The following is a 55,278-nucleotide window of genomic DNA, read 5'->3' on the forward strand; positions in this document are numbered from 1 at the left end:
GGCAGGCCACAACCCGGGCCTGGGGGATAGCCTGGGCTGGGCTCCAGCTTCCTTCCCCCATGGTGGGGAAGGAGAGGGAAGGAGAAAGGATGGTGAAGGAGCGGGAAAGTCACTCTGCTAATCAATGACACAAAAGTCCTCAGGGTTTAGGGCCTTTGGAGCGCCCAGCCCTTTCCTCTTGGTTCCAGGGCTCTGCTTGGGTTTCCCTCAGGTCCCGAGGCTTCTTTCTCTGAGGCTCCCTTCTCTGCCTTCTCTTTGGGGCGGGGGTTGGCTGTGGGAAGGGGGAAGGCTTAAGCACTTCTCTCCACCCCCATCCTTCACCACCTGGTCCTCCTCTTCCTCCTCCTCCCGGCTCCCTGGCACTGCTAGGACATCTTCCAGGCACAGCCCAGGGGACAGAGAGCAGCCCTCTGGCCTGAGCAATTTGTCCTTTCCCACCCAGTCTCTACTTCATCTGCTTCCTCCTCCTCCTTCCCTTCCTCCTCCTCTTCCTCTTTCCAGCTGCCTCTGCCTCTACCCAGCTTTTCTCCTGTCTTCATTTTTTGGTGATCTGTTCCCCTCAATTTATTCCTTGTCCCTTTTCTTTCTCCCTCCTCCCCTCATCCTGTCATTCCCTCCTTCCCCTTCCCCATTCCAGATTTCCGGTTCCCTTCCTGGGGCCAGGAGTGAAGACTCCTTGCCTTTTCCATCTGCTGTCCCGAGTCTGTCACTGCTCTGCCTAGCCCCCAGCCCCTCTGCAGAGATGCTGAGTGCCAGAGACAAGCCTCCAGAGGAGAGGACGGCTTCGGGGCTTCAGGGCTTTGCCATCGACAAGAGCTTTCTCACCAACCCCAAGGGCATCCTTCTGGAAGTCGAGCTGGTAACCCTCAGCCCTGCCCGGTCCCTTTCCCCCTCTCTTCACTTCCCTTCTTGAATTTCCCCTTTTCCCTTCTTCCCAGGATTCTGCTTACTTTCCTGGCGGGGAGGGGGGGGGTCCTCATTCCAGATTTACCCATCCCCTCCCATACTCACTCAAACTTCACTTAACTCTTCTGTCTGCCTCCTGCCCACCTTGTGCATCACTCCCCTCAGCCTCCCACAAGTGCCCCTCATCAGGCAGTTTGTTCCACTCTCTTGCCTCTCTCTCAATCTCTCTCTCTCTCTCTCTTTCTCTCTCTCTCTCTCTCTCTCTCTCTCTCTCTCTCTCTCTTTCTCTCTCTCTCTCTCCCCCAAGAAGGATTGAAGTTAGATATAAAGAAAGTATATATATATATATATATATATATATAGAGAGAGAGAGAGAGAGAGAGAGAGAGAGAGAGAGAGAGAATGGGAGAAACTGAAGCAGGATCAGGAGGGTACATTCTTTTTTTAGGAGGATCTTAAAAAAAAATTTCTCATGCCAGCCTAATTCCAGACAAAGTTGTGAAGCATGGGAAGGTTTTGACCCCTCCCCCCCAGCCTTCTTTTCCTTTTCCTTTCCCACTTTTTCTTCAGTCATTCATTGTCCTCATGCTCTATTTCCTCACCCTAATCAAAGTCTACTTACAGTCTCACAGGTCTTTGCATTTTAGTAAAAAATTAAGTTACCTTTTAATGGTCAAAATTTAAGTTACCTTAAATAGTACAAATTTAATGGTCAAAATTATTTTACGAGGGAAAAGTAGAACTTGTTTGCAAGATACTATACAGTTTAATTTTATAGCTGTTAAAACAATATAAAATGTAAGATTAAAATATAAATAAAACTAAACAAGTGTGTTACAGATAGATGTCTTTTAGAAATTAGATTCAATTGGCTGATATCCTTACACCTTAAATTTTATTGATTACTGCAGGTTTAGTGACTTTGAACTCTAACTATAATTTTTCCAACAAAATTCAACCAGGCATCCTCAGTCAAATGAGGGGGAGGCAACATCCATGGGACACTTGAACTTGCTGTTGGGAGGCCATTATCTGAGATTGGGGGGTGGGGAGAAGGGAAGGGATGAAAAGGGATGAAAGTGAATTTGCCTAAGGCCTAACTGCTGGGAAGAGGAAATTGCTCTCTGGTAGCTTCCAATTTTATGTAATTATTCTCAAAAATTTAGTGCAAAATTCAAGGCTTTTTTGTGGAATTTTTTGCATTTGTTTTTGCTGGTACTGAATAATAATGTTACAAATAATTGCAACCTGTTTCAATGTTGCACCTAATGCAAGATTTTAGCATCAACATCCTAGTTATTGCTCTGGATAAAAGAAGTCTATAGAAATCCTAACTTGCATAAATAACCTTAGATCAAAGGTTCTGCTGGTGGAATACAAGTTTTGACCAGCTGGCAGACTGTATGTTGGTCATCTGAGGGCTAGGCCAGCTCATTTCAGAGGATCTTCCTTACCAGAAGTTTGACCATCAGGGATGATATTTTTTTTTTTTTTTTTGCCATAGCAGCTCTTGGAATTATCTACCACATATAGAGGAGTTTTAATCTGATTTGGTGGAGGGATGAAATCAGAGATTCTTGGAGTGTTGAACCAGGTAACATCAGGCATTAAGGAGCAGGCCAGTGACAACGGCTTTGTTTTAGAGCAGGGAAAGGCAGTCAGGCTCCATAGATTTAAAGCTCTAAGGGGCTTTTGAGATTATTTAGTTCTGGCAGAACCAGGTTTTGAACCCATGTTCCTGGGTCTAGTTCAAGCCTCCTTTTTCTACAGCATGTAGCCCTTGCACTCCTCCTTGAAACATCAGTCTGATCTTGCTCCTCTGTGGGTTTGTGTACTCCTGGAGGCATCAGTGGGAGGGGTAGGAAGGGAAGACAAAAATTCTGCTGTCTTGGTTTCTGCCTTACCTTCTGGGAGTCAGTGGGTGGTGACATTAGTTTTTTAAAAAAGTTTTATTGATTCTTTTGTGTTTACATTATAATCATTTACAGATTTACTCTCCACAACCCTCCCCCATCAATCTTTAATATGTTTAGAAGAATTGCACATGTTTAACCTATATCGGATTGCTTGCTGTTTAAGGGAGGGAGGGCGGGGGAAGGGGAGAGAAAAATTTGGGACACAAGGTTTTGCAGGGGTAAAGGTCAAAAACTATCTTTGCATGTATTTCAAAAATAAAAAAATATTAACATTTAACTTTTTTTCTTTTTCATTATTATGAGTTTGACAAACACCAGCAAAGACTAATATTTTCCTAATGCAAAGAACAGAAGAGGATTGTATATATGGCAATGAAAATTCCTGTTAAATGTATCTTTAAAAAAAAATGTATCCTGAAGTCAGGAGGACCTGAGTTCAAATGTAGCACTATCCTGCTTGTATCCCCTTCTGAAAAGCCTTTTATAACATAGAAAAACAATCAGACAAAACCCATTGAGAGCGCAATCGGGTGGGCTGCGTATACAGCATTCCGCAACCATGGCTCCCCTACCTCTCCAAGGGGAGGAGAAAGGGGCATTTCTTTTTTTTTATTTTTATTTTTATTTAATAGCCTTTTATTTACAGGATATATGCATGGGTAACTTTACAGCATTAACAATTGCCAAACCTCTTGTTCCAATTTTTCACCTCTTACCCCCCACCCCCTCCCCCAGATGTCAGGATGACCAGTAGATGTTAAATACATTAAAATATAAATTAGATACACAATAAGTATACATGACCAAACCGTTATTTTGCTGTACAAAAAGAATCAGACTCTGAAATATTGTACAATTAGCTTGTGAAGGAAAACAAAAATGCAGGTGGGCATAAATATAGGGAATGGGAGTTCAATGTAATGGTTTTTAGTCATCTCCCAGAGTTCTTTTGCTGGGCATAGCTGGTTCAGTTCATTACTGCTCCATTGGAAATGATTTGGTTGATCTCTTTGCTGAGGATGGCCAGGTCCATCAGAACTGGTCATCATCTAGTATTGTTGTTGAAGTATATAATGATCTCCTGGTCCTGCTCATTTCACTTAGCATCAGTTCGTGTAAGTCTCTCCAGGCCTTTCTGAAATCATCCTGTTGGTCATTTCTTACAGAACAGTAATATTCCATAATATTCATATACCACAATTTATTCAGCCATTCTCCAGCTGATGGGCATCCATTCAGTTTCCAGTTTCTAGCCACTACAAACAGGGCTGCCACAAACATTCGTGCACATACAGGTCCGAAAGGGGCATTTCTTGTCTTTTCTCAGGGCCAACACTGGTGGTTATAATTACACAGAATTTGGCTTTTTAAAAACTGTCCTTTTTATCTGTGTTATTGCTCCGGTAATTCTTGCCAGGTTGGGCCCCCCTGCTGGGGATGGCTGGGAGGCGGCAGGTGTGGCCCCTCCCGGCCCCGGGGAGCCGCTGCTGCAGCTCTCAGGCCGCCTCTGCCCGCAGGCTCTGACTTTCATCATGGCCATGTGCTTTGCTGCCTCCGTCTCGGCCTACATGGCAGCGCCGCTGCTGGAGTTCCTCATCACGCTGGCCTTCCTCTTCCTCTACGCCACCCAATGCTACCTGCGCTTCCAGCGCCTCAACTGGCCCTGCTTGGTGAGAAGTTCTCGCCCCCCGGGGCTCTGCCCTCCCTTCTTCCCTTAGTGCTCCCGGCCCGGGCGCCCCCCTCTCTCCCTCTGCCTCCCTCTCTTTAACTCCTCAGTTCGGGGCCTTGGGGAAATCTTTTTTAGAAAGACAGAAAAAGTTCTTAGGTGACTCAAAAACAACAGAGCTGTTGCGTCTGTTGTGGCTGATAGGGTGTGAGCCATTTGATCATAGACTTTTATAAGGAGGGAATATAAATATATTTACAAATAGGGAAACTGAGGCCCGCAGGAGAAAGTGACTTCCAAGGAGACAATAAGGGAGTGGGCAGATTTTGAGGCTGAGTCCTTGAAACCCCTTTTCTGCTCCCTTTCCCAACGTTTCATCCTCTTGTTTGGTTTCTGACCTGCCATCCCATCTCTGAGCCCGGCGCCCAGTCTGATTCTCAGGCTTCTCCGGAAGGGACCCGGGTCCCAACTCCGCAGGGTCCGAAGCTTCCTGTGGGCAATTTGCCCTCGTGCCTTCTTGTTCTAGCCTGCCAACGGGTGAGGGGGGGGTTACACCTCCGGGTAAGGGGGTCTTTCCAGTCTCAAGCCCTGTGGCAAAGCAGGCCCAGAAGGCCGTGAGCTGAATTCTCTTCCCTCAGCCGCCCCACTCTCCCATCGGTCCCGGGTGGGGCCCCCAGCTTCCTCAGCATCGGTCCTCCCTTGACCCTCCATCTTCCCCCGGCCAGGACTTCCTCCGCTGCATCAGCGCCGTGGTCATCCTCCTGGTTGTGTCCTTCGCAGCCGTAGCCTCTCGGGAGGGACCCGCCATCGCCGCCTTCGTGAGTGCTCGCAGACCCCTGCGCAGCTGCCCCCTTGCCGCGGCCCTCCCCGGAGCGCCTGGCGGGCGGGCAGCCGGAGCCCTGGTTATCTGGGGAAGGGGCCGGGCAGTGTGGGGTAGGACGTCCCTGAGTCTCCTCCCTCCCTTTCCGCCTCCATCCTCTAACTCACAAAGTGCCGTTTGTCTCCCCCCACACCCTGCCCTCCACAGGTTTTCGGAGTTCTCCTTGTTTTCGTCTTTGTCTACGATGCCTTCAAGATCTACCAGGCAGAGATGGCACCCAGCCCCCCCCAGGGTGAGTGGGTGCAGCCCAGAGCCCGCAGTGCTCTCCCTCACCCCTGAGGAGCCGTACTGAGAAGGGGGCTTAGCCTGGTCCCCATGCTCTCTCTGCTACCTTTTCTCTCTTTTTTTATTTTTTTTATTTAATAGCCTTTTGTTTACAGGATATATGCATGGGTAACTTTACAGCATTAACAATTGCCAAACCTCTTGTTCCAATTTTTCACCTCTTACCCCCCACCCCCTCCCCTAGATGGCAGGATGACCAGTAGATGTTAAATATATAAAAATATAAATTAGATACACAATAAGTATACATGACCAAAACGTCTGCTACCTTTTCTCCAGGGGAATCCCAGTAGGACCGAACCCCAAAGTTCTGGTTTCTCCCACGAATCCTGCTGTTCCTAAAAGCTTCAGAAACCTGCTGGATGTCCAGGAGCTCCCCTCCCCGAGGAGAGATCAGCAGGGGACAGAGCTCCTGCTCCTTGGGGTCCCCCCAGGCCACCAAGCCCACAGAATCTCCAGTGGGTCTTCAGCCAGCTCTCCGGTGGCAAGACCAGGGATGCTACTGGATCAAAGCGACGGCAGACTGACGCTGGCGATTGGATGGGAAGCGAAGGAAAAGAGAGACAAGCTGGGGAAAGGGTTGGGCCTGGCTAAGCCCTCAGGTCCCAGACTTCATAAATTAAAGGTGTCAAATCTTGGGTCCGAGTTTGTCTTATTCCCTTAGGTAAGTTCCGAATGTAGAGGTGTTTTTCCCTGGAAGACTCTGTGTGTATGTGTGTGTGTGTGATGGTAAAAGAGGGAAGAGATCATTAACAAAGAACAGAGAAAATAGTATATTTGTCTAAAGAGTTGTAGATCTGGTGAGAGAGAAAAAATATTTATACTTAAGATAGACACTACAGAGAGTAACAGATATGGGAAGAAAAAACAATGGCATGCAAGTGTCTAGAGAGAGAGACAGAGCAAACTTCGTTCATTTTGGATAGTAAATAACTGGTTTAAAAATGGATTTAGATTTTAGGACCAATAAAATGTAAGTATAAAGGGCTCTTGTCCAGGGATGATAAAAAATGTATATAGGTGTATGTTAAAATGCATCTCATGAGAAGCATACTCTTTTTTTTCTTGTGTGTCCCAGTAAATATATGAATTCTCTAGAAAAGGTCTCTCTTGAGTCCTTATTGTAGCATTCTCTTTTTTTCTGACATTCATGACCATGAGGAATAAAGAGTTGATACCCCATTGCTGAGAAAGCTCACAACTATGCCTTTTGGGTTTCACCTTTAAATGAGAAATCCCTCCTAAAGAAGGTGTGTGTGTGTGTGTGTGTGTGTGTGTGTGTGTATGTGTATACAAAGGGAGAAAGGAAAGGGGGGTTACATAGAGACATGGACTTATTTCCCTGGAGAGAATCTGATATAACTGCGCAATATCTCTATAGACTCAACACATGCAAGAGAGAAATGGCATTAGATTGAGTCACAGAAAAAAGGGAAATGAGGTTTTCTAGTGACTGGAGACATCAGAAGCCCTGGAGAAGGGGTGGATAAGCTAGAAAGGAAAAAAAAAAAAAAAACCACTTTCAGTGGATAAAGACATGAAAAGAGAGAAAGAGCTGACAAAAGATTGGATCAGCCCAGATCTCTCTCTTTACTGATACTGAGTCATGAGAACAGTGTTGGTCTCAAGAAAAGTAAGATCCAGCCAAGTAGGAGATTTCTGGACTTCTTAGTAGCTCTGAGCTCCTCTTGTTGAGAGTCTCATCTCTATTCTCTCTCCCAGGATAGGACAATCAGGACAGTACACTTTCCTGAAAGAGGTGGAGGTTCATAGAAAGGAAGAGTTGTTTGGTTCTCCAAGCATTTGTAACATGAGTACTTAGGGTGGGGGATAGGGCATCAAAGAGTTTAAAGTACTGTTTAGGTTCTCAGGAAGGTTTTTTTTTTGGTCATGGATCCTTCCATCAAAATAATGTTTTTAGATATATAAGATAAAATGTACTATATCATAAAGGAAGTCAGTTATGTTGAAATATAGTTATCGAATATATAAAAAGTAAGAAAACAAATTCATGGATCCCATGTTAAGAACCCTTAGCTTTAGAGAAACAAAAACCAAATTCCAGTGTTCACAGAAGAATCCTGATTGGGGAAAAAATTGAGTCAAATTAAGATGTACGTGGGAATATACTTGGGTAGGAATGTGAGATATAGCAGTAGATGCTGAGAATTCCCCCAAACTCACCCCTCTTTCAAACTTTCCTATTTCTTTGGAAGACACCACCAATTTTCCAGTCTCCTAAGTTCATAAGGACAGTGTTATCCTTGTCTCCTCATTTGTCCTTACCCATATCTATGTGATTAATTGGCAATCCTGTCCTACCTCCCCAACATCTCTTGGATCTGAACCTTTTCTCTCTACTGATACATCCCCTACATTCAGACCCTCATCAGCTCTCACTGAGATTATTGCAATGCCCTCTGTATGAAAAGTGTTTGGAAAAATTATTATATTGTTTAAATCCCAACCCTATGTGATTAAAGGTTGTCTACGCTCATAATGTCACCTGACCTCAATAACTTTAAAAATGTTAGAGATAGCTACTAAGGTATTGTGCATTCTCCCTGGTCCTGGAATCACCCCAAACAGGACTTATAATGGATTTATCCAAGCTCATGTTTTAGCTTCACCTAAAATTCACTGAGAATTTATAGTCATTCATGTCTATCTTGATCTCTTTTGCTTTCAAGTTAGCTTCTTGCAAGTTTGTTTAAACACATACATGTGGTTCACATACTGGTGCCTTTGTTTACATTTTATATAATGTAAACCTTCTAGAGCCTGGATGAGAGGGAGCCATATCTCCTTTCTGGCTCTGTCTCCTTTACCAAATGACCTAATGATTTGTGTGTGTGAGAGAAGCAATTTGGGTTAAGTGACTTCCCCAGGATCACACAGCTAGGGTGTCTGAGGCCACAGTTGCACTCAGATCCTCCCAGCTTCGGAGTTGGTGCTCTATCCACCGTGCCATCTAGCTGCCCATACATTTCAGACTTTGGGGTCTGTTCTCACAACCAGCACTTTCTAACTGGTCTCCTTGCTCCTAATCTCTCTCCTCTCCAGTCTATCCTCCACCCAGCCATCAAAGTGATTTTCTTTAAGTTCAGATCTGATCATATCATTCCTGTCCTTAATAAACTTCATTGATTTCAGTTGCCTCTCAAATAAGATATGGAGCCCTCCGTTTAGTTTTTCAGCCTGTTACCACTTGGACCCAACCTTTTCCTGTAATGTTCTCTTAAATATAATATTTTCTGAGAGCAGGTTTCTTGGGGGGCTTCTGGGAGCAGCCTTAGTTTCAATTCAGTGTAATGATCACCCAAATGCAGCCAGGAGCTAAAAGTTCAGCTCTTTTATGGTCTCCTTTAAAATAGCCCGGTTAGTTTTCTTAGAGGCCTGTGTCCCTCCTTGGTTCCGAGAGCTCCTGCCGCTAGTCCTTTGTCTCTCCCAGCTTCAGCCTCCAACTCTCTCTGAATCCAAAGCCTCCCGCCAGCACAAAGGTGGAAGTTGGAATGAATTGACTCCGCCTCTGAGAGAGTGGACTTGTGGGCTTCTGACTTGTAAATCTCCTGAAATCTCCAGTGGGCTTCTGTCTCTTCTGACTTTGTGAATGTCCTGGACTCCTCCTTATATATGCTCTCTAAAGGTGTGAACGCTAATGTATGAACTCTCTTAAAGGTGTGAACTCTAAAAGTGTGAACTAAGTACATAAGCATTGTCTCCATCAATTCCAGTGACTTAGCACCTTGTTTCAAGTTCTGGCCCAGAACCTTTTCCCATCTTTGCTGTATCATAGCCTCTCTTCTCTACTTTATGATCAAACTAAATTGGGCTTGTCTCTTCCTCACATAGAGTAGTCCATTTCCCGTCTCAGAGCCTCAGTACTCTGATATTTTCCAAGCATGGATAACATTCCTTCCTCTGCTCAAACTCATAGAATTCCTTCTTTTCTTTTAAGATACAGTCCACATACCACCTTCTACCAGAAGCCTTTCTTGAGTGTGGTCTGAACCAGATTAAAATGTAATTGGAAAATATTTGACAAAACCAACAAAATGCAGTAAGACAGAGCTAATAATACATTTTAAAACTAAGACAATATGTAACCTGCAGAGATCCTTATGCACAGTTTAATAGTCCACATTTCTATGTGAGTTTGACACCACTGTGCCAGAGGATGGATCTTCCCCACCTTCACTATGGGGCACCCTTAGGTCTCATATAATGGAAGAAAAGACAAGAAGCAGGCAGAAAGGACAAAGGCATTGCATCTGACATATTTATTGTGCATTGATCATTCTGGACCCTAGGAGTGAAGGAGAATGGAGGGTCTTGCTTGAGTTGGAGGGAGGAGGCTTACTCCTCGTCATGCATTTTCTGTAGAAAAAGAAAATCGGAGAGGTGAGAGGGAAATCCTGGTAGAAGGGAGAAAATAGCTAGGATGTCTCTGTGGGAGAAGTCTGGGAGAGTCTAAGATCTCATGGGATGATACTAAGATAAGTCACAGGATTTTAGGGACTTAAAGGTCCCTCTTGACCTTTTATGTCCCAGGTTCACAGAGCCATACTTTTTGGGGAAATCACTCTACTACCAACTCTAATTATCTTGGACTTGTAGCTTTATAAACCTGCGCAAGTTGCCTGTTATGAATATTAGTCACCTGGACAGGACTATGCTAATAAGAGTCTGTGACTTCAGAATTACATGGGTTTTGAGGGGAGGAGTGGAAGGCTATACCAGGGCTACTGGAAAAGATCTGGGGGTAGATGGGAAGCTAGTAGGGACAGATATACATGAGGCTACAGCCAGAATCAGGGAGACCTGAAGTAATTTGGTCTAGAAAACACAGAGAGGGTCAATTCCTCTAGCCAGCTAAAAAGGGGGGACCTGGAAAAGACTCTGGTTGTGGTTTAAAATTCTGAACCATTGGGTCATAGATGTAGAATTGAAAGGGACCTTAGAGGTCATCTAGTGGACCCCACCTCACTACACAGATGAGGAAACCGAGTCAGAGAGGTCAGGTCATTCGACCAAAGTCACAGAGCTGGCAAGTAGTAGTTCTAGGCCTCGAATTCAGGTCCTCTAACTAAATCTAGTGCTTTATCGTGGCTACCATTTTGTAAAGTTCGATATATGCTTTTGTCATTAACTACACCATTGCTAAAGAACAACAATAGGTACTGAAGAAAGGGAAAGGAGGAGGAAAAAGGTGCCAGAGGTAGACAGATGGACATTTTGGAATATATAACTATGACTTGACAACTCCCTAATGAAGCCAGTCCTTTGGCTGGCAAGATTGTATAACAGGAATGTAGAAGAGATAGTCTGGGATGGATGAGAATTAAGCCTGTATCTTCTGGAAGCAACTCTGTTCTCATGGTCCCGTTTTCCTTCGGAGGAGAAGTTGAGGGGATCTCAAGGAGTATATCCTGGGGAGTCACAAGTCGGGGTCTCATACCCTAAACTTAGGGCTCCTAAGGGCCAAGCCTTAAGGCTCTTGGGCTTCTGACTCACGGTTGGTGTTGGCATATATGGGGACGCTGCGTGGGGTAGGGGCCTCAATCCAGGGAGTGTGAGGGGGTCTGACGGGGCTGTGCACAGGTGAGCTCACCTTGGCACCGATGTCCCGGCTCTTGGCTCGAAGCTTGTTGACCTGGGACTCGGCGATGTCAGCCCGTTCCTCAGCCTCATCCAGCTCGTGCTGGACCTTGCGGAACTTGGACAGGTTGGTGTTGGCCTGTTCCTCCTGTGGCAGGTGAGAGAAGGGAATGGGAGGGGGCAGAGATCTGCGAGGAACTTAAGTCTCCTCCACACGGAGGGTTTACTCCCCTTCCTATTCTGAAGACTCGGGCCCCAGCACAGGCTGAGGACCTCTGACCCTGGCTCACCTTGGTTCCATCACTTCCATGCCCCGAGTATTCAGTGACCCCCCCATGGAACATGAAATAGAGCTCCTTAACCTGGCATTTGGTGCCCCCATCCACCCTCCTATGTCCTGTGCACACATTTTCCCTTCTGCTCTACTACATCCACGGCTGCTTTCGCTGGCCCGTCCCCTGGGGCTCCGCTGAGACGTCTCCCCCTCAGTGGGGAAGCCTTTCCTGACCGGTTCTGGACCCCCTTCCGGCCTACCCTGCCCCGTGCTTACACACTGTTCCCATCCACCGTCATGTGTTACCCTAAGGTTGCTTTGCTGCTCCGCTTGCGAAGTCACTGTACATTATGTCATGTTTGGACACAGATAGAGAGGAGACAGCTTTGACCTGATCTCTGATGACCTGGGCTTAAACATGGGCTCTCCCGCTCACTAGTTGTGTGACTTTTGGGAAGTCACTTAAACCAAAGCTTAAACTTCAAGTCTCCACCAAAAAATGGTGTCTCATAACTGAATGTGGGGGCTGTAAAATAGTGATTTATTATCAATAAATGTTTGATTTGTCTACCTATTTCATCTATCTATACACCCAGGGTCATGCAAAATTTCTTGGATGAAAGGGAGCATGAGTGGAATAAGTTTAAGGAGCTCTGAGTTTGAGCCTTAGTTTCCTCATCTATAAAATGGGAAAAATGATACTTGTACTACTTTCTTAACAAGATGGCTGCAAAGAGTTTTATAAACCTCCGAGAATTTGATTCCTCCTTTTGTTCAACACAGTGGATATCTGGTAAATCTTGGAGTCAATTAGGTTGACCCTCTTGTGTCCAAGTGCCCTCATGAGCAGCCCTTGCTTACCGCCTCCTCAGCCTGCCTCTTGTAGGCCTTGACCTTCAGCTGCAGTTTGTCCACCAGGTCCTGGAGGCGGAGCAAGTTCTTCCTGTCCTCCTCCGTCTGCAGAGGGGAAAAGAAGCTGGGTAAGAGTAGAAAGCATGTGTGGGAAAAGGGATGAGGGAATAAAGGGAGGAGGCTTTGTCAGGGAGGGATTAAACATTTATGTAGTGCCACTGTGTGCCAGCCATGGGCTGGCTAGGCATTGTAACAGACAGAGTGCTGGGCCTGGAGTCAGAAAAACTCCTCTTCCTGGATTCAAATCTGGCCTCAGACACTTTCTAGCTGTGTCGCCCGGGACAAGACACTTAAGGCTGTTTGCCTCAATTTCTTCCTCTGAGCTAAGAAGGAAATGGCCAACCACTTCGGTATTGCCAAGAAACCCCAAGTGGATCACGAGAGTTGGACATGACTGAAAAAGCCCGGTGTGTGCCAGGCACTAGCTTAGTGCTTTACAGCTGTAATCACATAAAAACTCCTTCCCCCAGTCTTCGCTTTCCCATCCCTACTTCCATCCTCCCTCAACGGCCTCCAGGCCATGAATAAGCAGCAGCCAAAAGGACCCAAGTTCTGTGCTTTAGTTCTACAGTGGAAGGAGCTGGGATGTCTCTGGGAAGGCAACTAGATCTGGCAGTAGAACCAAGGTAAAAGCGTAGTTATCAGCCATATTCCAACTTGGTGCTGGAAAGCATCAACTGATAGATTCTTGGGGCATGGAGGAGGCTGGGAAGAGGTTCTAGGTAGTTCCAGATTCAGAATAACATGATGATACTGATGTGAGTGGAATTGAATCATTATTTTTACAAGAATATTTCTGGAGAGAAGCTTTGAATAGAAAACATGGGGGAAGATTAATGAAAATGACAGAGCAGGGATTCTTAAGCTCTTTTGTATCTTTGACCTCTTCTGCAGTTTGGTAAAGCCTATGGATCACTTCTTGGAATGTTTTAAAGTGGAAATACTGAGCTCAAAATATTAAAAATTCACATGCCCCTTTCCCTTTGCAAACCTGGCCATGGACCCCAAGTTAAAAACCCTTGTTCTATAGTTTAATGGAGGTAACATTATTTCCAGTCATCTCCTTTCTCTAGATAGAGGATCTCTCTTCTGTAGACCTTAAGAACCATAATGAACATTACTACAATGTATTTTGCTTTTGGCTGGATCAGAAGAATCTCACATTATTTCCCTTCCTCTGATTTTTGTTTTGTCCTCCTCACCCCCCCCCCCCCATCTCCCTAGTTCATTGATCCTTGATAGCATGGTCTGAGAAACTTCACTGGGCTAAGATTTGGGAAGCCTAGGTTTATCAGTATTATCCCAGATCTGCTTATTGCCACTGGGCAAGTACCAATTTTTTTTTTTTCTATGCCTTCTCATTTGTCAAGTGGGATAATAGGTCTTGCTTTTGTCCTTCAAGGCGTGTGGTAAGACTATCTGAGAAAAAACGTGAGAACGTTTGGATTTCACAGAAAAAGGCCTAGCAAAAGTCTAGATTTTATTTCTCCAAGAACTTTTTTCCTCTGACCCGGTAGCTTTTTGGGTTGTTTCAGAAATTTCTATAATCGAGATCTTTTATTGAATTTTATTCAACCTGGCAATACTCCTCCCTTCCCACAAAGTGGGTTGTGTTACTCAGCTAGATGTGGCACTTGGGCACTCTGTAACAATGGGAATTGTGCAAAAGCCTGGGGCAATACTAATTTGTAGGGCTCTTAGGAAAATAGGTCTCAGAAGGAGAAATACATTTACTTTCCCTTTACTGGTAGAACTTTTGTGGAAATTCTAAAATGTCTTCAGTCATATACTCCACAGCTGACCACTTGCACCATCATGTCCAACTTGGGGCTCAGCCATGTTGGCCCATTCATCCCTTCTCCCTTCCCAGATGGGAAAGGGGTTCCACCATTGGAACCACCCCAGGCTTGGAGTACCCAGCTGTGGCCTTGCCTTTGTCAGTTCTGTGTCCCCAGATGCTGTCTTCTAGGACATTTCATGGCCTCCAGCTTTCTAGCTACTTTTCCCCTTTCAATTACAATGAAAACAGGGACTCTATAGCTTGCTTTGGGTTGCATTCCTAGCTCTAAGCACTGTGCTTGGGACATGGGAGGTACCTCATAAGGACTCTGTCTATGAATAGTCACATACAGGGTTTCTCTCTGAAGTGGCAGATGCTAGGGACCGGGATCAGCTTGGGTTTCAGTCTGTGGGACACAGTGACCTGTCGACGGTTCTAGCTGGACAAAGACTCGGCCTCCTACAGGAGCCGCTCTGATGCTGCTCTGCACCCACCACCGCCAGGGCCCAAGCTCCCTCTGGGTCCTCACCTGGTAGGTGAGCTCCTTGATGCGCCGCTCACATTTCCTCATGCCCTTCACCGATTCAACGTTTCTCTTCTGCTCAGACTCGAGCTCGTTCTCCAGCTCCCGCACACGGGCCTCCAGCTTCTGCAGCTGCTTCTTGCCCCCCTTGAGGGCAATCTGCTCAGCCTCATCCAGCCGGTGCTGCAGGTCCTTGATGGTCTGCTCCATGTTCTTCTTCATCCTCTCCAGGTGGGCACTGGTGTCCTGTTCCTTCTTCAGCTCTTCGGCCATCATGGCTGCCTGGGGACCGGGAGAACAAATGGTTGACTAAGGCCCTCCCTCCAAGATCACCAATATTTCATGTTCTGTCCTCTGCTTTCCAAAACCATTTGATCGCACCCTAGAGTTGGACTAGAGGCCAGCACCCACTGGATAAGAGCTGGCATTGGGGTAAGACTTGCTTTTCCATGATCCCCTGGGAAAAACTGGGACAGTTAGCGAAAGTTTTAGAAAGTCAGATTTCAATTTAATTTAAGAGGAAATTCCCTCCCAAATTAAGAGCTTTGTCTAAAAACTAAAAAAAGTTGATTTTGGAGATATAGATAGTTTGGTATATAAATATAGATATAAATAGATATTTGGAGATATAAACAGTGGTTTCTTCAGGATTCATGGTTTTGAAGTAGAGGATAGATGACAATTTCTTGGGGACATGGGACAAGAGATTTCTATTCAATAAAAGTAGGACTAGGTGATCTCTGAGGTCTCTCCAAGCTGTGAGATCCTTTCTCCATGTTTTCTGATTGACCTGGATTCAGCTACTCAGGTCCTCTAGTCATTCAAACTAGGGTTATGGTAACTTAGGCTCAATCCCTCCATTTTTACTTCTTTATCTGCGAATCAGCAGGAAATAGAGGAGGAAGAGGACAAAGGTGGTCACTCACATCAGTGATGGCTTTCTTGGCCTTTTCCTCAGCATTCCTGCACTCCTGCAATGACTCCTCCACTTCCGACTGAAGTTGAGACAGATCTGCCTCCATCTTCTTTTTCTGGTTGATTAGGCTGGTGTTCTAGAATGGGGACAGCAAAAACGAGAATTTAAAGCCTCCTGACCAAGTCATGGTTTCAGGTCATTTTTTTGTGTTTGGTGCCTTTCCCCCCTCTTTCTTGTAGAAAATCTTTGTGGACATTTGGATGTGTTCTAGATCAGAGTTGTTGAACACAGGAATGCTGCCTTCAACACTACTGAGTGTATTCAAACAGGATTAAAATGTAATTGGGAAATATTTAACAAGATAAAATATAATAAAACTCAGATAATGTTACCATGTGGTTTTCTAAGTCCATGTGGCCCATCCTTTTGTATGGTTTGGTGACCCCATTTTTATTTGAGTTTGGTGCCACTGTTCTAGATAGCTCTTTCAGTTGACTTATTGCCGGGGAAAGATCTTACATAGAAGAGAACCTAGAGTTTTACATTCTAGTCTTGATATAAACATGCAGATATTATCAGAGGGATAGACTTAGGAGTGAACAGAAAAGCTTAAAAGGGGGATGGTCTAATCTTCAGTTCCATGGAAACAACTCTATAGGAATGTCATGAGCTACAATTATAAAAAGAGAGAAAGAGTGAGTAAAAAGATGAAGAATTGGTCGTTACTATTATTTAGAAAGGAACTAAGACATCGATTAAATGGTATTATTTTCCAGATTACTAGTTTGGTGAACTCCTCATAAATAGCAGTTTAAGCATTACAAACTACTTTCTTAACAAGAAACCTTCAAGGTAGAGCTTTTGAGCACTATTATCTCTCTTTTATAGATGAGGAAATTAAAATTCAGAGACATTAGTTGATTTTTCCATTGTCATAATATTCTGGTAAGTGACAGAGTTAAATAGGAAGCCAGATGTCCTGAATCCACATCCAGCACTCTTTCCATTATAACCTATTGTCTTTCTAGGACCCCAGTTTAAGATGGCTATCTTAAGTAGGGTACTACTTTACTGTCAAATCTTAGGTGCATTTAATTGAACTGAATTCAGTCTTATGTACTTACTCAGAATTATGGCCCCATTGACCAGTGGCCCTACTGCTCCTTGCTGATTTCCTTTCCCAGGGTCTCCTATACTTAGCCCAGCCAAACCAAGTAATCAGAGTGCAGTTCATATTCTGGAGCCCAGATGGGCTATGAAAACTTGGGCTTTCTAAACCTTGCTTCTCTTAACCTTGTTTATCTTAACACTTTTATCCCCCAGTTGTGATGTTTAGGGTCACATTAGGTCTGGAGAGAGACTTGGAGGACAAGCATTTGGCAGGTCTCAGGGAAACCAGATCATTCTTGTGGGGAGAGAACTAGTATGGAGTAGCTGATGGAATCTTGGAATTGGAGTCAAGAAAACCTGAATTCCAGTCTCACCTCAAATACTTAGTAACTTATAGCTCTGGTCAAGTCCCTTAACTTCAGCAGCATCTCAGTGTTCTCATCTATAAAATGAGGATATTGGATTCAGTAGCTTCTAAAATCCCTTCTAAATCTATGATCCTCTGGGACTGGTAGAGCAGAGTGTTGCTGCTGTTTGTTTTGAATTGTTGCATTGTAACAAAGCATCTTTCCTATGTTTTAACCCTTTTCATATAGTAAATAATAAATGCTGGATGACAGGTTGGTTGTGGTCATTGGGAAGTACTTTCCCTTTAAGGTAGGTTCTATCTGAATAAGAAAGTAAGAGCACTTCTGGCTAATTGAAAGTAGTGAGGGCATTTGGGGAGATTGAAAGAGTATTAAATTCCTTCCTGGAAGACAGAAACGGTAAATATGTGCTTCTGCATGATAATGTTGTGTGAGATAGCCTTAGCTCTAGCTCAAATCTCTTGTCAAAGTTAAACCACCAGAAAGTGAGGTAGAATTCAAAATCAGCTGATTTAAAGAAGTTCCATTTTCACTATATGTGATTTTCATCTTACATGTTGACTTTAGATCTTAGCTCCAAATTGCTATTCTACTGTCTATGTGAAAACAAGAACATTAGGTCTGAAGTCAGGTGGCTTGAGTTCTCAATTCTGATTGACTTGGGTCAGTCTATTTCATTTCTCAGAGCCTGAATTTCCTCATCCACAAAATGGGGACGACTCTCACATTACTTACTTCACAAGGTGGTTAGGAAGGAAGTGCTTCACAAACCATAAAGAACTTCATAAATATGAATTATTATTTTTAGATAATGGTATTATAAAAATTGGGCCAAAAGAACCATATCATATCACTAAATCAGATGCCTTCCCTAAGAGAGCAGCACCATGATGTTGTACCTGAACCCTGATTTGACAGGAGGTAGAAAAATACTTTAAATTTCCATATTCCCATGACAAGTAATCTTCTGGGTAATAGGTGTCCATCAAAAAAAATATCAAAAACAAAGACAAAAAACCCCATCAAGTTGTGGGTGTTCTTGGTGCAGAGATCCAGCAGGTTGTCACTGCATAGGGAGTCTCTCACCTGGGAATGGAGCAGCTGCACCCGCTCACTGGTCTCGATGAGCTCCTGCTCAGCCAGCTTCCGGGCCCTCTCCGACTGCTCCACAACCTCCCGAAGCTCCTCCAGCTCTGCCTGCAGTAGGTTGTTTCTTCGATCCACAATGGCAATGTTCTCCTTCAGGTCATCGTTGGCCCGGATGGAGTCATCCAGCTGGATCTGGGTGTCCTATAGGGAAGAGGGCATTTAGATCTAGTCATTGTCTATGATGTCATTGGTTTTCCTAGAAAAATGAAGGAAGAACAACAGCAGAGGAGACTATCCCAAACCTTCTCTGTGTTACTGACCACGTCCCACTACTCCCTTCTTCTAAAGAGGAGATTGTGACTTAAGGATGAAAAACAATATTTCCTGAGGAGACAGGAATCACGGATGACTTGAAAGAGTTTTTTGAGGCAGAGATCCTGGCTTATTACCCACTACTTCTGTGACCATGGAGATGACACTTGATCTCTCTAAGGCCTTAGTTTAATATCTGTGAATTGAGATCTTGGCTTAAATAACTTCTAAGACATCCATGATTTGTGGACATTTGTTTTGCTTGATTATGTATATTTGTTACTAGCACTTTCCCCCTTCCTCCATAGGGTAGAGAGATAGGAAAAAGAGAAAAGAAAGACTTAATTATTTTTTAAACTCTAAATGACTTCTAAGTTTTATCTTAACTGTGATGGACTTGGCTCTTTTCAACAATTCAGTGATTCAGGGCAATTCCAATAGACATGGAATGGAAAATGCCATCCATATCCAGAGTGAGAACTATGAACACTGAATGTGAATTAAAACATAGTAGTTTCACCTTTTTTGTTGTTTGTTTTTTTCTTCTTTCTCATACTTTTTCTCCTTTGATCTGATTTTACTTGCATGTGACAAATATGGATATATGTTTAAAAGAATTGTACATATTTAAACCTATAACAGATTGCTTGCTTTCTTGGGGAGGAGGGAGGTAAGGAAGGGAGGAAGAAAAATTTGGAATATAAAGTTTTACAAAAATGGATGTTGAAAACTTTCTATACATGTATTTGGAAAAATAAAATACTGAAAAAAATAAAATAAAAAACAAAAAAGTAAATCTATCATCTTCCTTCTCTTTCCCCTTAGCTTTCACATCTTTGAGGAGCAGATTTTATAATACAGTTTGGTCAGTCTACCTTCCCTCATCTACCAGCCATGTTCAGAAGTACCACACATTAGAGCTGAAAGGGACCTGAGATATTATCTGTTCAACCCTCCAACCCTTCTATGTTATGGAGGCCCAGAGACGAGGACCAAGGCTTTGTCTCTTTTTCCTCGAAGGTCTCTCCTGACACAGTCTGGATTCAGTCTGAGTACACGGCCTCCGCTGACCTGTCTGTTACTCCTGGGAGCCTGTTTTTCTCTTCCACAGACGAGCCGTGGATTACAGACGTAGCTGGATGGCCAAGTGGAAAGAATGCCGGCCTTGGGTGGAGAAGACCTGGCCTGAAATCCACCTCCCATGACTTGCTGTAGGGCTGATAGAGCGTGAAAGCCCTTGTTGTCGGTTTCCTTATTTATAAAACGGAGATAACCCACACCTCTCCCCGGTGACTGTAATGGTGTAACGGTGCACTCAAGGTGCTCTGGTGGCCACCGCTCCTCCCCGCCAAGGTTCTGGGCCCTTGGCCCCTTACCTTTAAGTGGGCCTGGGCTATCTTTAAATGCTTCTGGGCCTCCGAGGACATTCGGTTGGCCTGGCTGAGCTGGATCTCCATCTCGTTGAGGTCCCCCTCCATCTTCTTCTTCACCCGCAGCGCCTCATTGCGGCTGCGTGTCTCCGAGTCCAGGGAGGTCTGCAGGGAGTCCACCACCCGCAGGTGGTTGCGCTTGGCCTGCTCCATCTCCTCGTCCTTCTCCGTCAGCTTCCGCTCAATCTCTGCCTTGATCTGGTTGAACTCCAGCTGGGCCCGAAGGATCTTCCCTTCCTCATGCTCCAGGGAGGCCTGGGAGGATGGAGGAAAGGGGCTGAGCTGTGTGGTTAATGTGGAAGGGAAGCACGGGCTGCTGGGGCCGCACAGCAGGGAGACTGGCCTGGGGCACCCTCTCCACCCCAACTTCCTGGAGTGAAAGTCCTCTGTAAAAGTGGATCAAACAAAGCCAGCCGGGCCCTTCACAGGGGGGATTGTCAGACCGAGCTGGGCTGTGGTGTGCTGTGTGGGGCGGGCTGTTCATCCCTGAGTCTGTGTCCCACTGCCCAGGCCCCGCTCATGCTGCTGTCCTCGGTGCGGGTCTGTCACCCCTCCTTGGAGGCAGCCATATAGAGGGTAACCCAGGGACATGTTTATGCTGGAGGGGGGTTAGGGAGAGACGTCTGTGCTGGGGGGGTGAGGGGGAGACATCTATGCTGGTGGAAGTCAGGGGGAGACTTCTGTGCTGGGGGAGATCAGGGGGAGACATCTATGCTGGGGGGAGGGGTCAGGGGAGAGTCGTCTGTGCTGGGGGGGGTGTGTGTGTCAGGGAGAGAGGGGCTTTTCCTTAAAGTAGAAGGCTTGGAGTCGGAGGCTAAGGGAGAGATCAGACTAGAGCCCAAGAAGGAGATAGAGTTTAACAAAGGGAACAAAAATATGGAAATAGGCTTAGGAGAACTGCATGTGTTTAACCTGGATTACTGTCTAGGGGAAAGGAGTGGGGGGGAAAGGGAGAAAAAATTTGGAACATGAGGTTTTGCAACGATGAATGTTGAGAACTATCTTTGCATGCATTTTAAAAATAAAAAGTTATTTTAAAACAATAACAACAACAAATGGATGGAGCAGGCAGCCTGAAATACTTTCCCTTCGAACTTGGGGATGAGGGGAGAGAAATAGGAAGATGAGAAAGAAAGCAGAAGTCAGCCTCTCTCTTACCTCCGCTTCCTCCAGAGCCGACTGAAGCTCCAATTTCTCGACTTCCAGCTGCTTTCGGATCTTCTCCAGCTCATGGACACTCTTTCCCCCTTCTCCCAATTGCTCTGTCAGGTCTGAGATCTCCTCTGATAGGGGAGAGATGAGAAAGCCTCAGGGACTGTGGTCTCCCGCTCACAGCCCTGCCCTTCCCCAATACTTTCACTGTCTGCTGCTACCCCCTTCTTCCCCCTGACTCCTCCCTGACTCACCCTGGAGGTTCTTGTTTTCCCTCTTGAAAGTTTCCAGATGCTCCAGGGATTCCTCATAGGCGTTCTTTAGCTTGAAGAGCTCGGTGCTGAGGGAGCGAGCCTCCTTCTGAGAGGATTCCAGTTCTGACTGAGACTCCTCATACTTCTGTTTCCACTCAGCAAGGATCTGTCCATGAACAGGGAGGAGAAAAGGGCAAGAAAAAGGAGGAACATGAGAGGGGTCAAATCCTGCACCTGCTTATGAAATTCACTCCTGAGGAGGAGAACTCCATCTACAAGCTAACAGGGGCCATAACACATTGTGGGAAGATGAAATTTAAGCAGAAGCAGAGAGAGGAGCAGGCTGAGCTTGATGGCACTGAAGGTGAAAAGAGGGCCAGCCCAGGCTCTGGCTATAGTAGCCTCCTCTAGAAGCTAGAAACTTCAGCAACAGGGATGTCCCCCTCCTCCTAAGATTAATCAAGGGTGCATTTAAGCTTGAAATTGTGAGGAAGCAAAAGGTCCTGGCACAATTACTGGGGCATTGTGAACTTTACACAGCCTAGAAACTAACAATATGTTTCAGAGAGATCACAGAAAACAGAAACCAGGGTTGGTCACAGAACAATGCCTTTCATAATAACATGGTTTTAAGATATATAAGCAACATGATTTCTCTTAACAAATGGCTCTGTTGAATTATCAGCAGCCCCTTCTCCTTATTTTCAACTGCCACTAGCCCATTTGTGTTGTGCTGGTCCCAACAGCCTCCTAACTGGTAATCTTTCCCCTCTCCAACCTGTCCTTTTTACTGCTGTAAAAATGATTTTCTTAAACTGTAAGTTTGACATCACCTCCTACTCAGTAAATTCCAATGATCCCTTAATACCTCTAGGATCAAATATTTGTTTAACATTTAAGACCTTTTACAGATTAGTGCCAAACTCCTTTTCCAGACTGATAACTCGTTATTTCCCTTCACCCCCATTCACAACCAACCAAACTGACGTTCTTACTGTTCCTCACACATAAGACTACATTTCCTTCCACCATACCTTTACCCAGGCTATCCCTTATGCCTGTAATGTACTCTACACTCTTAGGCTCTTAATTTCCTTCAACCTAAGAGGCACTTCCATACAAAACCTTTCCTTTCTCTAACAGCTGCAGATTACTCCCTTCCATTTGCCCCCTTTAATGCTATCTTTCTCTTTCACCTTATTCCTATGCCACATTCCCTCTTCTTTTTGCCCTTTTTTCCTCCTCCTTCTCCCTCATCTCCCTACTTAGACTCTCCCTATCTTTAATATTCTTCCTCATCTTTCTTTCCCAGTTCTCTTTCTTCTTCCTTTTCTTCCCCATCTTGTCCAAGTTTCTCTGAATCTTGCCAAGGACCAAGAATGGGGACAAGGTCATTCTACAAAGTCTCCAGGCTCTATCCCTCTCAGTCCTATTCTCTGGGGTCTTCTTCCATAGCCATTCCTTGGCCCATTTCTTCTTCCACATCCTTCCCTTCCTTGCCTTCCTTGACTCCTAGCCTCCCATCTCCCCATCTGCTTGGCTTCCTGTCCCTACATCTCTCCTTTTGCCTCTTCTCTGTGCCTGGGCCCTTCCTTCTGGCATCTCTCAGCTTCTCTTGGTCTTCTTTGGCTCCCTTACTCTTATCTAGCTTTCTCTTCCTTCTGTTCTCCTGCCTCTTGTTCTAGCTCCATTGTGGAGATTCCAGCCCCTTGTCTTTCTGTCTTTCTTCAGTTGCAGCACGGCCCTCCCAGCAAAAAGAACTGCATTTGGAGTCGCAGCCCCCGGACTTAACCCCTGGTACCTGCCTGACCCTGAGCAAGTCTGGTGAGAATAGGGCTAAAAGAAGGCGCACATCTGTAAGATGAAGGTGTCGGGCATAAATGTCCATAAGCATCCCTTCGGGCTCTGGAGCAATGATGGGATCTGCCCTCTGACCCTGAGCCTGTCCCTCTCCATCCTGTGCTCACCTTGTCAAAGTTCCTCTGTTTCTTGTCCAGAGCAGCAGCGGCCGCATTGGACCTTTCCACATCCACCATGAGGTCCTCGATCTCATTCTGCAGCCGGTGCTTGGTCTTCTCCAGAGATGAGCATTTGGCATTCACGGCCTCCACAGCCTCCTCTGCATCCTGCAGCCTCTGGGCCAGCTTCTTCCTAGGGGAAGCAGAAGGGAAAAAGGTGGAAATAAATCTAGGAAGGAGCAGCATGAGCCCTTGGGAAATTACTAGGGCTACAAGGCCATCTGAGGGAACTGAGCCAGTTTTCTACAACAATTTAGAACACACAGCAGAGATAGGGAGAAATAGTATTCTAGAACCAAAGTTTCTGAGAATCCCATTCTAGAGGGATCAAATGCCTAGGACCAGTGCTAGGACTGGAGTTACCTTGATTCCAGCCCCTCCCCCAGGGTACTCACCTAGGCTGATGATGGGTCCTCCGACCAACAAGCTTTTTGCTCGTCTTATACGCGTGCATCAGGTATAACCCGAGCCAAAAGCTTGCCTGTCACAGGAAGTGGGCTAGGGCCAGCCAAGGGGGGAGGGGCAGATGGTGGGGGTTAAGTTCCCTTTCCAGCCACTCATCACTTGATGGAGATTGTTGCAGAGTACCTTGCTTTTCCTCCTTTTCAGGATTCCATTATTATTTCCCTTATTTCCTCTTCATCCTGTGATCACCCTCCCATCTTGTACCTCTTCTTCCCAGTCAGATACTCTCCTCACTGGGATAAATTAAGAGGTTCATGTTCTATCTCTGGGAGCTGGCAGGGGAGTTCACTGGGAGGATTTAGTCTGTGGGCCTGGCACCTCTCAGCCTGGATTCCCTGACTGTCTTCCCAGAGTCACCCACCTACAGATCCCCTCCTCCACAGCACTGACTGCAGTGTCATTTGCTGGGAAGCCTGGCTCCAGAGCAGGATGGAGTTGGTGTTGGGAGAGCCCCCCCGCACTCACTTGGCCTCCTCCAGCTCCTCGGTCCTCTGGATGGCGTCCGTCTCGTACTTGGTCCTCCACTGAGCCACCTCCGAGTTGGCCTTGGACAGGACCCGCTGCAGCTCTGCCTTGGCCTCCGTCTCCTCCTCATACTGCTCCCTCAGAAGGTCACAGTCGTGGCGGGCCGACTGCAGGGCGTGGGCCAGGGCGTTCTTTGCCTGAGAGAAAGCAGAGGAGGGAGAGATGGAAGATCCCGATTACCTTCTCTAATGGGGAGGAACAAGCAAGTCCTCCAAGTTCTGTCCTAATTTGTAAACTTTACCCCCAGCCTAAAACTCAGGGAGCCGTGGAATTTTCCAAATGGCAGAGACCTCAGAGATCATTTGTTCTAACTCCCACATTTTATTTATGAAGAAACAGAGATTAAATGACTTGTTCAAGGTCATATAGTTGCAGGACAGGGAAGCTAAGTGGTCCCAGAGTTAGAAGGACCTGAGTTCAAATCCAGACTCACGCACTTATTAGCATATATGTAAACTTTAACCCTGATTACCTTCAAAAAACCAAATTGAGTGAAGGCCATATAGTTGCTGAGGAGCAGGGAATAAACCCAGGCTTGCAACCCCAAGTTAGGTGCTTTTCCTATTATACTGCCTTCTTGCCTAGAGTGTAGGAAGGTCTGGGTTTTATCCTGGTGCTGTCACTTTGTAATTCTGAATAAGTCGCTCCTCTTGGCCTTCATTTCCCCTCTGTCATCTTGGTGAGATTCAAATGAGAAAACATATATGGAAATACCTCACAAATTATAAACATATCTAAAGTATTATTCTTATGGTAGATGGGAAAAGTGAGGCGAGAGAGGTCATTTGCCCAAGGTCTCACACAGCTAACATTCACTAGGGCTGGGAACTAGAGCACAAAGTCCCCTGCCCTTGTTGTATCTAGTTTTGTTTTTTACTATCGAGTCTATGCTTGTGAGACCCTGCTCCTAATCTCCAGCTTCATTCTCTCTTGGCCAACTGCAGACAGTCTTCTTCTCACTCACCTTGGCCTCCTCTTCCAGCTGCCTTTTAAGGTCCTCCATCTGCTGGGTATAGGAGAGTTTTCCCCTGGTCAGCTGGGAGATCAGAGCCTCCTTCTCCTCCAGCTGACGAGTCAGCTCACCTAGAACAGAAGGCAGAAGATTCTTGTACGGGAGGTCTGCAGCGGGCTGGTAACCCTAACGGAGGGAGAATTAGGGCTGGAGGGCCGTGGGAAATAGAGTGACAGAGAAGGAACTAAGGGAAGGGCACTCACCGTTCTCTGTCTGTAATTTAGCTCTCTGGGTGGTGAAGTCATTGAGGGAGCGCTGTGCTTCTTCTAGTTTTACCCTGTATTCATTTGCCTGGTCCTCCAGAGTCCGGGACATTTTCTCCAGGTTTGCCTGTGGGTTATAGGGAGAAAGGAAGGCTCAGTGAACACATGTGATGGGGTTTAAGAATGGGGGAGCCAATTAGAATAATCTCTGTACTGAGAAAGAATTAAATGAAGAGAGAGAATGAAGAGTTTATAGGTTAAAATAAGAGAAAGGTGGAAAATAAGTTCAGTTGAATTCATCAACCGTTTATTAAACACCTACTAGGTACAAGATGAAAGGACCCATGGCATAGTGGATAGAATATAGTTCTTGGAGTTAGGAAGATATGGATTGAAGGCCCACTCCACACACACACAGGATGAATGATTCAGGGAAAACCATTTAATCTTTCAATACCCCAGGGCAATTCTGTAAATTGCAAAACAGCTGACAATCTGCTTTGGCAGAGGGAGGTCCTAAGATTGAGTAAAATCTCAGGTCTAGGCCAAAAAAAAAAAAAAAAAGAAAAAGAAAAAAAAAAAAGAAATTGGACAGGATATTACACTAGGTGTAATTACAAAGTCAAAACAAAAACAAAACAACAACAAAAAAAACTCCACAAAAATTTCCTCTAGATAAAAAAGTCCCTGTTTTCTAAGGGGTCACATTCTACTGGAAAGAGAAATGTTAGCACCTTTTTTGAATCCTGCTCTATGGTTACTTTACTGATTGAGCCATTCCAGAGGAAAAAGGGGAATGGAAATGGATCTATTCTATAAATAGCTGGAAGGAAAAAGAGAAAGGATTGGCAGGAGAGTTTAAAGGAAATACATTCAAGAATAAAAAGGATGAGAAGTCCTAGGAGAGAGAAACAGTGGTATCAAGGAGAAAAAAAGAAGAGAAAAATGTATGTGAAAAAGGAAGCATAAAGAGAAGAGGAAAAAGGAGACTGAAAGGGCTCTTAGAAGTAATCCAACTAAATTGAGTGGATACCCATCAGTTGGAGAATGGTTGAATAAATTATAGAATATGAAAGTAACAAAATATTATTATTTTATAAGAAATGATCAGCAGGATGATTTCAGAAAAACCTGCAAAGACTTACATGACTGATGCCAAGTGAAGTGGGTAGAACCAAGAGAACATTGTACATGGCAACAAGTTTATGTGATAATTAACTGTGGTGAACTTGGCTCTTTTCACAATCAAAGACAATTCCAATAGACTTGAGATGAAAAATGCCATCCACATCCACAAAGAGAAAAAACTATGGAATCTGAATGAGAATCAAAGCTTTCTATTTTCACTGTTTTGTTTATTTGTTTGCTTTTTCTTTCTCATGCATTTTTCTTTTTGTTTTGATTTTTTTCATTCACATATGAAAAATATGGAAATATGTTTAAAATGATTGTACAAGTATAACATATCAAATTGCTTGCTATCTTGGGGAGGGAGAAGTAAGGGAGTGAAAGAGAAAAAAATTTGTAACTCAAAATCTTACAAAAATGAATGTTGAAAACTATATTTAATTGGAAAAATAAAATACTATGAAGGAGGAAAAAAGAAGTAATTCAACTTCATTATTTTGTAGATGAATAAACTGAAGCACCAAGAGTGTAAATGATTGCCCAACGTCATACAGTAGTAAGACTTCAAACCAAAAAAAAAAAAAAAAAAAAAAAAAAGATTTCAAACTAAGTCCAACTCTGATTCCAAAGCTAGTACTTTTTTATGACACTACTCTGTGATAACACAAGGTGCCAAGAAAAGAACCTTGGGGATCTTTTAGTCTGACTCCCATATTAGCAGGCCAATGCTAAAAATAAGTAAGGGACAATATTTTGTCTCCGTCACATTCTATTTTCTTTCTTTCTTTCTGCTGAGGCAGTTGGGGTTAAGTGACTTGCTCAGGGTCACACAGCTAGGAAGTGTTAAGTGTCTGAGGTCAGATTTGAACTCTGACTTCAGGGCTGGTACTCTAATCCACTGTGCTATCTAGCTGCCCCCACATTCTACTTTCTAGTAAACTTATTAGGACTATGCCTATGCTTTTGCATGATCATAAGCTCCTTCAAGTCAGATAGTACTTAAAAAAAACCACACAGAACTTTGCATCCCCTGCAACTAGTTACAATGCTCTGAGCATCATAGGCACTTACTAAATGTTGGTTGGATTATTGAAAGAGAAACAAAAGAAAATAGAAGATCAGAGAATAAAACTAGAGGAGACGAGTAAGAGAAACCATGCCAAAAACTGGGGCTCCTTCCCTCTCTCCCTTTCTCCCTCCCTCTATTCTCTGTCTCTCCTGTCCCTGTCTCTTTATCTTTCTCTCTTCCTCTTCCTCCTCTTCACCTTGGATTTAATCATGGAAAGAAAGAATGACCAAGAAAGAAGAGAAGAAACACAGGGGAGACAATAAAGTGGATGTCCAGACTGGTTCACAGAAAGAAGAAATGAAGGAGGAGATGGTGAGTAGATGGATCTATATCAAGGAGCCTGAGGGTGAGAGGCCCCGCCAGGCCGGCCTCCTTCAGGTCCTCCTCACCTTGGCCTTGATGATCTGCTCCATGTTGGAGGTGACGTCATCCAGCTCCAGCTTGAATTCGCTCTTCTCCTTCTCCAGCTTCTGCTTGACCCTCTGCAGGTTGTCGATCTGCTCCCCCAGCTCAGCCACACTGTCTGCGTGCTTCTTGCGCAGGGCGGCCGCCGTGGCCTCGTGCTGCAGGGTCGCCTCCTCCAGGTCCCTCCGTATCTTCTGGAATTCTGCCTCCCTCTTCTTGTTCATCTCGATCTGGACAGAAGTGGCCCCCCCGGCCTCCTCCAGCCTCTCACTGATCTCCTCCAGCTCCCTGGACAAGTCCGAGCGCAGCTTCTCCACTTTGGCCCGAGCTGTCCTCTCTGCTTCCAGCTCCTCCTCCAGCTCCTCGATTCGAGCCTGGGAACAGAGAGAAGAGAATTTGGATAAAGAAGATCAGGGTCTGGTCTATAAAAGGAGAAGTCTGTAATCTTGTTGAGAAGAGAGGAAAGGAAACGACTTTGGTCAAAAGCTAACTCAAGATTCACTGAATTTGGAAGGGGCCAGAAAAAATGGACTTGTCATGTTAGAAAAGAAGACCTTGGGAAAAACAAAAAAGAGAAAAGAAGGCCATGATAAATCTTTAGACATTGTAGTTTTCACCAACATGATACTAATGCTAGAACAAAAGGGACACAAGGAAGCCCAATCTTAAAACAAGATTGAAGCCCAATCTCAAGACAACATGGACAATCTCCTATCAATACTAGAACCTGAAAAAAAAAAGAACATATGTTCATATTTATATAGCACTTTTAGGTTTACGGAGTTTTGTTTCCCTCTTCCACAGTACTGGGAAGTAGATGGTACAGGTATGATTATGCTGATTTTACAGACAATAAAACTGAGCCTGATAGAAGTAGTGACTTGTCCATGGTTACATAGTATCAGAACTGAAATATGAACTCAAGAGTCTTTGCTACACTATGACCTAGAATCTCCAACTTAGAATATAAATTATTGGAATTCAGGTTATGTTAGTGGCTTTTATGCCAGACTTCAACGATTGATACTTTTTTCTTTTTTCCTTCTGCTTTTAGGGTCTGTGATCAAACAATAACAAAAAATAACAAAGACAGCTTAAAAACAAAGAAATACTTTTAGAACATGTCCTTGCCTTGCTATAGCTTCAACCCAATTTCTTATACCTTCCACAACTGCAGTATAACATGATGAGAATTTGTGTTCAGAGAGATGACCCCAAGGTTGTATAAAGCTTAAGTCACCAGAGAAAATTTCCAAGAGATTGATTAGACTCAGCTTCCTAGAACAGGAAAATGGACTTGTCCATTCTATATAGATTTGCATGGAAAAGACTTGAAATAAAAAGTGGCTTCTGTTTATCCTCAGCTGATCAGAAAATTCAATTAACCTCTGACTCCTTCCCCAGCCTATAATTCCTTGAGCTGATGAGTTATTTGATATTTTACTGAATTTGCTTCCTAATATTGAATCTTAGGAGCACAGTTCACTTTATGGTTATTTTAGTGTGGCACTATCTTCAACCTATTTGTCCTGTTTATCAATCCAGCCACCCATGGCTTTGACTAAAAGGCCATCTCATCCTCAGCCAGAGCTTTGAGGTTCACAAAGCACTTTCCCCAAAGTAATCATATGAGGTAGATAATAGTAACATAGCTATTCGCATTTTCTAGATGAAGAAGATGAGCCCCAGTGAAAGACCTTGCTTAAGGTTATAAAACTAGTAAGTTCTAGACCCTGGACTCAAATTCAGATCTTCTGATACTAAAAACTGTGTTCTCTGTTCTACATAGGACTTCTTTTTGTCTTACTCACTATTTTATTCTTTGGCAGCAGCAGGGGCCAAGCAGAGGGTGGGAAATGATTTTTTTCCTTGAGGATAGTGTCTAAACTCTATGGCCCTGTGAATCAGCAAGATGTAGGTTTCCTAAGGTGTATATGTTTATTTATTATTAATGCCTTGGAAACCACTAGCAGGAGAGGACAATCACTCTTCCCATTTCCCAGCAGAGGGGAGCATCTCAATTGAAATCAGAAGAGAATGCTTTTGTTCTGCAGCATAGAGCAACTGATGGAAACTCTTCCAAAGGGAGACAGCATAGCAAAGCAGGAAGAGCATTGTTCATGAAGATAAATAATCTGGGCTCAAATTCAAATTTCGTGACTCTGGGCAAACAGCTTCTCTGGGCCTCTATTTTCCCATTTAGACAAAGGCAATAATGACAATATTTGTACTGCCTACCTTAGAATGGTGAGGACAGGGTTTTGTAAACTTTAAAGCACTAAAGACGTGCAAGGTACTATAGCAAAGGGAGGAGACACAAATAAAGCTCTTTTTCCTATTCCAGGAAAAAACACCTCCCAAAACAGCCAGTGAAACATGGATGGAAACATCTGGAGGATGCAAAGGATTCAGGTAGTGAGGAATAGTAGAAATAGCTCTGGAACTGAGGCCCAAAGACCTGGGTTCAAATACTAGTCTTACTATTTATGACCATGTGACTATATCAGGCATTATTCCTCTTTCGATCCTACTTTTCTCATCTGTAACATGAAGGGAAAGGGCCAGAGGAGGAGACTGGATCAGAAAGATGATCAGTAGAATTAACCTTCTTAATTGTCTATTTCATTTTTGTATTTATATTCTCAGCACTTAGCATAGTATCTGGCACATAATAAGCACTTAATACATTTTTCAAAATCATGCAGCTAGGTAGCACAGTGGATCAAGTGCTGGGCCTGGCGTGGGGAAGAATTACAATTCTGCCTTAGATACGTCCAAACTGTGTGATCCTGGGCAAGTCACTTAACCTATGTCAATCTCAGTTTCCCCATTTGTAAAATGGGGATAGTATTGGCACCTATCTCAGTATTGTGAGGTTAAAAAAATAAGATTGTATTTGTAAAATGCTTTGCAAACCTTAAAAGTGATATATAAATGCTAGCTATTATTATTTTTGTTTAATGGAATGCATTTTTAAGATCCCTTCCAACTCTTTGACCTATGATCTTATGATTTCATTTAAAAATAGAACTGGGTTTCCCAGGAGAGAGATCTATGAACTTGAACAAATACCTGAGGCATTTATTTTCATTACACTGGCACTCAGTGGAAATGCTTGAACTTTGAGCCATTGAGATAGTATGTTGTTTAGAGTTCTCACCCTATTGTCAGGAAGATCTGAGTTCAGGTCCTACCTCTGACACTTACTGGTTTTGTGACCATGGGCAAGTCACCTTATCATAGTTTCCCCAACTGTAAAATGGAGATACTAATAGAACTTAACTCCAGGATTATTTTGAGGAGCAAATAAGATAACATTTGTAAAGTGTTTAGGTGTCTGGCACATAGTAGGTATTATATTAATACTTCCTTCTTCCTTGGGTGCTAAGGGGAGAATAGGCTTTCTTTGTCCCCTTCCAAAATATCTCTTCCAACATGCATCATCATTATTCACTATTACTCCAAAAAAAAAATCTGGAATTTCATCAGAGTGGTGATTCTTTTTGGAGATGCAGATCAGAATCCCCTCTAACCTTCTGTCCCCAAATATGGTTCAGTAAATGATTTCATGAGTTACTAACTTGCAAGTAATAGGTTAATCTCACTGTCTCTCTCTCTCTTCCTGTCTCTGTCTCTCCCTCCTTCTCTCCCTCCCTCCCCACCCACCTCTTTCTCTCTCTTTCTCAACTTAGCTGTTCTAATCCTCGGATGCCAGATATAGCTTACTGCTGGGCCAATACTCAAAGCCTCTATTGCTTAATTGGACTCATTCTCTGGGGCCTGTGCTCTGCTCTCATAGTCCACCAGTATCTAGGGTCACCTCTTTACCATGATGGGGTGTCCAATAAGATTTGAGTGGAAGATAATAATAGCTGACTTTTATGTAGTATTATCTGGCAACTAAATGTTTTACTCACATTATCCCACTGAATAAATTAACAGCTTATGAGGATGGTAGGACAAATATAGTGTCCAAAAAGTTTTAGTGCAGTTTAAAGCTATTAAGAAAAATGACAACAACTAAACATTAAAACTGCACTAAGACTTTTGGAAAACCCCATGTTAGCACTGGTATATTATAGAAATTGAGGTTCACAGAGGTTATATAACTTGCCCAAAGACATCTAGTCAGTAAATGACAGCATCAGGGCTGGAAATAATTAGATGCTAGAGTAGAATGATCCCTTTTCTCAGCCTCAGTTTTCTGATCTATAAAATGGAAATAATAGCTCAGGGAGTTGTTGTGAGGATCAGATGAGATAATGTTAGGTGACTCAGTGGATCAAGCCTTGGGACTGGTCTACAAGCCCTGAGTTTGAATCTAGCCTCAGATATTTACTAGCTGTGTGACCCTGGGCAAGTCATTTAACCTCTGCTGGAGCCTCCATTTTTTCAACTATACAATGGAAATAATAATAAAATAAAGGATTGTTGTGAAGATCAAATGGGAAAATAATTGAAAGCACTTAGAACAGTGCCTGGCCTATAATAAGCATCATATAATTAGCCATTATTATTATGTATTTTGCACATTTTAAGATGCTATATAATGCAAATGTTGTAATCACTCTGCCTTAGTGCTCCAATTCCCAGCCCTTTCCCCAATATACCAGCCTGCTTCTAGCCAGATTTGCACCCAGATAAGGACAAAATGAGCTTCTAACCACAAGGAATCAATGTACTTACAAACAGGTAACTTTTTTTCTTCACATCTAGCACATACTTGGCCCTCTTAAGAGTAAAGGCTACATGCAAACGATAGATGCTTAGTTAATGTTTGCCAAATTGAAGTGAACCCTGGCTAGATTAAGAGAATCCATAGCAGGTGGATGGCAGAATCCCTGTCTATGCCCAGCCTTTGGGTGAGTGCTCTAGAGGGAGAATTCACTCCATGAAATGTCAATAGTAGTAGTCAGATATATTCCCTATTCAAAGATAAAACTGAACATAAGGAAAAATGGAAAGACAAAATGATGCAGTATTAGGCCAACAACATCTGAATTACAAATACACTGACTATAACTCTAACTCTAAATATATATATTTATATATATTATATATATTATTATATATGTAATATATAATAATATATATAATATATATTAACACACACACACATATATATTTTAAAGACAAGAAAACAAAGTCAGAGGTAACAAAATTATAGGCAGACCTGGAAAGGGACACAATAAAAATATGTTGGGTTTTTTTTTTTCATATTTGTTAATTACTTCGATCTACTTAGTTAAATACTAATGGTTCTATATAAGATTGTACTTCTTGGTTTGAATGTTTGTCTGACTTTGTTCTTGTTAAAGATTACTTTTTGTTTTAAAAGAGGGATCCTGTGACTTGCTACCTATCTTTGTATTAGTCTGTTCCTTTGCACAGGAGGAAAGAGGACTAGTGGAGGAAGGGAACAAGAGAAAGGCTTTCTCCATCATCTATTTTAGAGCAAAAGGACCAAGAAAAAGAAACCAACACAACTTCTTATCCCAGAAAAAAAAGAGTGGCTAATTGTTAGGAGACATTTCACCCTCTGCTTCCAGAGTAGCTCAGCTTGAGGCTGTTCTAGTGAGAAAGTGAATTATTGTTTTCTGAGAAATAATTAGCATTCTGGAGAGTCTCTAAACTCTCAGGGGAAAGTGATTTAGTCTCTTTGTTAGTTAACTTTGAGGTTGCTCCAGGAGAGGAGGCCTTGTGCTCCAGTAGAATTGTTAAAGTCATAAAACCAGCATTTAAACCACATAACCTCCCTGGGCCTCATTTATAAGACTGGGATTGACCTCTGAAGTCCTTCTGTGTTTAGATGATAGATATTGTTGTTGTTTAGTTATTTATTAGTTGTGTCTGATTCTTTGCGACCCCATTTGGAATTTTCCTGGCAAAAATATCATTTCCCTCTCCAGCTCATTTTACAGATAAAAAAACTGAGGCAAAATTAAGTGACTTGCCCAACTTCATACAGATAGTAAATGTACCAAGTTGAATTTGAACTCAGATCTTCCTGACCTTAGGCTTGGTCCTTTATCCATTGAGCCATTTAGCTGCCCTATTATATGATATATTACATGATACTACATCCTATAATTCCCAGGTATCTTCTTTGAGGTATCCAAAACCTCCAGTTCTCCCCAGTGCCCTCTACTTTGTTGTCCAATTACCTGGTTTTCCTTTAGTTTCTTCTGCAGCTGGAGAGCCACTGCCTGTTCATCCTCAATTTTGCTGTTCAGCTGATTTATGTCAAACTCTTTCCTGGAAGAAATGATGGCTTATGGGCATTCTCCCTCCTTCATTTCTGCCTCTTCTATTGTCCTGTTCTAGGACATTGGGATTATGCAGTTTCTCTCTCCCTCCCCAGATACAAATGGTCAACGCCAGCTTTTCCTGGGAGTCATTTCCAGGGGAGGAGGGAAATGACTGGGATAAATCTGCCCTGTGGAAAGCGTTACATTAGCCATTCCCCGATGCCCCTGAAAGAACAAAGGCGTAATGGAGACTGGATGTTCTGTCCTTCTGACCTATTCTCTGACTGATGCACAGATTTCTATGCCCTCCTTCCTTCCCACTAGAGGCTCATACTTCTTGAGTTTCTCCTCTAGTTGCTGCTTGTCATTCTCCAGATCCATGATGCTCTCCTGGGCCAGCTTCAGATCTCCTTCTAACTTCCTCTTTGCCCTCTCCAGGTCCATCCGGACCTTTTTCTCCTGTTCCAGGGATCCTTCCAGCTGAGAAAGAGAGAGACAGAGAAAGACAGACAGACATAGAGACAGATGCACAGTCAGAGACTATTCCAGGGAAGACCAAGAATCTACTATGCAGAATCCTCTCCTTTCAATCTTAATCCTAAACCCAAAATTCATGAAGCTCCTGTCCATAAGTACATGAGATCCAAGGTTAACTTGCCAAAGGAAACAAGGATAGTCTGAAGAAGAATCTCAGTTAACATAGAAGTTCCAGTGACTTAAGGAATAAGATCAGTGGATTTTTTTAAAACTTAATTCAATTAATACTTATTAGGATCCTGCTCTTTGAATGTTAGTGTGCAAGGTGCCAGAGATTATAGGATCCCCTAACTCTCAAAGTGGAAGGGATTTTTAGGGACCATCTAGTTCAAAGGCCTGAGAAGACTGGATCATACACAAAAGAAAAGGGAGATAGCCCCTGCCCTTTTAGAGCATGTGAGTTCCATTTGACCGCTGGAATTTCCTGGAAAAAATTAGCTTAAGTGACATAAAGGGATGAGGTCAAAGTTGCTCACATCATCCACTTGCTGCTCCAGTTTGACCTTGGACTTGGTCAGTGTGTTGACCTTATCTTCCTCAGCCTGCAGGTCGTCCAGTGCTTGCTGGTGGGCCTCTTGCAGGGCCTTCTTCTCCTTAGTTAGCTTGGCAATGATCTCGTCCAGCCCAGCCATCTCCTCAGTCAGGTTTTTCACCTGTGGGATAAAAACCCCATTTTGCACCCATCATTATGGTCAAAGGTTGGCAAGCCCAACCCAGCTAATTGATTCCAGGGGATGATCCATGAGAGGCTTTGTGAGGTACAATATCCAGGCTTATGTTAACCGCATGGGCCCAGGTGCGGGGGAGGCAGATTTGATCATGGGTGTTACTATGGCCTAGACGTCCCATGGAGGTTCAAGGATGGCACTGGAGGGGATCTCTTTGCTCACCTTGTTCTCTGTTGCGTGCTTCTCCTTCTCCACCTTGGCCAGAGTCAGCTCCAGGTCATCGATGTCCTTCTTGAGCTCTGAGCACTCATCCTCCAGCTTTCGCTTCTTGGCTGTGAGCTCAGCATTCATCTCCTCCTCATCCTCCAGGCGCTCTGTCTGCTCCTTCACCTTGGCCTCCAGCTGGATCTTGTTTTTGATCAGTTGGTCACAGCGCTCTTCTGCATCATTGAGGTTGTCTTGTTCCTGAGAGCAGAGCATGGAGAAAACGAGAGGTTTGAGAGAGTCTTTCCACTGGGCAAGGGCCAAACAAGCTATGGCATGTGAATGTAATGGAGTACTAGAGGGCCATAAGAAAAGCCGACATGGACAGTTTCAGAAAAGCCTGGGGAGACCTGAATGAACTGATGCAGATTGAAGGGAGCAGAACCAGAAGAACAATTTATACAATAAGAACAAGATTATAAAAGAAAACAAGACTTGAAAACTCTGATTAATTCAATGACCAGCTAGAGGACTGATGATAAAGCACATTCTATCCTTGACAGAAGGATGATGAATTCAAGATTTAGAATAAGGTAAATGTTTTTTAGATATAGCCAGTCAGAATTTGTTTTGCTTGATTCTGCATGTTTGCTACAAGGGGTTTGTTTGTTTTTTTCTTATTTTCCTTTGGAGGGGGATAGTAAGAGGACAAGGTGAAGAATGAAGGGATAGGGAAAAGGCTAGCAAAAAAGAAAAAGTAAATGAAAGAAAGGAGGATTAATAAAGCATTTTTAAATGCACAGAAGGGAACAGAGGAAAATCCAGAAAGAAGCATAAATAAGCAAGATAGTTTTGGGGAAAAAAAAAAAAACCAAGTTGAACTTATATACTTTTAAAGGTAAACAATACCTAATATAGACCTTTAGTTTTATGAGTAATTTTATTTTTCTTTTTTAGTGTATATATATATATATGTATATATGGAAATACCTATTTTATTGGGTGTTAAGTTCAGAATAAAAACAAAACTGAAAGGAGAAGAAAGATGAAGAGAGAATTTGAAAAAGACTTAGAATTCAGGCTGTTCTAGGAGGTTCTCTGGGCTAGGAAGACATGTTGTTTACTAAGAGGGGGTAGGATGAGACGCGTGGAGAAGATCAGGGAGGACCCAAGTGGTCTTACCGCCTGGACTTGTAGCTGCAGGTCGTTCTTCTCCTGAATCAGGGACACCATCTTTTCCTCCAGCTCCTTCCGTCGAGCATCTGACTTCTCCAGGGCTTCTTTGATGCGCCCAAATTCTTCCTTCATGTTGGCCATCTCCTTCTCTGTCTCTGCACTCTTCAGCAGAGGTTTAATCTTAAAGTAGAGCTTCATCCAGGGCCAATTCTTGACCCCCATGAAGGCCCGGATGTTCCACTGAATCACCAGGAGGGCATCCCTGAGAGGGAAAAGTCAGTGTCAGGAGGAATCATGAACCACTCTGCCTTCCACTAAGACTTTAGTTTCAGGAGATCTCCCATTGAGAGGGATAGAAGGAAGACTATAAGCACAGGAGCGCTTTCTCTCCCTCCCCTTGTATCCCACAGACTAGAGGACTCAGAACAGGGTGAGGCCCAGGGCACATACTTACTGCACACTTATTGATTGACATATTCATAGAAAGCCGGAGATCTCTGTCAATAATAACTGACATTTACATAGGGCTATAAATTTGCAAATTGCTCTCCTACATTATCTCACCTCATCCTCACAACAGCTCTAGAAAGTCAGTATCTCAGGGGTCAATTACTCATCTTACAGAGAAGGAAACCGAGTCTCAGAGATAGTGAGCGCTTGCCCTGGTCACAGAGCTAGTAAATGCTAGTGAGGAGGTCGCTCCTGTCTCAAAGACCAGAGCTCTCCCTGCGACAGTGGGTTCAGAGCCAGGACTTTCAGTCCCTTCCCCACAGACTCTGCACTGAAATCTCTCCGCAGCAGTGTACCTCTGATAATTACAGACAGAAGGTATACTTATTGTGTATCTAATTTATATTTTAATATATTTAACATCTACTGGTCATCCTGCCATCTAGGGGAGGGGGTGGGGGGGTAAGAGGTGAAAAATTGGAACAAGAGGTTTGGCAATTGTTAATGCTGTAAAGTTACCCATGTATATATCCTGTAAATAAAAGGCTATTAAATAAAAAAAAAAAAGATAATTACTGACAGAGAGGAGCATCAGGAAGGGGCGGTAAAGGGGCCAAGCGTAGCCACTTCCCAGTAACTGTGACTCTCATAGTTCTTGGATTCATGACTAGCTCAGAGCAGCTCCGACCAGTGATAACGACTGGCACTTATAAGGCACGTTTACATCTACAAAGCATTTTGTGTAAGTTAGATCTCATTTGTTCTTCACAATAACCACAATGAGCTAAAATGACTTGCTTAGAGCTAAGAGCTCTCTGAGGCCTGTTAGAAGCCAATTCTTCCTGGTTCTAGCACACTGCATCTCTGGCAGTGGGCATAGAGATTCGGCTCTATTTAGACAATTTATGGGGGCCCCCAGATTCAGTGGGTCCCCTCACTCTCCCTCCACTCTTGGCCCTGCCCTCTTTCCCTTCTCACCTTCGCTCCACAATTTTCTTGAATTCAATCCTCATCAGTTGGCCCCTGGCCTGAGCCTGGATGCGGGTGATGATGCGGGACAGCCTCTCATCTCTCATCTCTTCCAGCAGCCCCAGCAGCCCAGCCTTGAAGAACACCTAAAGAGAGGAGTCACATGTTGGGGACGAGGAGGGAAGAGGAAGGAAGTTATCATGATCCTCCCCGGAGAGACTGGGGGGAGAGGTGGAGGTGGGAGGTTCAGATTCGTGGGACGGACTCTAAGTCTCCCTTTTCTAGGGTTCCCGGGCTCTGTCCCTAACATCAGAGCAGGGAGAAGGAGCCATCCTCCCAGAGGGGAGAACTCCATCTGCTGGGGACAAGCAAACAAGAGAAAAGGGAAAGGGGGCAGGCTGTAGGGAGGAAGCATGCTTGGTTGTAAAGGAGCAGACGGGTTTCTTCTTTCCTTGCCCTTCTTGCTGAGGTCTCAGACCCTCTCCCCTCCCAGTGGGTCCTCTCCTCCTTGGCTCTGTCCCTCACCTTGGTGTGACCAAACTTGTACTGGTTGTGGTCAATGTCCAGGGAGCTGAGCAGCTTCTCTGCCCCCTTCCTGCTGTCGATGAACTGGCCCTCAGGGATGGCAGCTGGGTTCAGAATCCGGTACCTGCAGGGAGGGATGGAGAGGGTCATATCACTCTGTGCAGTTCTTGGTTAAATGGAGGGTGGGACTATCTGGGAACAACACTCTAAAACGGAATCTGCCCATCTCTGACTAGCCCGCCCCTCGGACCCTTCCCGGGAGCCCTCACCCACCTCTGCCGGAAGTCCCCATAGAGGATGCGGTTGGGGAATCCCTTCCTGCAGATTCGGATCCCCTCAAGCACTCCATTGCAGCGTAGCTGATGCATGACCAAGGGATTGTCCATCACCCCTGGGGACGGCGGAAGGTGGGATAAAAGGTAAGTGTCTGAGTAAATGGAGGCAGAGCATTCCCTACCTCCCACCTTGTCCAACTGCCTTCTCCCCTCTCCCCACTCACCAGGAGCTTTCCTCTCATTAGGGATGATGCATCGCACAAAGTGGGGGTGGGTGGTCTTCAGATTGGCCATTAGCTTGTTGAGGTTCTCCTAGGGATGGATGGCAGTGGTCAGAGAGGATTAGAGATGGCAGCAGCCGTCTCTTAGGCATCCTGGGACCCAACCCCAGCAATGGTGAACCTTTAACTATATTGACTCAAGGCTAACAGCCCTGAGTTTGCATAGGACCTGTGCAGAATTTGCATGTCTAAGGTAACCCATCCCTCTGGTCCCCTTCCTCTCAGTTCCTTTCCACCTGCCCTGCTCAGGACTGCCCGTCTCACCCACAGTGCTAGCCCTTCTTACCCTGTGGAGGGCCGACACTGTCTGAAAGGAGGAACCCTTTTTCTTGCCTCCTTTGCCTTTAGTATCAGCTGTAGGAAAGAAGAAAGAATAGATCGGGAAGGGAAGTCACACTTTCTACCTCCACCCTAAAGCTCCCTGTCTCCCTGTTTCCTTTCTCATCTCCTTTTCCCCTCAAGTCTTCCCTTCTAACTTCTCTTACTGTCAAGGATGACCCCATCCTCTCAATCACTCAGGTTTGCAACCTATGTGTTGTCCTTTACCCCTGACTCTGTCACCCCCACCCCCCCTTCTCACTCTCCCCCATATGTGCTCTCTTCTCTCCTCTGACACTTCAAACATCCTCCTTCGGGGCCCTGTCACCTTACACCTGGGCAGTTACAATGTAGGCCACTGCTTGTGGTCTGTCTCCTCCATCCCCGCTGCAATTTATCTTCCTCTCAGTTGTCAAGCAAGTTTACTTAGAGTGTGGGTCTGATAACATCACCTGCTCTAGTCAGAAAACTCTAATAGTTCCAATGACTTTTACCTCCAGTATCTACCACAGAATCTTCTCCTTGGCTCCTAAAGCCCTCTGTAATCTACAGTCCCTATCTTTCCAGTCTTCTTACACTTATTCCCTCCATGTTATCCTCGATCCATTATTGAGCTTTACTGTTCCTTTCACTTAGCTCTTATTTTTAAAAAAGTTTTTATTTTCCCCTCCAGTTACTTGTTAAAACATTTTTTAAAACTTTTGAAGAAAAGTTTCCCTTTCACCTGCTCTGCATTCTCTCCCGATCCTTGGTATTGCCCTAATACTTTTGACTTGGACGCTATCCTTTGGTATCTTGGGTCAGCACCACTCATCTCTGTTATCTCCCCCCAGTCTGTGCACAGGTAGCACGACCCCCTTTCCTGCAGGCAGTGACCTCTCCCAGTTACCTAGCACAAGGTGCATCAGTCTGTATCACGCGCCCGCTCCATTCCAATCCCTGCACTGCTCTCTTCCCATGTTTTCCTTCCTCTCTCCCCTTTCCCACTGTTTAATCTCTTTCCCCTTTTCCTCTCTGGAGTAGGAGGCTTCTTTCCTATAGCCCTCAAGTAAGAGGTTCCCTCTGACCTGGGAACTCATTTCTTGGCAGCCAGACACTGAAGTCCCTAAGGCTTCCTAGGGCCCCACTCCCAGATCGGGTCCTCACCAGTATCAGCAGAAGCATAAGAAGAAAAGAGGGTTGCCATCAGCTTGAGGGAGGACTTCTGGTAGAGGCCCACCACAGTCTCATTGAGCGGGTCCTTGTTCTTCTCCAGCCAGCCCATGATGTTGTAGTCCACGGTGCCAGCGTAGTGTATCAGAGAGAAGTGGGCTTCCTGCTTCCCCTTGACATTTCGGGGCTTCTGGAAGTTGTTGGACTTGCCCAGGTGGTTGTCGTAGAGTTTGGCCTTGAAGGTCGTGTCGGTGGCCTTGGGGAACATGCACTCCTCCTCCAGAATGGACATTATGCCCATGGGCTGTGGAGAAGAGGGGAGAAATTAGTTGAGTTTCTTCCCAAGGGTTCAAAGAGCCATAGACTTCCCAGACAGGAAGGAACCTCTTGTAATTAACTTGTCCACTCCTGGTCTGTTCCTGACCCACAAGAGCTTTCCTTATTCTCCTTTAATCACTTGTACCACTAGCTCATGATCTTAGGGTGAGGCAAGCAGGTAAAGTGGGGATAAATGGTCTACAGGTCAATGAGGTTGACTTTAGGAAGCATTTCCTAATATCTAACCTAAATATAAACAATTGCAGGTCAACCTACTTCATGATATAGTGGAGAGAATACTAGATTTAGAAATTAAAGGATTTGGGTTCAGGTCCTAGCTCTTCCACTTACCATTTGTGTGATTTTTGGGAAGGGAAAGAAAGAGGGAAGGAAATCAAGATTTGTTAAGTGCCTACTATGTGCTGGGCACTGTGCTAAGTGCTTTACAACTATTATTTTGTTTGATTGATGTTGAGTAATGATTTACCTGGGCCTCATTATTTTTATCTGTAAAATAAGGGGCTTAGACTTGGTGATTTCCCAGGTCTTTCCATCTCTAAACCTGTGATCCTGCCAGATATATTCCAAACCTAGTAGAGTTAGAGAAAAGTAATTTTCCTTCTGTAGTCCTGTGCTTCCCTGAAGATTTTCCTTCCTTCCTTCTACATTCTTCCTTTATGAAAGGTACATGTGATAGGGAACACTCCTATCTGAGAAGCTCTTGAAAATTCTGGGGGTCTGAAGGCAGAAAGGACCTCAAGAACTCAATCCAACAGTAATAAACCTTCCATCTGAAAGCAATCAGTTAATTAACCTCAGCATATAGGCAAGTAACCACTTCATGGTAAATTACTCTGACGAGGATTGATTACTCAATGGTGACGATTACTCAGTAGGTAACTAGGTCTACAAGGGGTACATAAATGCCAAAGGCAGTGAAGAGTCCCCAGAAGTCAGAGCTACTCACTCCCTTATTTTCCTTTTTCTGTAATCACGCTCACTAAGCTAAGATACCCATAGGTTTCTATGTCTAAAGATACGCTTAGGTTCCATTTATCAGGGACTAAAGGAGCCCCTTTTAGACAGTACATTTGGCTTTGGGAAGAGTATTTTGAATTGCAGACAGGCTCTCTCTAGAATTTAATTCCTCTTTCTTGGTGTTAGGGAGGCCGGGGACATAGTGATGTGATTCTAACTTCTACCCATTTGACTCCCTGTCATGACATGGAAAATGCCATCCCTCTGTCTGGGGCCGGGGCCGAGGAAGCAGGGCCTGGGCACCTTCTCAATGAGGTCAATGCAGGCCTGAAGGTCCATGCCAAAGTCGATGAACTCCCACTCGATGCCCTCCTTCTTGTACTCCTCCTGCTCCAGCACGAACATGTGGTGATTGAAAAACTGTTGCAGTTTCTCGTTGGTGAAGTTGATGCAGAGCTGCTCGAAGCTGTTGAACTGGAAGGGGCAGAAGGGGGAGAGCGGACAGGTCAGTCACTCAGTGAGCACGGCCCACACCAGGGAAGGGCAGGGCCCTGCCCTCAGCAGGACAGAGGGGAGGCGCTTACTGAAGTGATGTGTCGAGGAGTAGGGAGAGCTGAGGGTGGAAGGTAGTGGGGTAGAGCCAGATTATGTAGGACACTATTAGAGAGAGAGTTTTCTTTTTCTTTTTGAGAGGCAATTGGAGTTCAGTGACTTGTTCAGGGTCACTCAGCTAATAAGTGTTAAGTGCCTGAGGCTGGATTTGAACTCAGATTCTGATTTGAGAGCAGGTGCTCTATTCACTGAACCATCTGGCAGCCCTGTTAGAAAGAGAAACTACTTGGAGTGTTTAGATACCTGGGTCCTAGATCTAGCTCTGTCCCTAATTAGCTGCATGAACTTGGGCAAATTGCTCCTTTCTGGGCCTCACTGTAATAAGAAAGTTTTAGACTATTTGCTTTCTAAAGTCTCTTTTCCAGGTCTGGCAGTTTCTGATTCTAAGCATGTACTGGAGCCTATTCATAATTTATTGCCATGAAAAACATATGAGTGATTAGAAGACAAGATCCCTAACTTGAGTGACTTTACAATTCAATTAGAGATCAAAGAGAGAGGTAAAGTTATCTTTTGTATAAGAATATATATGTATATATTATATATAAATTCCTTTTGTTGTAGCAAAACACTAGAAACGAAGGGGGTACCTATCAATTGGGTAATGGTTGAATAAATTATGTTATATGATAATTATGGAATATTAGAAATGAAAAGAGAGATTGTTTCAGAGAAACCTGGAAAATTTACATGATCTGATGTACATTGAAATGAACAGAATCATGGGAACAATTTATATAATAACATCAACATCAACATCATAAAGATGAATGATTTTGAAAGAATTAAAAATCCTGATCAACACAATGATCAACTGTGATTCCAGAAGAAAGACATAAGAATGCCTTGTATCTCCTAATCTACAAGTGATGGATTAATATGCAAAATGAGACATGCATCTTTGGACATAGGAATATGGACCTTGTTTCCATATTTCCATGTTTCCAAGTGTTTCCATATGTTTCCAAGAAATTCCAAAATATGGAATTTGTTTTGTTTGATTAAGTATATTTGTTACAATCTGTTCCTCCCAATAGGAAAGGAGAAAAATAATACTTGATAACTGGAAAAATATATAATAAAAACCCAACTATTAGTGAGATAATTCTAAGACACATGAAACAATTAGAGCTAGACAAAGCAGTCAGGTTCAATCAAGGATAGATAGTGTAGGAGAGAATATTGGTACAATAGAAATTCAGAGCAAGGGGCAATGGGTGTGGGTTGGAGCACTTGGCAAAGGCTCCGGAAGAGATGATAATTGAATGAGGGCTTAAAAGAAGGTGTGTCTTGCCCAGGTGAGCATCCCAACTGTGCTCACCCCTCAACCAGACTTCATGTCCCCCGCAACTCACATCAAAGATCTCGAAGCCGGCGATGTCGAGGACGCCAATGAAGTACTGGCGCGGCTGCTTGGTCTCCAGCGTGGCGTTGATCCGAACCACCATCCAGTTGAACATCTTCTCGTAGACAGATTTGGCCAGGGCCCCAATGGAGTAGTTCACCTGCTGGACGTTCTGGCCTTTGGTGACATACTCGTTGCCCACCTTCACCCGAGGGTGACACAGGCCCTTCAACAGATCGGCTGAGTTCAGCCCCATGAGGTAAGCCGACTTGTCGGCATCTGGTGGAAAGAGAAGGAGCTGAGCCCGTGGTCCCACGCCCCTCCAAGCCCTCCTGGTGAAACCATCCCGATCTCACTGCATCTGACCGGTACCACGGAGCCAACTCTGCTAGAGCCGCCTGAAAAGACACGTTCCCTCTCTTACTCTCAAGCTCCAACTTAGTTGACTTGCTTGCTTGCACTCCACTTTCTACCTCACCTTTACACAAACTCCCCCCCCCCATATCTAGAATACTCTTCCTCCTTACCTCAATTAGTGGTTGGCACACTGATGGGCATATAGTAGGCATCTAATACTGAATGATTGTCAGTTGGACTCCCTATCACGTTATTCTCTATCCCTCCATAATGTAAGCCTTTTGAGGGCAGTCTGTTTCATGTTTGTCTCTGTATCACCCAAACCTAGCACAGCGCATGGCACATATACCCATTTAATAAATGAAGTGAATTGAATATTTCCTGTATAGTCTTCTCAGACACTTAACACTTCCTAGCTGTGTGACCTTGGGCAAGTCACTTAACCCCAATCAGGAAAAAAAAAAGATTTACCTCTAAATCTGGTTAAAAAGAACTACAGAAAGAGGTCGCTGTCTACCCTTCTTGTGGAGAGCTATTGGGAACTGAAAGTCATTAGAGAAGAGAATCCTCTGCTTTTTCATTTAGGGCAATAGGGAATGTTCCTATCTCAGCTTGGGAGACACTGTGAGACAGAAAGACTGCTGGATTTAGAGTCAAAGGTCAGGGGTTCTAATCCCAAATCTGCCACTCAGTAACTTTGGGTAAATCATTTGAGATCTTGTAGTTCTTCATTGGTAGAACGGGATGTTGGACCAGATGGCCTCTGGGTCATTTCCAGCTCTAAACTCTAGCCCTCTCTGCGTCTCTCAAGCCTTCCATCTCTACCAATGTTTCATCCTCTGTCCTTGGAGCCCACCCCCAAATCTGCCTGTCACCAGGTCTACAGGTGAAGCTGAGCATATTAGGTAGAGATCCACCGGTCTTTTTAAAATTGAATTGAATTTTTAAATTGTGCTATTAAAGCAAAAGAATTATTAAAGGCTGAGCATCATCACAACAGGAGTGTAGCTGAAAGAGACATAAACCTATAGTTCTCATTTTTTGATCCAATACCTCAAGTTCTCTTCCTCCCTTCCTCCTTCTTTCCCCACCTCCCTCCTTCCCTCTCCTTCCCTCCTTTCCTCCCTTCCTCCCTCTCTGTCTCTGTCTCTCTGTCTCTGTCTCTCTGTCTCTCTCTCTGTCTCCCTTCCTTCTTTCCCCCCCTCTCCTCTCTCTTTGTCACCCAGTCTCCTTTCCTCCTTTCCTCTCCTTTCTCCCCACCTCCTCTTAATCCCCCCCCTCCACCTTTCCCTCTGTTTCCCCCACTCTGACTCAGTGCTCTTCCATTGACCCCTCATACCTTCTGTGCCATCTGGCTCTGCTTGCTCCTCCCTCTGCTTCTGCTTGAACTTCATGTTCCCATAGTGCATGATGGCCCCTGTCAGCTTATAGACCCCAGCTTTCTCCTCTGCTGTGAAGCCCAGGACATCAAAGGCACTCTGGGTGGATGAGGGTTGGGGAGAGAGAGAGGAGGGCAGTTTAGTTTCAAAGAAAACCCCTGGAATATCCCCATCCCCACCCTAGCTCCTACCCACTCACATCAGTGGCCAGGAGCTCCTCGGAGTCATCAATGGAGGCCACGGACACCTCCCCCTGGGACACGAAGGCGTAGTCATAGGGGTTGTTGGTGACCAACAGCATGTCTGTTCCAGGCATTTGTCAGGATGAAAATGAGAGAGAGGAGGAAGGGAGAAGAGGAGACAGAAAAGACAAGGAATAGGTGAGGACAAAGAATTGGAGAAAGAGAAAGAGAGGGAAGAGAGAGAGAGAAAGAGATGGGGAGGGAAGGGAAGGAAGAGAGAAGGAGAGAGAGGGAGAGAGAGAAAGAGATGGTGGGGGAGAGAGGGGAAGAAGAGAGGAGAGAGAGAGAAGGTCAGAGCAAGAGGGAGAGAGGGGGGAGGGAAGGGAAAAAGCAAGAGAATAAGGAAAATAAGAAATAAGGAGGGAACAAAACGAAGAGACAGAGAGCAAAGTGCCACTGAGTGAGTGAATTAGAGAGTCTTGGTATTAGAAGACTCCCCCCTCCTCCCCAGAGCAATTTCAACTCTCCTTTCCCTTAAACCGAATGTGGTGTGTGTGTGTGTGTGTGTGTGTGTGTGTGTGCTGTGATTAGGGGAGGAAACCGAAGGTCTGGACCTTACCCAGAAGCTCTGGCTTCTTGTTGGACAGGATCTGGTAGAAGATGTGGTAATTTCTTTCTGCTTTTAGCTGAAAGATAACCCGGGACTTCTCCAGGAGATCTGAGAGGGCAAAATGGATAAGGAAGCTGAGTGAGACATGAAAAGAAGGGAAGGGAGAGCAAGAGAGACAGACAGGAGACAGAAACTCAATGCTGGAGAGCCCAAGAGAAGGTGGAAGAACAGAATGACAAAGTAATTCACACACAGAGATCCACACACAGACGTAGACACACAGAGACAGAGACACAGAGAGACAGAGATAGACAGACACAGAGAGAGAGAGACAGAGACAGATACAGAGAGAGACACACAGAGAGACAGAGACACATAGGAAGAGATAGAGACAGGGAGAGACAGAGACAGAGATAGACGGATAGATAGGGAGAGAAAGACAAGAGACAGAGAGAGAGACAAACACATATAGGCACACACACTTAGAGAGAGACACAAAGAGACAGGCAGAGAAAAGGTAAGAGAACAAAGTGATAAAGTAATACAGAAAAAGAGAGAGAACCAGAAATAGAGTCAGAAACAGAATGAGATGATAACAGAGAAATACAGAGATAGCGATAGAACACTGGGAGATAAAACGGCACAGAATCAGAGCTTGGCTAGGAAGGATGGGACTTAGCCCCAGAACTAAGCAGAATTAGAGAGTGGGCAGAGAAGCTGAGAGTCACAGAGGAAGAACTAGGAAAGCTGCGAGGTTGGCGGAGACAAAGAGAGGCAGAAGAGTCAGGATCTGGTCACTCACAGGTCTCTATGTCAGCTGATGCCAACTTTCCTGTGGCTCCAAAATGGATCCGGATGAATTTTCCCTGAATGATGGAGGAGGAGGAAGGGGAGGAGGCAGAAGGAAAGTCAAGTCACCAGGAGGAGATAGTGATGACTTTCCTCTCTTTGTTCCCTGCATACTCAGACTGTATTCATCCAACATATACTGTCTGACCTTGAGTAAGTAAAAATAATAAAAAACGTGGTGGCCAGACCCCCTCCCCCCAGGGAGCAGTGTGATAACCAGAGGGGGAGAGCTTTGGGAGCAAAGTCATTCCTGGGGTGCGGATACTATGCCCCAGAGTTATTCACACTTTAAGGCATCTATCTCAAGGAAGTTAAAGGCAGAAAAAGATGCTCTCTATACCAATAGATTTGCAGCAACAGTGTTTGTCGTAGCAGAGAAACGGACAGAAGGCAGATGCCACTGAAGGGGGGAATAGAGGGCTGGCTAACCAAACAGTGGTGCAAAATATTGTGCTGCAAAAAAATGAGGAGCGTGACATTCAGAAAAGCTGATGCAAAATCAAAGAAGGAAAACTCTTTGTGCAAGGACAATAATGTAAATGGAAGGAACAACAAAACTGAGTCTTAACTAATTATAATGACTGAGCTTGGCCCCAGAGAGGGGAGGGAGAAAAATGCACCTTCTCTTTGCAGAGAGGGGGGACTAGGGGTGTAGAATGGTTCCTATCCTGTCAGAGACACTGATGAAGGCACCATGGTGAGTCAAAAAGAGCCCTTATTGTGTACCAAGATGAGAGTCATTAACTTCTTTGGCCTGTTTCCTTATCTGTAAAGAGCCTGGACCAAGAAGACCTCCGGGATCCCTTCCAGCTCCCAGCTGGGTGGCCCAGGGGATAGAACACTGACCCTGGAGTTAGGAGGACCTAAGTTCTAATATGACATCAGACACTTACTAGCTGTGAGACCTTTAGGCAAGTCATTTAACACCGATTCCCTTAGAAAGAAATTAATCCCTTAGAAAGACATTGGGATCCTAAGTGTTGTTGGGTTTTCCTGAATTGCTTTTTCCATTAAAAAAAAATCTTTGTTATAGGAAATGACTCGCTGGGAATGGGAGGAAGGGGATATGTTTGGAAATGAAGATGATGTTAAAAAAAAAAAAGAAAAAAGATGAAGAAGGAAATAAAAGCACTGTAGAAATATGTGCTTTTAAAACCAACTCCTAATTTTCTGCATGTACATTATCCACTTTTTGGTTGTGACCTAGAGCCTTCCCTTCCTCTATTTTCATCTGGGCCCTAAAATAGTGATAGCCAGGCGTTGGGAAGGATGTGGGGCCTGGAAGATCAGGGTAAATGTACATGAGTCTCCAATTATAGCTGCAAACCATACATTACAAAATAGAATTCACAGGGTATGAGGTAGGGCTCATACTTGTGTTTTTATTGATGTAGGGACTCTTGGGTAAGGAAACTTCCTTACTAACGCAGGTTGACATCTTTTCTGCAACTTCCAGCCTTAGCTTCCCAGAACACCGGGAGTTAAATGACTTGTCCAGGATCACACAGCCAGACTCTGGCAGAGGTCTGCCTGGATTTGAGGGCAGTTTGATATCTCCTACAGTGGGCCACCTCTCCAACATGTATATAGCTCTTTAAAGCTTGCAGAATGTTTGCCTCACAAGCCTCCTGTGAGGTCCGTTATTAGGAAGCCCATTTTATAAATGAGGAAACAGACTCCCAGGGAGGGAGCGATCTCTCCAAGTTCTTGAAACTAGAAACTGCCTGAGCCCGAACGCCCTGACCCCAAGGTTAGTGCCAGGCTGAAGAACCACTGCTTTGGTTTCTCTGCTAGGTGCCGATATGAGAGTTTAGTCATCATTGCTTACGAAGCGGGAAGAGTTGTCGTTCCTCACGGTCTTAGCATTGCCGAAGGCCTCCAGAGCGGGGTTAGCCTGGATGATTTGATCCTCCAAGGTACCCTGCGGAGGGAAGGTTCAGCCCCAAAAAGATTTTACACTCCCAACTTGTCTAGGTCTGCAGGTGGGGGTTTGAAGAGCCTAGTCTGGTTTGCCTGGGAGGTGTTGGGCGGATGAAGGTCCAGCCAGGGGGGTCGTGGGGCCAGAGCTGAGAACGGGCAGACAGGGCTCCCGTAGACTGCCCTGCGTCTCCCTTTGCCTTCTCAGTGCCTCTTACAAGGGAAGGGGAGTCCAGCCTGTGACAGGTGTGGTTATAGTCCCCCCCCATTTGCTTTTGAGTGAGGGGGGCCGTCCTGGGTGGTTCCCTGGGGTGGTGCAGTCCGGGTGCCTCGGCCATCCCGTCCTGTTCTCCCAGCACCCCGTGGGTACCTTGTTGGCACTGGCACTGTCCTTCTTGCCCCGGTCCCCTATGGCAGCAATGCTGGCAAAGTACTGGATGACACGCTTCGTGTTCACTGTCTTCCCGGCCCCGGATTCTCCGCTGGAAGCAACAGCAGCCACTTGGGGATCAGGGAGCCCCCCCCCCCCCAGGCCCCAGAGATCCCTCCCTCCTCCCGACACTGGTCCCCGAGCCGCCCACCCAGAGGGGAAGGGTCTGCGGGGGGCGGCGATGGAGACTCACGTGATGAGGATGGACTGGTTCTCCCGGTCTGCAGGAGAGAAGGGGAGAGGGTTAGGGCGCTGGCGGGAGCGCGTGGGGGGGGGGGGGGCGGCTGGCGGGCCTCTCACCTGTCAGCATGTACTGATAGGCGTTGTCCGAAATGGAGAAGATGTGGGGCGGAGCCTCGCTGCGCTTTTTGCCCCGGTAGGCAGCCACCACCTCCGCGTTGTACACCGGCAGCCACTTGTAGGGGTTGACGGTGACGCAGAAGAGGCCGGAGTAGGTCTGCAGCCGAGAGGGGGACGGAGAGGAGGAAGGTGGGAGGCGGGTGGGGGAGGGAGGGAGGGGGAGCCCGCAGGTTCGGGAGTGAGGGAGGGCTCAGGTACAGCCGGGCTACGGCCGCCTTGCTCCGGGGGCTGCGTGTGTAGGGGGTGTGCAGGGAGTGACTGACAGGGGCCCCGGGAACCCTGAGCTTGGGATGGATTCCCCCCCCCCCCGGACGCCCCCTCCATGGACCCCTCCCCCGGGAGATCCGATGCTCGGCCGCAGCCTCGAGTTCCTCCGCGCCGCCCAGGGTTTACTTTGGGCCTGACAGGCGGGGGACGGGGACGCCGGCCCGAGCTGGCCCCCTCCCGACACAGCCCCGGTCCGGGGGTGCAAGGCCCACAGGTGTGGGCACTCACGTAGATCATCCAGGCCGCGTAGCGCTCCTTGAGGTTGAAGAGCACGGCGGGCTCGTGCAGGAAGGTCAGCATGGCCATGTCCTCGATCTTGTCGAACTTGGGGGGGTTCTGCTGCATGATCTGATCCTCCTTCACCGTCACCGTCTGGCGGGACCGAGAGCCCAGCTGGGACCCTTCTGACCCGCCTCGCGCCTTCACGTGCCCGCGCCTGCCTCTCGGGATGCATTTCTCTCCCAGGGCCTTGGGCCCCTCGGTGCCCGTCTGCCAGCCCGCGCTCTCCTTCCCTTGCCCACTCCCAGAGCGGGACCCAAGTCTCCTGCTCGCGCCCCAGCCCCTTCCCGGTGAGCGCTGCGGGCCAGAGACTCTCTAACCGTCTGGCTCCTAAGCACCTGCTCTGGGTTACATCGGGGACAGAGCTGAGAGTTGAACCGGTTCAGCGCAAAGCTATTCTTCACTCTCTTAGCACCGGCCTTGGAAGGTGGGCCAGCGGGGCGCTTTGGCGTTAGGACCGAGCCTGGGTTTCCGAGGGCTCTTCTCCTCCTCTCCCAGCCTAGTCCATGCCCCCGTAAGCAACCCCAGGAGCCCCCTCCCCTGCTCTGGGCCCCCCTTTGCACCTTGCCGTTCTCCGTCTCGGCGGTGACTTTGCCCCCCTCTCGGGACACAATTTTGGCCTTGACGAATTCCTCTTTGTCATCGGGCACAAAGCACTCCGTTCTGATGTCGAAGGGCCGCGTCTGCGCCTCTAGCCTCTCTTTGTCCGACTTGCGCAGGTACTGGGCGGCAGCCCCAAACTCAGCCATATTGGCGTCGCCCATCTTCGCAACAAACTAGAGAACAGGACCGGGAGCACGGGAGTTTTCAGCCGCAGGAAAGGGAGGAGAGAAGCTCTCCGTAGGGGACCCCAAAGTCATTCCAAGGACAAAGCTCTCAGTGGCCTGCAGGGAAGGGGTTGGAACCCAGCCCAGGAGCTAATGGACTCAAACAGAAGGGCCCGTTAATTCAGTTCTGGGACATTCAAGGGATAATCTCGATTTTGGAGATTTCCCTCACCCTGGATATCCGACCTCCATCTCCCTTCCAGTTCTCCGTGATGCCATATTTAGCTCTGAGTTCCTACGTCCATGTATCTGCTCCCCCTCCTCCAAAGGACTACTACTTTACCCCCTTTCTTTGAAGTCTGAGCTTGAAGCTAAAGGAGGGGTCACTGTATAGACATAACACTAGGGAAGGAGGTAAGACAATGCGTTGGACACTTCTTTATGGAACTAAGGGCAACTTGGAGAGCAGATCCTTAAACCCCTCCACCTGGCTCCCACCACATGGCTCTCTATGGCAACGGGGAAAGAGGAAAGATTGGTTCTTACCTGGTTTAATTTTTAGAGAATCTAGAAGAGTCCTGGACACTGGGGATGGGTGGTTAGGATCGTGGTTAGGGATTGAGAATGAAGAGGCAGAGACGCAGGCCCATAGAGAGATGAGTGGGGAGGGGGAGAGGGAGAGACAGAGAGATGAGGGATAGAAAGGCAGAGAATAGAGAGAGACAGAGAAAAGACCGAGAGAAGACCAAGACCATAAGCACAGTGCAGAGATAAGCAGAAAGAGATAGTGAAACAAAGAAACAGTGAAATGAGAATTAAGAGAGAAAGAAGAATAAGAATAAAAAGATACAGACATAAAGAATCCAAGGTTTAGAGGGAGATGAAATGGAAAAAGAGAAAGACAGAGACACAGAGAGACAAAGAGAGACACAAAGAAACAGACAGACAGATCCAAAGATATAGAGAAAGACAGAGAGAGACAGAAAGAGAATAAGAGAGAAAAGAGAAAATGAGGAAGCACAGGAATCAGAGAAACAAAGATAAAAGTAGAAACAGGTGGGGCAAGAGTGAAAAGAGTAATTCCAAATGAGACATACAGAAAGGGAAAGGACATGCAGAGGCAGTGAGGCAGGAAGATAGAATCATATGAGGATAAGGTTCAAGATGGGAGTGGAAAGGAAGAAAGAAGAAAAAGAAAAGAAGAAGAAAGAACAACGAGGGAGAGAGAAAAAGAGACAGGGAGGGAGAGAGAGAGAGAGAGAGAGAGAGAGAGAGAGAGAGAGAGAGAGAGAGAGAGAGAAGAAAAGTTTTTCTCACTTTTTCAGTAACATTTCTTTCTTAAAATAAAACTCTTCCAAGGACCACTGTTTTCTGACACAGTGCCCTGATCACCCTCCTTCCCACCCTCCTTCCCACAACCAGAAACTTTATAAAGACAGAAGTTTCCAGCAGCATTCCCCAGCTGTGTGAAGGTGAGGGTCCCAAAGAAGTGACCTTCTGATCCCATGCCCAACCCCAGGCCCAAGGAGGTCAGTGGTCCCCCAGGTACCCTCCAGCTTCCCTCATCAGCCTCCCCTCTTACCTAAGCCAACAGCAGACTGTGCAGCTTCTGTGTCCTCAGAGTTCTGTACCTCCTTTATATTCTGCCCTCCCTCCCTCTCTCCAAATTAGAACCAATTGTGAGGGACCCTCCCCCCTCCCATTCTGCTCTTAGTGCCTCCCTTGATCCCTTTGCCCCCGAGGTGACGGCAGGACATCCAGGCCCCCAGATTTGCCCATGAAAGGTGCTTTGCCCCAGCCCCCTGGCTCTGGGACCTTTTTTTAGGCCTTGGGTGCATTCCTCACCTCAGAGGGGCTGATGGGCTGATAATGCTAAGACAGCAGCCTTCTTTCAACACCATCCTCTCTCCCCCTGCTCCTTACCTCGGCTATTTTTAACCCAAAGGGTGGGGGTGGTAAAGAAAGCTCATTGTGGGTCACTTTTTCCAGTTTGCTCAGATACTTGTCCCTCCCCCTACTCTTCAACCACAGGACACTGTCTCCCTCTCACCCCAACCGGTGAGGAAGCTTTAGACTGGGGCCAGGATGCTTAGATGAAGTAAGGGGAACCCTAGTCCTTTTCTTTGACTGACTCAGTTTCCCCTTTTGGGATGGATAACAAATGTCACCTCCTACTTTTCTAGGAGATTCTATATCTGTCTCCCAGGCACCTATGGGGTGCTTGGTTCTGGGGGACATTTGGGAGCTAAGTGGCTGAGCCCTTTGCCCACCCTTTCAAATCTCTTTGGAAGTGATTATTATTATCCACAATTTCCAGTATATTAATGTATAACCAATACACTCTTCTCCCTCGTATGCCATGTCTCCATATGAGCATGTTTTCATACAAACCCTCAGTCACACGCACATGCAATTGCACAGACAGCCCCTTGTCCCTCTGTCTCTGCTGGTGGTGGGGGTGGGCAAGGAGAGCCTGAAGGTGTTAATCCTAGGGTCTGAAGGCTGGGGGTGGCAGTGAGGGGCTCCCTTTCATTTGGAGCAGGTGGGGGCAGGAGGGGGACACAGGTGCCAGGGAGGATAACTGGGAGGTCTGTCATGCTTTGAGATTAACACTCAGGCTTAGAGACTGGTGTTCCTGGCAGAGTGATGGAAGCTTTGTCCGCCCCCTCCCTCTCTCCAAGAAGACGCTTCGTGGTGCCCCTCTCCTTTCCTCAGGGGCATTTAGCTTCATGTCTCTTCCCGGAACGCTATTCTCCCTGCTCTCCAAGCTCCTCTTGAGCACCCCTGTCTATGTCCTTGGGACAGACTGCCTCACTGAGTCCGGGGGTGTCAGCCCTCAGCAGACCGTGCCTGTTGTGACTAAGTGGCCATTGTGTCCAGGGAACGGAGCCAGAATTCTACCCCCTCCCAAGCCAAGCCAGGATGCTCTCTCCAGACTCCCCCCTCCTCTCATCCTCCATCCCCTGCCACCTCTCAATATAGCTCCAGGGGTGTGAAAGAGGGAGGGAGGGAAGCCGAGGTCAGCCCCCCAGAATCACGGAATTTTCCACTGTGGCCACTCTCTCACATTCTTCCCAACTCTCCAGGACCCCCTTCCTTGCCCCTTCTCCCAAACACCTCCTCACAAGCAGCCTGCCCCCAGAATATCTCCCTGCACTCGTTCCCTTCTTCACCAACATGAGCCCCCAGACCCCTCCACGAGCAGGGAATGTGCAGCTCAGATCCCTCTTCACTCCCCTACGGGTCCCAGATGCCTCATTTCCAGACTCAGGGTCATTCTATGTCACCCCAGGGACCGTTTAGCCCAGAGCTCTCTATGTCACTACTTGTGCCCCATCAGCTGGGTACATGATAAGGGGCGGGAGAGTGCTAGGTTAGGTCAGGTCGGGACAATGCAAGCAGAGTGTGTCCTCGAGAACCCTGTGTCCTGGGCAAGTGGGTGGTCTGGATGAAAGTCTGGGGGTAGGGGAGCAGGGGATGGTGACTGAATGAGCAATGTGCAGGGTCCCAACAGGAGAGTGCACAGGGAGGGGTTAAACCTGTGCAGAGGAGCTGCGCTTCTACTTCTGGTCCCTGCTCCCCCTAAACTCCAGCCCTTCCCCTCTTCTTTCATCAAGGCTTCCTCCTCC

General features: G+C 45.7%; 2 protein-coding genes across 3 annotated transcripts; one reads left to right on the forward strand and one right to left on the reverse strand.

Annotated features, from left to right (window-relative positions):
- The first annotated feature begins 299 nt into the window (after positions 1–299).
- On the forward strand, positions 300–6,291 carry CMTM5 (CKLF like MARVEL transmembrane domain containing 5). The gene is made up of 5 exons (XM_023499513.2): positions 300–859; positions 4,340–4,492; positions 5,214–5,306; positions 5,516–5,600; positions 5,933–6,291. The coding sequence occupies exons 1-5, from the start codon at positions 743–745 to the stop codon at positions 5,944–5,946; spliced, it is 462 nt and encodes a 153-aa protein (XP_023355281.2). The 5' UTR covers positions 300–742; the 3' UTR covers positions 5,947–6,291.
- Positions 6,292–9,903: 3,612 nt separating this feature from the next.
- Positions 9,904–53,287, reverse strand: MYH6 (myosin heavy chain 6). 2 transcript variants are annotated; one of them, XM_031955057.1, is made up of 39 exons: positions 53,232–53,287; positions 52,196–52,234; positions 51,446–51,658; positions 50,832–50,975; positions 50,277–50,433; positions 50,170–50,197; positions 49,917–50,028; positions 49,458–49,550; positions 47,583–47,646; positions 46,790–46,888; positions 46,188–46,291; positions 45,949–46,087; positions 44,263–44,531; positions 42,599–42,769; positions 40,994–41,303; positions 39,816–39,883; positions 39,473–39,560; positions 39,247–39,364; positions 38,974–39,097; positions 38,458–38,594; positions 37,036–37,291; positions 35,872–36,114; positions 35,458–35,634; positions 34,779–34,924; positions 34,361–34,451; positions 28,181–28,570; positions 25,595–25,721; positions 25,344–25,462; positions 24,320–24,516; positions 23,339–23,522; positions 21,372–21,537; positions 21,124–21,248; positions 19,912–20,220; positions 18,221–18,424; positions 15,667–15,792; positions 14,747–15,022; positions 12,387–12,482; positions 11,265–11,399; positions 9,904–10,030 (listed from the first exon to the last, which is right to left on the reverse strand). In XM_031955057.1, exons 3-39 carry the CDS (start codon positions 51,644–51,646, stop codon positions 10,010–10,012), a joined length of 5,814 nt encoding a protein of 1,937 aa, XP_031810917.1. In that variant the 5' UTR covers positions 51,647–51,658; positions 52,196–52,234; positions 53,232–53,287; the 3' UTR covers positions 9,904–10,009. The 2 variants fall into 2 exon arrangements, with proteins under 2 accessions (XP_031810917.1, XP_031810918.1); XM_031955058.1 differs by lacking the exon at positions 53,232–53,287 and having other exon boundaries at positions 52,196–52,245.
- Between the last annotated feature and the right edge of the window lie 1,991 nt (positions 53,288–55,278).

This window comes from Sarcophilus harrisii, chromosome 2 (assembly GCF_902635505.1).
Source record: "Sarcophilus harrisii chromosome 2, mSarHar1.11, whole genome shotgun sequence".
Lineage (NCBI taxonomy): Eukaryota > Metazoa > Chordata > Mammalia > Dasyuromorphia > Dasyuridae > Sarcophilus > Sarcophilus harrisii.

What these genes read in the sequence shown, in the direction of transcription:
- CMTM5 (XM_023499513.2), top strand. Translation starts at nt 743, where the DNA reads ATGCTGAGTGCCAGAGACAAGCCTCCAGAGGAGAGGACGGCTTCGGGG. An exon ending in TCCTTCTGGAAGTCGAGCTG is followed by an intron (nt 860 to 4,339) that starts GTAACCCTCAGC and finishes CTCTGCCCGCAG; the next exon opens with GCTCTGACTTTCATCATGGC. An exon ending in GACCCGCCATCGCCGCCTTC is followed by an intron (nt 5,307 to 5,515) that starts GTGAGTGCTCGC and finishes TGCCCTCCACAG; the next exon opens with GTTTTCGGAGTTCTCCTTGT.
- MYH6 (XM_031955057.1), bottom strand. Translation starts at nt 51,646, where the DNA reads ATGGGCGACGCCAATATGGCTGAGTTTGGGGCTGCCGCCCAGTACCTG. An exon ending in TATGGGGACTTCCGGCAGAG is followed by an intron (nt 39,098 to 39,246) that starts GTGGGTGAGGGC and finishes CCCTCCCTGCAG; the next exon opens with GTACCGGATTCTGAACCCAG. An exon ending in AGCTGGAAGAGGAGGCCAAG is followed by an intron (nt 24,517 to 25,343) that starts GTGAGTGAGAAG and finishes GCTTTCTCTCAG; the next exon opens with GCAAAGAACGCCCTGGCCCA.